General features: G+C 43.2%; 1 protein-coding gene across 6 annotated transcripts; it reads right to left on the bottom strand.

Annotated features, from left to right (window-relative positions):
* Positions 1–20,697: 20,697 nt before the first annotated feature.
* LOC106580378 (uncharacterized) lies at positions 20,698–58,737 on the bottom strand. Of its 6 annotated transcripts, none has more exons than XM_045703118.1 (14): positions 58,138–58,733; positions 56,370–56,985; positions 25,607–25,814; positions 24,114–24,182; positions 23,152–23,661; positions 22,925–23,020; positions 22,650–22,752; positions 22,453–22,557; positions 22,217–22,304; positions 21,922–22,029; positions 21,641–21,825; positions 21,430–21,533; positions 21,284–21,321; positions 20,698–21,123 (listed from the first exon to the last, which is right to left on the bottom strand). In XM_045703118.1, exons 8-14 carry the CDS (start codon positions 22,467–22,469, stop codon positions 20,965–20,967), a joined length of 699 nt encoding a protein of 232 aa, XP_045559074.1. In that variant the 5' UTR covers positions 22,470–22,557; positions 22,650–22,752; positions 22,925–23,020; positions 23,152–23,661; positions 24,114–24,182; positions 25,607–25,814; positions 56,370–56,985; positions 58,138–58,733; the 3' UTR covers positions 20,698–20,964. The 6 variants fall into 6 exon arrangements, 4 of the variants coding, with proteins under 4 accessions (XP_045559074.1, XP_045559073.1, XP_045559075.1 ...); XM_045703117.1 differs by having other exon boundaries at positions 22,665–22,752; positions 58,138–58,732; XM_045703119.1 differs by having other exon boundaries at positions 22,690–22,752; positions 58,138–58,718.
* Between the last annotated feature and the right edge of the window lie 13,352 nt (positions 58,738–72,089).

Below are 72,089 nucleotides of genomic sequence, written 5' to 3'. Positions count from 1 at the left end.
CGAAAGCCTTGGCCAGGTTGATGAAGACGGCTGCACAGTACTGTCTTTTATCGATGACGGTTATGATATCGTTTAGGACCTTGAGCGTGGCTGAGGTAAACCCATGACCAGCTCGGAAACCAGATTGCATAGTGGAGAAGGTAGGTGGGATTCGAAATGGTCGGTGATCTGTTTGTTAACGGCTTTCGAAGACTTTAGAAAGGGCATGGCATTATGGATATAGGTCTATAACAGTTTGGATCTAGAGTGTCTCCCTTTGAAGAGGGGGATGACCGTGGCAGCTTTCCATTCTTTAGGGATCTCAGACGATACTTAAGAGAGGTTGATCAGGCTAGTAATAGGGGTTGCAACAATTGTGGCGGATAATTTTAGAAAGAGGGGGTCCAGATTGTCTAGCCCAGCTGATTTGTAGGGGTCCAGATTTTGCAGCTCTTTCAGAACATCAGCAATCTGGATTTGGGTGAAGGAGAAGCAGGGGGGGCTTGGGCAAGTTGTTGAGGGGGGTGCAGAGCTGTTGGCCGGGGTAGGGGTAGCCAGTTGGAAAGAATGGCCAGCCGTAGAAAAATGCTTATTGAAATTCTCAATTATCGTGGATTTATCGGTGGTGACAGTGTTTCCTAGCCTCAGTGCAGTGGGAAACTGGGAGGAGGTGCTCTTATTCTCCATGGACTTTACAGTGTCTCAAAACTTTTGGGAAAAGTTTGAAAAAGCTAGCCTTTGCTGCCTGTGTAAATTGGGGGGGGGGGGCTATTCGATGCTAATGCAGTACGCCACAGGATGTTTTTGTGCTGGTTTTTGTGCTGGTCAAGGGCAGTCAAGTCTGGAGTGAATCAAGGGCTATATCTGTGTTAAGATGTGTTATCTGTGTTAAAATGGAGCAGACAAAAATGTCTGGTTGCCGTTCTGCACACGCACACAACAAGCACAATAATTAACTCATTCAAACACAGACTGCTGTTAGAGCTAGTTCACCAATGGGCTTGTCTCCACTTCTCTTGATATCTGCCAAGTATAAATGTCAGGAACTCTATAAACGTAGGAGGGGTGAAGTCAGGCGCAGGAGACCAAGGTACGTGAAAACACGTTTAATAGACACCAGTCCAAAATTGCCGAACACAAGGCAGGGAACAAGGAATCCAACAATAGGCAAAAACACCCAAACCGAGTCGGGACACAGCCCAGGAAACCTGTATGCAAAAATGAATGAAAGGCAGAGAAAAAACGAATCCCCAACCCGACGATAGTAGACACAAATAATCCCGTACAACCCTAAACCTAAACAGACAGACTAAATACCCCCACTAACGAACTAACTCAAAACAGGTGCTAACACAAAACAGACATCACCAAATGAAAATGAAAAGGAGATCGGTGGCAGCTAGTAGGCCGGCGACGACGACCGCCGAGCGCCGCCCGAACAGGGAGAGGCGTCACCTTCCGTAGACGTTGTGACAACAACAGCACCTTTAAACCACTACTGTCTGTCTTCCTGTCTGTTCACGCCAGAGAGTCTTGTCCAGCACCAACCCCTAGGAGACTGACACTGAGATGGCCAAGGCCCAGACAGAAATGGCAGAAGAGGGTCTGAGCCCAGTCTTCCTGCTTGTCTGTATGTACGTATGTCTATACGGGACCCTACAGGATGCTGGCCTCCACCCACAGCCACACACAGCCACCCACAGCCACAAACAGCCTATTGAAAGATACAGGTCTCTGGGACACTCTGGGAAAGCCTGGACTCACATAACAATAAAGGAGAGAAAAATGTTAAGTCATCCAATGCTGAGGATCCCTTTGGGCAATTTACCACAAACACAAAGCACCAATCCCCAACATGTTTTACAATGGAATCCATCCTCCTATATTTATGCAGTGTTTATGACTATTTACTATGCTGGGAACCTGGGTGACTATTACAACTGGGCTTTTCCCCTAAAAAATAGTGTCCGAAAACCACAGCAACAGGCAGGATGGAGAGAGTTTGTACTCATATGGAAAGAGAAGAGTATTTGGGTTGTGACAGAAACAAAAGAGAGGAGCAGGTTATAATCATTCCTGATATTCTCAGACCAGAAAACATGGCAGAGAGGAGAAGAGAGGAAAGGAAAGGAAGAAGTGTTGAGGAGAGCGGTGGAGTTGGAAAGTAGAGAGTGGGCGCTCCTCTGTGGGATGTTTAATTCATAGTGAGGCTGGCCAGTATAACGTGACTGACCAGGTATTGGGGAGAGGAGACAGAGAGAAGGTGAGGCTTCAATGAATCCCTTCAATGAGTCTCTCAGATCAACCTTGGACGCATATGGATTCCATTGCGCTCTTTCTCTCTCCAGAGAAATCTCAAATCAACGTTTATTTGGCCTATTCACAGGATATACATGTGGTGTTCACAGTTCAATGCACTGCCTACTGGCAGGCTCACCTCTCAGCAGTGCAACAACAACAATATGATTGTAGAAGTTGTTGTTGCAGGTATGAGTGAACTGTCTTTCTGAAGATTACTGCATCCCCTTAAGGTCTATGTCTCATATTCTCTCTCTCTCTCTCTTTCTCTCTCTCTCTCTCTCTCTCGCTCTCTCTCTCTCACACTCTCTCTCTCTCTCTCTCTCTCTCTCTCGCTCTCTCTCTCTCACACTCTTTCTCTTTCTCTCTCTCTTTCTCTCTCTTTCTCTCTCTCTCTCTCTGTCTCTCTCTATCACTCTATCTATCTATCTATCTCTGTCTCGCTCTCTCTCTCTTTCTCTCTGTCAATTCAATTCTATTCTATTCAATTTGGTTTATTGGCATGACGTAACAATGCACATATTGCCAAAGCTTACTTTGGATATTTACAATATTAAGATAATAAGAATCAAAATTATCAACGGGACAACAGTAACAACAATAACCAAGGGTCAAAATAACCATACATTGAACAATAACAATAAGCATACAGTAGAGGACATGTGCAGGTTGATTGGTCTGTCAGACACTGTCCCTCATCTTATGGCAGGCAGCAATGTAGTGCGCTGCCAACCCACAGCTCTCTGCGTCCTCCTGCAACAGGACGGGTAGCCTATTCTCATCAGAGAGGTCTTTGAAACCTTGAATAAGGGTTTCAAATTTGGGGAAATGACAGTCTCTAATTGTTTTATATTCTTGACATTTTGTCAGGAAATGCAGCTCTGTCTCAGGTTCTGCTGTGATGAGGTGGTTGCACAGCCTTACCTCTACAGGGAGCCAGGTTTTCCTGTGTCTACCCTTCTCAATGGCAAGGCTGTGCTCACTGAGTCTGTACTTTGTCAAGGTTTTTCTAAGGTTTTGATCAGTAACCATGGTCAAATAGTTAGCCACAGTGTACTGTCGATTTAGGGCCAGATAGCACTGCATTTTGCTTTGTGCTTGTGTTTCCCAATAAGCAATGTAGTTTAGTTTTTACTGTGTTGTAATTTGTTTTATTCTGATTGATTGGATGTTCTGGTCCTGAGGCTTCAGTGTGTTAGTAGAACAGGTTTGTGAAGTCAGCCCCAGGACCAGTTGGATGAGGGGACTCTTTTCTTTGCTCAGCTCTTGGCATTGCAGGGCTTGGTAATGATATGAGAGGGGGTCACTGTATTTTAGATGTTTCCAAAACTTAATTGCTCTTTTTAGAGTTTTTATTCTGATTCTAATGCATGCAGGCCCTAATTCTGCCCTGCATGCATTGTTTGTAGTTTTCCTCTGGACATGTAGGAGAATCTTACAGAACTCTGCATGCAGGGTTTCAATGGGGTGTTTGTACTATTTGGTGAAATCTTGTTTTGCAAGTGGACCCCACACCTCGCTGGCATAAAGTGCAATTGGTTCAATTCGTTTTAGCCAAATTTGAATTTGAATTTGTTTTTTAATGGCGTTGAATGCCCTGCATGCTTTCTCTCTCTCTCTCTCTCTCTCTCTCTCTCTCTCTCTCTCTCTCTCTCTCTCTTTCTCTCTGTCTCTCTCTATCTCTCTCTTCTCTCTCTCTCTCTGTTTTCCTTGCAGACTCTTTCCCCCATGCAGTGATAATAAATCTTAATCAAGGGAGTGGCCATGGGATAAGAGCACCTTCCTGTCTCCACTATGATGACTAAGGGCTCAGACACACAGCAGCCCTGTCCAAAATCTCTGTATGATGATGATGATATCTGTTGTTCTTGCTGCTGCTGCTGCCGTTGTTGTTTATTCAGACAAAATAATACTATTTTTATTCTGAGCTTTTGACAACAATCCTTTCTGTCTCACGCTCTCCTCCCTCTGTGCCCCTTGATGTGTCATCTTCTCTCCCCCCTCATCTCTCTCTCTCCCTCTTCTCTCCCTCTCCTCCCCTCTCTATCTCTCCCTCATTGCGGATGCAGAGGGTGTCGCTGAAGCCATAGACCTCTGCGCTGGAAACACCCAGCAGACAAGAAAAATGACGGCCGGCGCAATCTCATTTTCTGAGGGGCTGCAAGTCAGGCAGAAAATGGCTATTATTCCATCGACACTGTCGGTATTAAGTTATTTCCTTCTCTAAATACGAGAATGTTCATGAATATCTATTGAGTTTCAGGTGCGGGCGCTGGAGGTTTTGTCGCCACACACTTGGATGATTGCGGCCCTATATTCCGCCTGGTGCACCCTCACTTCTGAGATTGAAGTGAAAGACAATGGTATTGGAAATTGGCTAATAAATCCAGTGGATGGAAAAGCTTGCTTGAGAGCTACCACCAGCTCATTCTGTTTTTTAAAGGGATAAAACCCCTAACACATTTTTTCTAACTCGTGCTTTTCTAAAAAGGGAACTGATGGCGTGTCTCGCTCAAACAGCTCCGCCGGGCCCAGGCAAGGCCCTGTCGTCTGAACACTAAGAGTGGTGTTAACGTTGATAAGAGCTTAATACTGCAGCTTGGCCACACGGAGGCTACGCCACATCTTCACATTGCATCAATGATCAAGCCAAATAAGATCATAAATAGATGTCACTGAGAAAGACTGAAAGAAAGAGATAGTGGGAGACTGAACTCTGTATGTGATTGTTTTGCTCCTACCGTCCCACTACAGGAATGTTAATTACTGTTTATTATGAATCCAAGCTAGCTCACACATTGAAACAGATCAGGGCTGGGTGGAGGGTAAAGAGAAGGGCAGCGGGGTGGAGGGGAGGGAAGGCAACGGGGACAGCACAGCGTGAGATGACGATCACTGCATCCAATCTAGGATTTGAATAGGCAGTTACCTCTCAGTGCACAGCAACACAGGGGCCAGCCAGCCAGCAGGAAAAACAGGGCTGGAGCCCTGCTAACATGTGTCCAGTCTGAGGCAGACCATTGTATCAGGGAAGGGAGAATTGATTGAAGATGTTGGACCATAAATGAAGTTATGGATTTTGGGGTCAGAGACGAGGGATGAGGTGTTGAAATAAATTGAAATAAACATATCAATATATGAAATATATCCACACACTCTACACATATCTAGACTCTAACACATATATTATAAACCCTATTAAGCCTAATACATAGCTGATGGATGAATGCGTATTGGTTTTATATACGATAACTCTTTATTGAAAAACGGCACACAGGAAGAAAATGATTCCCAATCAGTATAGTACCTAACATTTACAGTGAAGGTACAAAATATTAGGAACACCTGCTCTTTGCATGACATAAACTGACAATATGAATCCAGGTGAAAGATATGATCCCTTATTGATGTCACCTGTTAAATCCACTTCAATCAGTGTACTGTAGATGAAGTGGAGGAAACAGGTAAAAAAAATATTTTTAAGCCTTGAGACAATTGAGACATGGATTGTGTATGTGTGCCATTCAGAGGGTGAATGGGAAAGACAAAAGACTGTGAGTGCCTTTGAATTTGGTATGGTAATAAGTCCCAGGCGTACCGGTTTGAGTGTGTCAAGAACTTCAACGCTGCTGGGTTTTCACTCTCAACAGATTCCCGCCTGTATCAAAATTGGTCCATCACCCAAAGGACATCCATATCTGTGGGAAGCATTGAAGTCAACATGGCCAGCATCCCTGTGGAACACTTTTGACACCTTGTAGAGTCCATGCCCCAACGAATTGAGGCTATTCTGAGGTTCAAAGGGGATGCAACTCCATATTATGAAGGTTTTCCTAATGTTTTGTACACTGACTAGTGCATCATTAGCTATTTTGGGTAAATAAATGATTAGTGATGATAATCAGGAGTTAATACTTATATATACCTCTCTGACTACAAGGGATAGTGTTTGTGTTTGCATTTGCTTAAAGAAGACATGTTGTGTCTATTATGCCTGTTTCAAATTAAGCAACTCCCTCAAGGTATACATAGTACATTTCTCTTGATTCTAAGTATGAAAAGTAACAAACTTTGTGACATGAAGTTTCACATTAAAAATGCTCTTTTGCCATGCCTTTTCAGATAGATGAATCCAGTCAGTGTGCATGATAAAATAATAAGGAGTGCACTTTAAAGTGAGCACTCAAGAAAGGTTAAAGCGCTTCCAATTGATGGGTTAAAGGAAGGAGCCATTCACATGGCTGGTTGGCCAACAGAATCCCAATGGAAGACATGGCAGCCAATTAAAACAAAGGTCAAGCCATAAAACTGGAAGTAACTATACAGGAGAATCACACCACTGAGACGAGACACCGCCGCAATGGCAGATCCTTCATTTTACTATCTCACCTCCTATATACTCCTCAGTCACAAAAATGTATTACTGTCTTTATATGATGACAATTTGATTTTACGAACCAGATTATAGATTGTAGTTCATTCAAATTGGTTTTGCCAAGCTGCAGGCACAATGGGATATTATTCTTGCATAATGCAAAGTTAATTTAAAGTAACAAATGAATCCTATAGAATAATAATAATAATAATACTGTAGAAACTATGCCAAACCAATAACAACTGCAACAAATGGTATCAAAAAAATCTAATCAAATCAAATGTTATTTGTCACATGCGCTGAATACAACCTTACCGTGAAATGCTTACTTACAAGCCCTTAACCAACAATGCAGTTCAAGAAATAAAGTTAAGAAAATATTTACTAAATAAACTAAAGTGAAAATAAATAAATAAAATCAAAAAGTAACACAAGAAAATCACATAACAATAATGAGGCTATATACTGGGGGTACCAGTACCGAGTCAATGTGCGGGGGTACAGGTTAGTCGAAGTAACTTGTACATTTGTAAAGTGACTATGAATGGATAATAAACAGTGAGTAGCAGCAGTGTAAAAACAAAGGGGGGGGGGGTCCAGGTGGATAAATTGTGGATAAATTGTTCAGCAGTCTTATGGCTTGGGGGTAGAAGCTGTTAATTAAGGAGCCTTTTGGTCCTAGACTTGGCTCTCCGGTATTGCTTGCCATGCAGTAGCAAAGAGAACAGTCTATGACTTGGGTGACTGGAGTTTTTGACAGTTTTTGGGGCCTACCTCTGACTCCACCAAGTCTATACAGTTGAAGTCAGAAGTTTACATACACTTAGGTTGGAGTCATTAATTAAAACTCGTTTTTCAACCACTCCACAAATGTCTTGTTAACAAACTATAGTTTTGGCAAGTCGGTTAGGACATCTACTTTGTGCATGACACAAGTCATTTTTCCAACAATTGCTTACAGACAGATTATTTCACTTATAATTCACTGTATCACAATTCCAGTGGGTCAGAAGTTTACATACACTAAGTTGACTGTGCCTTTAAACAGCTTGGAAAATTCCAGAAAATGATGTTATGGTTTTAGAAGCTTCTGATAGGCTAATTGACATAATTTGAGTCAATTGGAGGTGTACCTGTGGATGTAATTCAAGGCCTACCCTCAAACTCAGTGCCTCTTTGCTTGACATCATGGGAAAATCAAAAGAAATCAGCCAAGACCTCAGAAAAATAATTGTAGACCTCCACAAGTCTGGTTCATCCTTGGGAGCAATTTCCAAACTCCTGAAGGTACCACGTTCATCTGTACAAACAATAGTACGCAAGTAAAAACACCATAGGACCACGCAGCCGTCATACCGCTCAGGAAGGAGACGTGTTCTGTCTCCTAGAGATGAACGTACTTTGGTGTGAAAAGTGCAAATCAATCCCAGAATAACAGCAAAGGACCTTGTGAAGATGCTGGAGGAAACAGGTACAAAAGTATCTTTATCCACAATAAAACGAGTCTCATATTGACATAACCTGAAAGTCCGCTCAGCAAGGAAGAAGCCACTGCTCCAAAACAGCCATAAAAAAGCCAGACTGCGGTTTGCAACTGCACATGGGGACAAAGATCGTACTTTTTAGAGAAATGTCCTCTGGTCTGATGACACAAAAATAGAACTGTTTGGCCATAATGACCATCGTTATGTTTGGAGGAAAAATGGGGAGGCTTGCAAGCCGAAGAACACCATTCCAACCGTGAAGCACGGGGGTGGCAGCATCATGTTGTGGGGGTGCTTAGCTGCAGGAGGGACTGGTGCACTTCACATAATAGATGGCGTCATGAGGAATGAAAATGATGTGGATATATTGAAGCAACATCTCAAGACATCAGTCAGGAAGCTAAAGCTTGGTCGCAAATGGGTCTTCCAAATGGACAATGACCCCAAGCATAATTCCAAAGGTGTGGCAAAATGGCTTAAGGACAACAAAATCAAGGTATTGGAGTGGCCATCACAAAGCCCTGACTTCAATCCTATAGAACATTTTGAGGCAGAACTGAAAAAGCATGTGCAAGCAAGGAGGCCTACAAAACCGGATTCAGTTACACCAGCTCTGTCAACTTATTGTGGGAAGCTTGTGGAAGGCTACCCGAAACGTCTGACCCAAGTTAAACAATTTAAAGGCAATGCTACGAAATACTAATTGGGTGGATGTAAACTTCTGACCCACTGGGAATGTGATGAAAGCAATAAAAACTGAAAAAAAAGAATTCTCTCTACTATTATTCTCACATTCTTAAAATAAAGTGGTGATCCTAACTGATCTAAGACAGGGAATTTTTAGTAGGATTAAATGTCAGGAATTGTGAAATACTGAGTTTAAATGTATTTGGCTAAGGTGTATGTAAACTTCCCACTTCAACTGTATGTCCTGGATTTCAGGAAGCTTGCCCCCAGTGATGTACTGGGCCGTACGCACTACCCTCTGTAGCGTCTTATGGTCAGATGCCGATTATTTGCCATACCAGGTGGTGATGCAACCGGTCAGGATGCCCTCAATGGTGCAGCTGTAGAACAGTCTCCTGTGTGGGAAAAGGGTTTGTCGTGCACTCTTCACAACTGTCTTGGTGTGTTGGGACCATGATAGTTTGTTGGTGATGTGGACACCAAGTAATTTGAAACCCTCGACCCGTTCCACTTCAGCCCCGTTGATGTTAATAGGGGCCTGTTCGGCCTTCCTTTTCCTATAGTCCACGATCATCTCCTTTGTCTTGCTCACATTGAGGGAGAGGTCGTTGTCCTGACACCACACTGCCAGGTCTCTGACCTCCTCCCTATAGTCTGTCTCACCATTGTCAGTGATCAGGCCTACCACTGTTGTGACGTCAGAAAACATTTGTTTTACTATCCAAACAATTGATTACCATTCAAAATCCTATTTTCCCTAAACCTAAGCCTTAACCTAACCCTAAGCTTAACACCTAACCCTAAACCTAACCCTAACTCCTACTAACCCTAACACCTAACCCCTAATCCTTAACCTTAACCCTAAACATAACCTTAACTGCTACTAACCCTAACACCTAACACCTAACCCTTAACCCTAACCTTAACTGCCACTAACCCTAACACCTAGCACCTAACCCCTAACCCTAATTCTAACCCTAACCCTTATTCTAACCCTAAACCTAACCGCTAAACCAAAAATAGCCGTATTCCTTGTGGGGACCTATAAGGGCACAAGGCGAGATCCAGATGCAGACACAGGAGGCAGGTGGTTAGAGTCTTTGTAGTTTATTTATAATCCACAAGGAGTAGGCAAGAGAATGGTCGTGGACAGACAAAAGGTCAAAACCAGATTCTGAGTCCAAGAGGTAAAGAGTGGCAGACAGGATCGATGTCAGGGCAGGCAGAAGGGTCAGGCTGGCGGGTACGGAGTCCAGAAAACTGGGAAGACTAGAAAAAAACAATATATAACAGAAGCACGGGAAAACACGCTGGTTGACTTGAAAACATACAAGACGAACTGGCGCAGAGAGACAGGAAACACAGGGATAAATACACTGGGGAAAATAAGTGACACCTGGAGGGGGTGGAGACAATCACAAGAACAGGTGAAACAGATCAGGGCGTGACAGGACCGGTGAAATGTCCCCACTTGTCCGAATGTTCCTTGTTTTACTATCCTTGTGAGGACTTCTGGTCCCCACAATGATATTAAAACCAAACACACACACACCAATCCATGGATGATTTAGCATGTTGAGCTTGTTGGGGTTAAATGTCACATGGTCATTTTTGCCCCTCCTACTGTATTTCCTCTCTGACCCCTGTCACTTTTCTCTTTTCAATCCCCTCTTTTCATCTTTCAATGGATGTGTATTGCATTACGCTTTGTTTCAGTGTGAGTGAAGTGTGTTTGTGTGTTGGGAGGAGGGGGGTCCAGCTGATTGATTATAATGTAATGCCATAGAAATACGAATGGCTAATTTCAAATGGAAATGAAACAGAACTGAATATGTTATTTTTCTCTTGATGTTCACACGATGCTCCGATGGAGGAACTTCCAATGTAGACCAACAACATCTTGTTCCTCCCTGGCCCCACCTCTATGTAAACCTACAGCAAGACATGAGGTAACGTCTCAGAGCCGCCCTAACAGGAAGTGAGGTCATGGCGGCTGTGAAAGGCTCTCGTTCTCCCAGACCTCTAGCCCCTCCCTCGCTCATCCCTGGACACCGTCTCACTTTCAGCTACACGACCAGTCAACCATGGTCGCCGCTCCCTGGCTCATTTACTGAATATAGTTTTAGCGTTGTAAAGTTGGGGGTGTGGGTGTGGGTGTTGTCAAGCCCAGCTACAGTACTTTGTGAATGGAAAAATCTAGAAATATATACAGCCACAGCGAGGGGAGGAAGAGAGAGACAGAAGAGTGGAATCTGTTTGGGCTGAGGATTACATTTACCAAAGAAATGAGACAGAACCAAAGCTGTCCCTTATCAAGCTGTTCAAATGTATTCTTAATTTGCTCAGCTTTAGTTTCAGAGATGCTGCTGCCATTGAGAGACTGAACGCTAGAGGCATGCTGTGCCTATAAACTACCATTAAAAGATTTTTATTGAAAATATGAAGTTGGTTAAATCTTATCTTTCCTCATAGGTCTCTCACAGGTTTTGTCCTAACACTGGTCGTCAGTCACCTCAGAGTATAGCACCTTCACATACAGCAAAGCAATAGAGGAACATTCCTATGTATGCCTCCCATTACAGATAGACATAGTGATCATATCATTCTGAGATTCTTGGGGGACTGTGGATGGCAACACCTTGCCCTGTCATCACCTGCCCCCACCTACCCCCACCTGGGGAGCAGCTGGCTGGGCACTAGCACATGTGCAAGGGAGCGGGGAGTGAGGGATGACATGGGTAATGGGAAGTGGCATGACAATTAGGCTGGTTATGTGGCACTGGTGGTGGGCTGACAGAGCTCGAGAGGGCGGCCAAGGCCCAGGATGAAGGGCCAGGGCCATGAGGGGCTGAACCTGCCAGGCCACACCCCAATGTGAGAGCGTCAGAGAAGAGCTGGCTGCCAAGAGGAGTCATGGGATACATTACAGACAACAATGATGGTGGAACAGATCACTCAATGCTAAAGAGAATCATGGGATCATCATTTAGGAGAGAGAGAGAGAGAGACAGAGACACAGACAGACAGACAGACAGACAGACAGACAGACAGACAGACAGACAGACAGACAGACAGACAGACAGACAGACAGACAGACAGACAGACAGACAGACAGACAGACAGACAGACAGACAGACAGACAGACAGACAGACAGACAGACAGACAGACAGACAGAAAAAGAAACAGCGAGAGAGAGAGAGACAGCGTGAGAGAGAGAGACAGTGTGAGAGAGAGAGAGAGAGAGAGAGACAGAGAAAGAGACAGAGAGTGAAACCGAGAGCAAGAGAGAGAGAGGGGGGAGGTCAGAGGGAGCAAAAGAAAAAGAACGAGGTGGAAGTCTTTATTCTTCCTCTGAAGGAACAACAGATCGTAATGACACTTTGACCTGAGACATAGCACAGCTTCTCCCATTCCGCCCCTGTGTAACCGACGATCCAGGGAGCTGACAGCATAGTGACATCTCCTCACCTCTCTGCTCCCTCTCCAGAGGGCTCAGACACACTATCTCTCCCATCTCACAGCACCAGGGGCTGGGGAGAGAAGGCGGCTGACACTATCCTGTCTGGATCTCTTTTACATTCCCTTATACTGTATTTGTCCCTTCACCAATGGGCTACAATAGATATCCTTCACATATTTAGACTTGAGAGGTAATCGTCCGGGTATGCATGTCAGTGCTGTATGCATATGAGTGAGTGCATGTACAGTCCAGTAAGTCAGTGTTTCTAGCTAAGTGACTGAGTGTGGTCCTGTCACTGTACAGAGTAGGTCTGGGTGGTTGTGCTGTGTCATATGGCTGTGTGTGTATAGGACATGTTGTTCTGCAGCGGGAGGCTGGACGCTGAGCTGCATGGCCTGCCCTGGTGCAGAGAACTCACTCTGGGGGCCCCTGGTTTTGGCAGCAAAATGTGTTTACATTGTAATTAGGACTTAATTGGTCTGATTAAACTCCCCAAACCCTGATTACCCCGAGCCCTGCAGCCCGCCGAGCCAAACAACCAAACTCCTGGCTCACAACCCAGCATATAGAGGACATTCCAAGAACATTGGGTAATATTCCTTAAACATTGGGTACTATTCCTGTAAGATTGGGTAATAAACCTTAAACATTGGGTACTATCCTGTAACATTGGGTACTATTCCTGTAACATTGGGTACTATTCCTGTAAGATTGGGTAATAAACCTTAAACATTGGGTACTATTCCTGTAACATTGGGTACTATTCCTGTGACATTGGGTACTATTCCTGTAACAGTGGGTACTATTCCTGTAACATTAGGTACTATTCCTGTAAAATTAGGTACTATTCCTGTAACATTAAGTACTATTCCTGTAACATTTGGTACTATTCCTGAAACATTAGGAACTATTCCTGTCACATTGGGTACTATTCCTGTAACATTAGGTACTAGTTCACTATTCCTGTAACACTGGGTACTAGTCCAGTATTCCTGTAACATTAGCTACTATTCCTGTAACATTAGGTGCTATTCCTGTAACATTAGGTACTAGTCCAGTATTCCTGTAACATTGGGTACTATTCCTGTAACATTAGGTAGTATTCCTGTAACATTGGGCAACATTCCTGTAACATTGGGTACTATTCCTGTAACATTAGGTACTAGTCCATTATTCCTGTAACATTGGGAACTAGTCCTGTAATATTGGGTACTATTCCTGTAACATTTGGTACTATTCCTGTAACATTGGGTACATTTCCTGTAACATTGGTTACTATTCCTGTAACATTAGCTCCTATTCCTGTAAAATTAGGTAATATTCCTGTAACATTAGGTACTAGTCCAGTATTCCTGTAACATTGGGAATTAGTCCTGTAACATTGGGTACTATTCCTGTAACATTGGGCACTATTCCTGTCCCATTGGGTACAATTCCTGTAACATTAGGTACTATTCCTGTAACATTGGGTACTTTTCCTGTAACATTAGGTACTATTCCTGTAACATTAGGTACTATTCCTGTAACATTAGGTACAAGTCCAGTATTCCTGTAACATTGGGAACTAGTCCTGTAATATTGGGTACTATTCCTGTAACATTCGGTGCTATTCCTGTAACATGGGGTACATTTCCTGTAACATTGGTTACTATTCCTGTAACATTAGCTCCTATTACTGTAAAATTAGGTAATATTCCTGTAACATTAGGTACTAGTCCAGTATTCCTGTAACATTGGGAATTAGTCCTGTAACATTGGGTACTATTCCTGTAACATTGGGCACTATTCCTGTCACATTGGGCACTATTCCTGTCACATTGGATACAATTCCTGTCCCATTGGGTACAATTCCTGTAACATTGGGTACTTTTCCTGTAACATTAGGTACTATTCCTGTAACATTAGGTACTAGTCCAGTATTCCCTTAACATTGGGTACTATTCCTGTAACATTGGGTACTATTCCAGTAACAGTGGGTACTATTCCTGTAACATTGGGTACTATTCCTGTAACATTGGATACTATTCCTGTAACATTGGATACTATTCCTGTGACATTTGGTGCTATTCCTGTAACATTGGGTACTATTCCTGTAACATTGGGTACTATTCCTGTAACATTAGGAACTATTCCTGTAACATTAGGTACTATTCCTGTAACATTAGGTACTAGTCTAGTATTCCTGTAACATTGGGAATTAGTCCTGTAACATTGGGTACTATTCCTGTAACATTGGGTACTATTCCTGTAACATTGGGTACTATTCCTGTAACAGTGGGTACTATTCCTGTAACATTAGGTACTATTCCTGTAACATTAGGTACTAGTCTAGTATTCCTGTAACATTGGGAATTAGTCCTGTAACATTGGGTACTATTCCTGTAACATTTGGTACTATTCCTGTAACATTGGGTACTATTCCTGTAACAGTGGGTACTATTCCTGTAACATTGGGTACTATTCCTGTAACATTGGGTACTATTCCTGTAACAGTGGGTACTATTCTTGTAACATTGGGAATTAGTCCTGTAACATTGGGTACTATTCCTGTAACATTGGATACTATTCCAGTAACATTGGATACTATTCCTGTGACATTGGGTACTATTCCTGTGACATTGGGTACTATTCCTGTAACATTGGGTACTATTCCTGTAACATTGGGTACTATTCCTGTAACATTAGCTACTAGTTCAGTATTCCTGTAACATTGGGAACTAGTCCTGTATCATTGGGTACTATTCCAAAATTCCTGTAACATTAGGTACTATTCCTGTAACATTAGGTACTATTCCTGTAACATTGGGTACTAGTCCAGTATTCCTGTAACATGAGGTACTATTCCTGTAACAGTAAGTGCTATTCCTGTAACATTAGGTACTAGTTCAGTATTCCTGTAACATTAGGTACAATTCCTGTAACATTGGGTCCTATTCCTGTAACATTGGGTACTATTCCTGTAACATTAGGTACCATTCCTATAACATTTGGTAATATTCCTGTAACATTGGGTACTATTTCTGTAACATTAGATACTTTTCCTCTAACATTGGGTAATATTCCCATAATGTTCTCAAAGGGTTTTGACTGTGAGTGTCCTTTTTATTACCCTTACTGCTCTGGGAGCATATAGAAAAAGAGATTTTCTGCATGTGTGTTTTCTTTGCCACATGCTTTAGTCAGTGATCTGGGGGTATGCTGAGTCTTATTGAAGTGTAGTGTTATTGAAGTGTAGTCCTATGCAGTGTGCCACTCCCACACTTGTTCCCCAGTGCTTACCTGCACTGTGTCTTATACCTACAGTATAGACTGTAGCTTACTTTGGGCTATACTCAATCCGCATCATGGAAGTTCAGCTTTACAACGTGATTGAAATTTAAAGGCAATGTTTCCACTTTAGCAGAGACTGGATTCATGATAAACGCTGCATATGTCGGTTCAATCGGAAATTACCTTTAAAAATGCTTCAGCTTTACAGATTGAATAGAGCCCTAAGTCTGTGTGTGTAAAGAAGCCATGGCATTGTCCGAAATCTGTCTACTAACTAACTGTGTACTATTCGTACTATATGCTATTTTGAATGTACTAATAAAATGCAGTTTAGTAAAATGCAGTAAGCAACAAATATCAACATACTAGGCTCACCCATCCTGAGAATGCGTCATCTAATGTGCAATTGCATTGATTCCCGCCATTTGTTAATTTGGGTGCAGCACATCCTCTTATCTCATTATCAGCTGATTATCAGCTGTTGTCCAAAACACTTACGTGTGGAAAGACGATTCTCTTCGTCAAAAGCGTGTAGCAAATTCTACTAGATGCCTAAAAGCCGAAATTAGTACAATATACTGGTATTTAAAGCATACTATATTTTCAACATTTCACATACTATACAACTTCATATATTTGCATACCTAAAATGCCTACTATTTACAACGCAAGTATGGGTATTCGGAACACAGCCAACATCTTTGCATTTCAATACCTAACAATACCTCTATCTCTTTCTCCTTCCCTCTTCTTCTCTCTTTGTCTCTCTCTGCCTCCTCCAAAAACCCATGCAATAGGAAACTTGCCTGGCCCCTGGAGGGGCAACAGGCGGAACGTAAACACACCTGTCTCTGCCTGCCCTTTCCTCGTGGGGCTGCTGGGCAGAAGGACCCATCAGCAGTCCATCTGAGCCCCGTGGCCGGCACTGCCAAACCTAGCTCCCGGTAGGCCCAGTTGGGCTGACACTCCAGACAGAGCCTGGGGATACTGAGAAAGCTGGGCAGGCTGGCTGCTGTGCTGCTGGGAGCATGGAGAGTGGAGCGTGTCAAAAAAGCCAGCCTGTGTCCGGGCTCTCCAGAGGCTCTGCCTGGCTGGACTGGCCTGCCTCTCTCAGGCACAGCGACTGGATCGATCCTCAGCCCATGCAGCCATAGTAGGCCACAATGCATCAGTGATACAGTGTGGTAGGACTGTTTTAAGTGGAGTGCAGTGGAGTGGTTGGACCGTTGTTGTGTGTTTTGTCTGTAATTCGAACATACTATACACATCAATACGTTCCTCTTTTTTCCCTGGAGCTTTCTTTGTTTCTTCTTTTCCCCTGGCCTCTCATTTTCGAACTGTCTCATTGTCATTGTCTTCCCATATGGAAAAAAATACATTTAAAATATATTCTTAGATACATTTTTTAGGATACATATGAAATATAACAAATTGGCCAAAAACATTATTTAAAAAAAAAAGGATTTACATTTTTGCATTGTAATTTCAGAGAAATATCCATGATATATCTGGCGCTAATAGTGAAATGAGAGTGTTTCACAATATTACTTACCCGCCAGTGTTGTGATTGGCTGTGATATTCACTTATTGATTTCTCTTACCGGAGCAGCATCTGTTGTCAAACTGAGAAAGTTGTTCTGACTTTGTGGCTGTTTTATCTAGTGGAAATCACTCTGTCATTTTCTGGTTGGAAAAATTCTACACTGTTCGCTCAATTTCAGGTTATGTGAGAAAACAAGCACTGATTTTCAACCTTCCCAAGTTCTCTCATGTCACCCTACTTCTCTGCACACTCCACTGGCTTCCAGTTGAAGCTTGCATCCACTACAAGACCATGGTGCTTACCTACAGAACAGCAAGAGGAACTGCCCCCCACCCCCCCTTCCTTCAGGCTATGCTCAAACCCTACACCCCAACCTGAGCACTCCGTTCTGCCACCTCTGGTCTCTTGGCACTCCCACCCCTACGGGAGGGAAGCTCCTGCTCAGCCCAGTCCAAGCTCTTCTCTGTCCTGGAAACCCAATAGTGGAATCAGCTTCGCCCTGAAGCTAGGCCAGCAGAATCCCTGCCCATCTTCTGAAAACATCTGAATCCCTACATCTTCAAACAGTATCTTAAATAATCCTCCTCCTCACCAAAAAACATATATATATACACTTAACCAGCACTTTCACTTGACCCCCCCCTAGCGCTGACTCTACTGACAGCTACGTTATTGAGAAAAAATGTACTTTCTATGCCTGTGATATGTGGTTGTCCCACCTAGCTATCTTAAGATGAATGCACTAACTGTAAGTCACTCTGGATAAGAGCATGACTAAAATGTCAATTTAAATTAATGTAGTATTGTAGAGAGTCATTGTACCATCAAAATCGCTGTGAAATATATTTTCAATATCAAAACATGTTGTTTTTACAACTGTTTGAAGTTGGTGGACCAAAACAATAGTTACTTTATTTATATTTTTTATGAGCATGGCCGTATTTTTGGGAGGAATGAATACACCCCTGATCACACACAAACACAGTTCACTTTCATAGCAGCCATATAAAAACAGCAAGATAATTTAGCTTGTGGTATAATTATTTTTCTCATAATTACTGTGTAAGTCTATGGAAGGGCGTGAGAACCATGAGCCTCCTAGGTTTTGTATTGAAGTTAATGTACTCAGAGGAGGACGGAAGCTAGCTGTACAACCTGGTCTTAGAGCATTTCGTATTATTCTGTATGATAAGATATGTTATGTTTCATATGCTATGTATTCATTTGTGGATTTCCATCACCCATTTCATATGATATGTTACAAATTACTGTAACATTAGGTACTTGTTACGTAAATGTTACGTATTTGCGAAAAGTGCAAATGTCACGAATTTGAAAAACGTGCAATATGTTACGAATTTGCAAAACGTATGATATGTTATGAATTGTAGCTAGGTGGCTAGGTGGCAAACGTTAGCTAACTGGCTAACATTAGCTAGGCTAGGGGTTATGGGTTAGGGTTAGGGGTCATGGTTAAGGTTACGTTTAAAAGTTAGATTAAAGGGTTAGGGGAAGGGTTAGCTAACATGCTAAGTAGTTGAAAAGTAGCTAAAAAGTAATAAGTAGTTGAAAAGTTGCTAAAGTTGTCCTTGAGGAGATTTGAACTCAGAACCTTTGGGTTGCTAGACGTTCAAATTATACTCCCACCCATCTACCCCGAACAACCACCCTACTTTAGGTTTTGCCTTAAGTAACCATCTGTCTTATGTAACCATACCAAACATAACATATCATACTAATTTGGTTTCCCGGATTTACATTTACTATGTTACATCTAGTCTATGAGACCAGGCTGAGCTGTCCTCTGGCTACACCATGGCTCTACCTTACAGAGTGCTGTTGAGGCTACTGCAAAACAATGTATTTTATTCAATTATTTGGTGACGTGAAAATATTTCATATAGTTTTATCTAAAAAGAATAACCTTTCTAATATTTCACTATTTTTATTTGTATGAAATTCACTGAGGAGGATGGTCCTCCCCTTCCTCCTCTAGTGAGCCTCCACTGATGTACATGCATCTCTGGAATACATTTTAAGGCTTTACATCCATTTTATGAAAAACAATTCCCGTATGGGTTCTGCTTGACTCACAAGAGCAGCTTGTTATCAATAGTCTCTGCTGTGTGTGTGTGTGTGTGTGTGTGTGTGTGTGTGTGTGTGTGTGTGTGTGTGTGTGTGTGTGTGTGTGTGTGTGTGTGTGTGTGTGTGTGTGTGTGTGTGTGTGTGTGTGTGTGTGTGTGTGACCCCATTGGAAGAGATTATACTGAGGTTATTCCACCCTGCTCAGGTGGGGGAGGAACAGAAGTAGAAAATGGCTTCACTGACCAGCACTGACATTTATCCATCAGGAATAGTACCCAATACAGAGAGCCTCACGCTGAGCTGTCCTTTTGACTTTTACTACATGGAGAATGACATGATCTCTGGTTTTACAGGAAACAGTAAAAACAATCAAAAGGCTGTGTTGATGGTGGATAATTCCTGATGTGGAATTAAGAGACCTGGCCTGGCCCCAAATTCCTCACTCACATCAATTAATGAACCAAGCCCTCTCACTAATGAGGCTAGCACTGGGCTCACACATCAAATCTTGGCTCAGCACACACATACACACATACCTGCAGACCTATATACACACATGCACACACACATATACAGTATACATACTGAAATGCACAAACACCCACACACACACAAATGTTCTCTGTCCTTATTCACACTGGGGCAGTAAAACTCAGAGGGGGAGAGTGAATTAGTTGGGACAAGAGGGAGTCTCTCCATTAGACTTAAGTTCATGAACCTTCACTCTGCCAGTAGATCAAATACCTGTTTCATATCAAACCATGGTGGACAATCACACTGTAACCTTCTCTGATTTACTCGGGAGACATCATTAGCTGATCTCAGGCTACATCATCTATTTGTTTTGGATTCCAGAGGTCTCCTTACATTTCAAATGTTGATGTAGCATTTGAACTAAATGAACCTTTACTCTTGACAGTGCGTAAATGATGTAGGCTATACCATATCTACACGCATTGAGCTTATTATTTCATCATCGCTATGCGAACTAGGCTGATTTCCACAACAAGTTTGGTTTAGGTAATAAAATGAAAACATTCATTTGAACTACTTTTGGGTACCTTGTTAACATTACAACATGACATCCATGTCTTAAGCATTGCTACGTTTTGGAAATGGCAAAGATCTGCTTGACACATTAAAGTTACTTACCTTACAGATCACAAAGTCTGCTAATTTACAACCCATTCATATGCAAATAAGTTTGATACATACACTGGCTTGTCTGGCTGTCATGTTTTTATTTTAACCTGCCCTTCCCTTATCTACACTGATATAATATCATTTCACTAGTCCTTTACTATGATTTTTTTTTAAATATATCTCGCATAGCTCATTAGTACTCCCTTGTGGTTGAATATATATGTATCTATTGTAGGTCCTAGGATACAACAATGAATAATGTGAAACAAATAAATACAATCAAAGGATACCTTACAATACTGAACACCTTGTGAAACAGCTGTGAAAACCAACCTGCCAATATTTAAGATTTGAATACATAAACTTTGATCATTTCTGGTACAGTTGTGTCATTAATTTATTTTCACAGATTTTTTGTACACTCACATGACAATCATTAATTAAAATACTGATTTCTGATGTGTGGAATATGGAGGAGGTGGTTGCTGTGTGGGTGGGAGGTTCTGCCTGTCACTTGTTCTCAACAGGCAGCCAGTCTCGGAAAGGGAACTTGAAGAGGGAGACTGCAAAGTCCAGGCACTGCTGCTCTCTTTGTTCTGAGTGTTTGCAGTGCTAGTGTTTTTGGTTAATCTGTGTATCTCACATATTATGTGCCCAGTATAATACAGCAAAACACTTTATTAGCAGATAATGACAACAACAGTAGCTGTAGATTATGTAATGAGAAGTTGGAGGGTGGTTAGTAATGGAGGACATCATGTGGATCCACGTCTGGGTGTTGGGCAGAACCCCTAGCTCCTGGAGAACAGGAGCAGAGTTAAAGGGAACAGGTTGGGAGACAGAGACGTAAACAATCAAACACACAGGTTACATTTTACTGTGAGAAAATTTGATGGATAAGCGCAGTGTTATAAATGGGAGATATGTATTTTCAACACTTTCAGAAGGTATAGCCTACCTCAAGGGATACCTCTTGGGCTCGGACAGTCGATGGTCCTAAAGTCATTTGGAGAGGTAAATTGAAGAGGTACATTTTTATGAGCTCAGCATAACTACCATTTGGGATACCATGCTTTATCAAATGTCAACCAAAGCTTAACATACTTTGTCTATTGGGCTTCACTGAAGTGAGGAGCGTCAGTGCGTTTTGTGGTCGATCGTCCAACTGCTCCAACTGAAGAAGATTGTTGGCTTCCACCGAGGTAACCCTAGGAAGACAAAGTGAAAACTATCAGTGTTAGGGAAACTAAAACTAGCTTCAGGTTATTTGGTGTGCAAATGCAAATAGTTATTATCTGAGATTTTTTATATTCACTTTAACAGATAGTGACCCCAGCTAGGAGCGAAAGAGCAGCAAGGTTTCCCAGGTCTCGCCTTCCTTTTGTCCTTCCTCCAAACCAAGTCATTCGCCCGGATCTCGTAGCACTTGTTCCCCTTCTTGATTCTGCTCCGGGAGCTCTCCTTCTGTTTCTCCTGGGCCTTGTCGATGTTCAGTCTCATCTTCATTGATAAAAGGAATAAATGCAATTAAATTTCATATTTAAAATATCTCTTGGAGGGCCAGAAAATAAATTAACAGCGGACAATAATTTTTACCTGGTCAAAAACCTCCACATCCTTCTCAGTCGGTGCCTGAGGGTGGTCCTCAAAGGAATTCTGGTCTGGTTTGACGACTTCCAGCACATCAGGTGGGGTTTCAGTGATCTGAAAGTACGTTATACAAAAATAGCAATAGACAAACAACATCACTAAGTCAATCACACATTTGAAAGACTACTATATATGCAATAATTGTATATACAATTGCATTGTTTATCTCAGTCAACAGCTGTGGTTCCCGTCCGTACTATGTGGAGGCCTGGATGCTGCTGTTGGGTGCAAAGAGAATTACCTTCAGGTTGTTCTCCCACCCTTCCTGGTACCAATTAAGGGACTTGCCCATGGCAGTCTTGAGGGTCTGGTTGGTACATTCACCAAGCCTGGAGGAGGGGGTAAGAAAGCGATATCTATTGACAATGTTAGATATTGAAATATGTCTGATTATGTACCATGGGAAAACAAAAACAAATTGTAAAAAATAAATAAAACAAACCATTGGTGACAGAATATAACCCATAACATCCGTACCTTGTTCCAGCATTCATGACCTCGGTCACTCAAGATGACCTCAGGAGAACCGTGGGTGTTGAAGATGTCCACCATCGCCTTGGAGGTGGCCTCGCCAGTCTCGTCCTTGATGGGTATTATACAAAACGAAAATCTATGTTTGGTTCCAAGCACCCTTTTTATGGGTTACAGAAGGGACTTTAGAGTTAAGCACGCACTCTTCCTTTACTGACTTTAATGGGAATTGCCTCCACCCACTTGGTAAAGTAATCGGTCGCCGTCAGACACCAGCTGTTGCCATTCCTGGATTTCGTGAAGGGTCTGATGAAGTCCACATTTAAAGTTTTAGAGAGAAGAGTACTTTATTCTTACCCGTATCTGTGTCATACAGTATGCATATTTTCATACACACACACATTCTATAATATTGAACTCTGCTGTGGTCAAATAAAGCAACCATTACAAAACAACTTATTTGAATTGTGACATTTACCGATCATGTGGCATGGTGAAACAACTTTGATGGGCTTCAACTCCAGCGCCAGTCTTCACCCTCTCAAACTTCTGGCAGGCTAGACAGGGTACTGACCTTTAAGCAAAAAGTGACAACTTGAAACATTGTGTGCTCTCTGATATGACATTTATTGAGATCATAATAATTTCAGATAAAATAGAATGTGATTGAGAAACAAAAGGTTCTTGACTTGCCCAGCTGTTCACCTCTTTGACAATTCCCCGTCAGAAGAAGCGTAGGTTGGGCCTCCTGAGTGGCGCGGTGCTCTAAGGCACTGCATCACAGTGCTAGCTGTGTCACTCAAGATTTGGGGTTTGAGTCCAGGTTCTGTCGCAGCCGGTCGTGACCAGGAGACCCATGGGGCGGTGCACAATTGGCCCAGCTTCGTCCAGGTTAGGAGAGGGTTTGGCCGGTAGGGATGTCCTTGTCCCATTGTGCACTAGTGACTCCTGTGGCGGGCTGGGCGCAGTGCACACTGACATGGTCGCCAGTAGTATGGCTTCTGGCTGGCTTCTAGGTTAAGTGGGCATTGTGTCAAAAAGCAATGCGGCTTGGTTGGGTTGTGTTTCAGAGGACGCACAGTTCTCGACTTTTGCCTCTCCCGAGGCCGTACGGGAGAGGCAAGCATAGGTTGCTTTTTGCAATCATGCGCTTCACTCGGAAATTGCCTCCTTCTCCTCCTTAGTAAAAATCACCCTCCTGTGTGGCTGGCCATTCTTCCCCCATAAGGACATGTGATTGCATAACAATTTGGAAGAAAAGAGTTGTTGAAATAAGTCTAAGTACATTTACACTAATGTTTTTCTCTCTGTTTCTCCATCTCTCTCTCTGTCTGTCTTCCACTCTCTTCCCACCCCCCATAGCTAGATACCTCAATTTGACAATATCAATGGAGGCTGCTGTGGGAGGGACATCTCATGAAATGGCAGGAATTGAGTCAATTGAATGTTATCAACAACATGGAAACCACGTGTTTGATACCATTCCATTTACGCCATTCCAGACATTATTATGAGCCATACTCCCCTCATCAGCCTCCACTGAACTATATGTATAGCTAGCAACATGTAGATTACCAACTAGCTAAATGGAAAATGGTTGTTGAAAAATGGTTGTACATAGCTAAATCCATCCAGTTATCTAATAGAAGTTAACTGCTTAACATTACCCTGAATTGTGAATTTCTCTGAATGTTGCGCCTCTTGTCGAGATAAGTGGTGCCTTCATAGTACTTCGCCTGGATGGAAAGATAAAAGAAAATCTCCTCGAGGGATGCCATTGAAGTGCAAGCTACATACAAACAGAAAGCTACAATAACAGTTACAGTAGCTAGCTAGCTAGCTAACGTTAGCTAAATAAAACAATAGCTGGCAAGCTGACTAGGCAGGCTGAGGTAAATAAGTACAGTAGGTTAGCTAGCAATGTCAATCTAAAATCAGCTTAAATGATTTGTTCCTATTTAACAACATTTACTTATATAAAAACAACTATATGGTAAAGAAAGAGTGTTCTCTTTCCAATCTTTTCGGTCCTCTGAAGCAGCAGGTAGTCAGAAGGTTGGTATTGTCAAAAACACTGTCCTTGGAGAGCAATTCTGAGGCGGACTAAGCGAGCGTTTATTCGGTGAATTAGAACTAGTACTGTCCACATGCTCCTTCCTTCGCAACCGCTACAAGGTCAAATAGATCCAAGCAACCAGCATAGCAACGGATGCTTTGGTTCATTTCGTAATCTGATCAGAATTTTGTAAATTCTAGCAACAGCCCTATAAACAGAAGCTAGAACTCATCAAATTCCATTGTGACGCGGTGGGGACACTTTTTGGCAGGGGGACACTATTTGGCATGACAGGCCCACTCCTCATCCGATAGTCTCATCTCTAGCACTCCTCTCCTTCCTTTGTTCCCGGCCTGCACACCACAGCACACTGCACCACACCATCATGTCCAGGTCTGCCCTCTAGGGAACATAGCCTGGCAGGAGCCTTGTTTTCATAGCGCAGATTTCTTTAGTTTCTTCTTCTACTTGGGTTTTTGTCTGTACTGGTGCTGGCTAATTACCGGTGCATTCTCCTCCTGCCAACCACGTGCAGCTGTCGAGCACCCACCACCACCACCCCCTTTCTCCTCTCCCTCTTCCTGACTCCTCACTGCTAGCTCAGGAAGTATGGCATACAGTGGTGGAGAGAGCTGGGGTACAGATGTGTATTAATGAAGTGGTGAAGGGCAGGGGGTGACTCACAGAGAGAGAAAGAGAGGGAGGAAGAAGGAGAGAAAGTAACATCAGGGAAGGTGAAAAGAAAGCAGGATGCTATTTGCATGCAGAGAGAAAACCACTTCCACCAATGCCTTTTTCCTCTGTTTCTCTCTCTCTCTTTTTTTTTGCTCGCACTTTCTGACTTTCCTTTGCTTGCTTGCTCTTCCCTCCCTCTCCCTTCCCTCTCTCCCTCCTCTTTCTCCTTGCCTCTATCCTTCGCTCTCCAGCTTTCTGCCACTGCTGATTTGAATAATTCAGCACAAGCCGGTATTCTCCAGGGGCCCATTGTCTGTGCACGGGAGGAGAATGAGAGAGAGAAAGGGACAGAAAGAATAAAGGAGAGAGGTACAAAGGCAGGGCAGTGTGAGTGGTGGTGGGGGGGGGGGTTCCTGCCTACCTACTCACCTTGCTGTGGTGTAAATCAGTCCTAATGAGGCAGTGGAGGAATACCCAGGCCCAGCGACGGATTGCAGACCCCATCTGCACACACACACAAACACACCACTTCCATAACCTCCGGGAGTGTGTGCTCCAGCTAACGACCTTTGTGTAGTCACCTCTAAGTTCAATGCCATCCAACTGGAGCAGGCGTATCGGCATGAAGAGCAGTGGTCTGTAATGACAGAGCACACATACCCACAAACAATCTATGACACACGCAATCTATAATGTAATATAATCAACTGTAATCAGACCAACCCATGATACAATCAATAGCCCATCATTTTCCAACCAAAATGTTTTGTCCACTGAGTGCAATTTCTGCCGGAGTTGTAACCGTTAGGGCCTATGGGCTGTGGATTGCGAGCTGTGGACTTTGGTTCTATATTGTGGGGGTCTAACCTCCTATATGTCTGGAAAGGCAATGTGGTCTCAGGGCAATTCATATTATTCTGTATTTAAATCTGTGACTCCATTTAGCATGATATGTCACATTATGGATGGGGACGTATAGTATTGTACGTCTTTATCTGAGACCAGGTTGCTTGTTGCACAGCAACAACAAATCAGAATTATGGGAAGAATTTACGTTGGTGTTTAGGGGAACCAACGACAAAGGTTAAGTGAATTTAAGTAGTAGGTTTGCTAAAACACTACAGCTGTCCCTGACAAGACTACAACATGCAACCTCTGGACTGCTAGACTGTCGCGGATTACCCTCACCCATCCTCCCGGGCCAACCTCCCTACTTTTGTTTCTCTAGACCATTCGAGACCTTGGGACTATAAGGTTAATTGAGTTATTGACATAGCCCGGTTCTGTTCAATGTTCTATCTGCATTTTTGTCAAAATGTAGTTATTGACATGGCCTTGTTCTGTTGAATGTTCTCTACCTATATAGTACTTTAAATACCCCAATTAATGTTGTTAAATTTGAAATAATAAAATGTAAAAATTGCTGACACCATTCAAACCAACAAGGGTCTGGGCCTTTAAAGCCAATTACCTCAGAATTATCTTTTTGCAAATAGAACCTTATAGTCCCAAGCTCTCACATTATTAGGTATAATACATATTGGAAGTGCTCAGAAATATGTAAAGTCTGTAGCAGTGCGTGAGTAAAATCACCGGGGAAGCTATAAAAAGAGCCATATTACAACCTACAACCTGTGTTGTGATAATTGCGTTTTTTTTGCTCTATAACCAGTTAGTTCATGTGCCTTGCCACCGTGATATATAGGCCTAAGGCTGAGACAATGAGAAGACACACTGGCAGAATAAATTACTCCACACATTTGTTTCATCACAAAACCGGAGAGCAACATCAGTCCACAAAGCATTGTGCATGTAATGTTTCCATAATTTTCGGACTACTAAACAGCTATTGATTGAGATCCACGGAGAGTTACCGCAAGTCACAAAGAAAACAGGAGCTGTCTCCAATATTCCAGCACCATTTCAACTTCAACATTTTAACATCATCAAATCACCTATGCTTAGTCTAATACAGTGACAACTAAAAGATTCCACAAACAATTTAGTTTATGATTTGGCTGTCAATGGTTTCTCTGTGTGTGTGTGTGTGTGTGTGTGTGTGTGTGTGTGTGTGTGTGTGTGTGTGTGTGTGTGTGTGTGTGTGTGTGTGTGTGTGTGTGTGTGTGTGTGTTGACTCCCCCTACATGTAGAGAAAGGCAATGCCATCCTCCTCTCTTTCATGTTAACAAAACAGTCTATGACTCTGTCATGCGGTACACGCTTTTGGTTTTTGTTGTCCTAAGCTACCTAGCTAAAATGCTTGTTCACTAGCCTAACTTCCTTTCATGGGCAACTATAAGCCAGCTAGTTAACATTACACTACTACATCTAGCAACATATTGAACTTCTATCTTCTCAGGCCAGGGTACAATGTATGAATTTATGGTTGGATCAGAATCTCCATTATAATCATTGGCCAGTATGGAGAATTAAGTGAAAACGACAAGTCCAAATCCCTATCTCCATCCATGGCTAATTTCGGAAAGAGACAATTTTAGCTAGATAGATTGGCTATATTTTTATACGCTTTTTATCAAGGGAGGCCAAATGCTCGCTGGCTTCCCTTGCATTCAATGCTATGGGCGGCAACAACGTTATTCTCTTTTTTACCAGATAGCATCAGATAACGGGCACTGTTTTGCTCGCTTGAATGCTTTCTCTGGTGAGATACATTCAGCCTCTTGAGAATTGAAGGAAAATTATCAAACACAGAGAGACGAAAGATATTTTATGTTTTTTTCTTTGTAAATGTTTTGGTGAAAACTGGTTTCCCTTGGCATCCATGAATACACGCCACTGCGTTTAGTATATTTCGTATTGCTCTGCCGCCAGGCTGGGAGAGGAGACTACACTGTGAAGGCACAGGCCAGACATTGACAAACTGTTCCAGAAATACTTCATCAGCTCCAGACATCACAACACTATCTATCGCCGGAAAGACTGGGAACCAAGACTGCTGAATGCACAATAAAAAAACTCTCTCTCTCATTCTCTCTTTCTTTTTTCTCTTTCTCTCTCTCTGCTTTACATTTTTCTGTTGTTCTCCAAGTTTAAGTGTGTTTATGTTTTCACTTCTGACATGCATCCCCCCAGTCCACTCCTCCCCAACCACCAATTCCCAAGTTATAACCAGGAAGAGGGAAACTGTACAGCTTCTATATCTTTAGGATTATTTGGGGGGGACAGAAAAATGCCCCTCTTCACAAGCCCCCCTGCATTCCCTACTGGTGATTTATTCCTATTTATATCCACACCTTCATGAATATGGACCAATGAAGACGCTTTGTACTGTCTAGTGACTTCAGTCAAGTACTGCACTCTTAGGAGATGACATACTAGACCGTCAGATGTAACGTTTTATATGCATAGAAGGATTATAAAAAAAAAGACAACCACAAAATGTCTAGACATCAAAGGAATGATGCAGATGTTGTGAAAGGGCTTTCTGTGGTATGTTTTATGATTGAACAAGATAACTGTCAGGCATTTGGGTATAAAATATACATGTAGACGCTTGGGGGACGTGTCTTGGAGATTTTTTGACAATAAACCAAACATTGATAATTACGTCTATTAATAAATACAGTTGCATTTATAGCTTCTTGTTTTGGGTGAGAATCCCACACGTCTCTCCAGTAAAAAAAGCAATGATCCTGGTGGATTTGATATGATTACTTGTCTTTACAGAGTATGGTTTATTTGTGTCCCCCTGAGACAAAACATTTAATATTGCAATAATAAAATATTGTAAAACCTTTGCTGGATTGTTCATGGGAGAAAACAGGGAGGCATTTGGTGCAGTATACTGTAGGAAAATTAGCATAATAAACCAGGTTTATAAAATGAACTTAGGAAAGACTTGTAGAACCTGTGCTTTAGGGGCATCAAAGCTGCTCTTCTTCCTCAGGGCGTCTTCTTTTTCCTATCTGTCCCTCACTGTAGCGCTAGCTTTTCCAGAGATGTACCTTTCCCCTCCTCCCTCTAGTTAACAAGTCAACATCAGAAGGTGTGTTTCAGTTTGGTCACATACTATATCTCACATTAGCAAGCTGTACATGATGAATGAACCCACATGAGGATAATGGTAAAATAATCAGCTTTAGGTATTTGGCCAATGAATCTTACTGTATCCTGGGACCGAGGGGATAGCGGGAGGGAGTGAGGGAGAGAGAGAGAGATGGCAGCATTCCCTCCCCCATATGCTCCCCTAAACACAACAAAGGCAACATAACCAACAAAAACGGGTCACAACTCCTGCAGCTCTGTCGCACGTTCGGTATGTACATTGTCAATGGTAGGCTTCAAGGGGACTCCTACGCTAGGTACATCTATAGCTCATCTCCTGGCAGTAGTACTATAGTCTACTTTATCCATGACCTCATCCCAGAGTCTCTCAGAGAGTTCACAGTCAGCCCACTGACACCCCTATCAGATCACAGATAAATCACAGTCTACTTGAACAGAGCAGTATTCAATCATGAGCCATCAAAGCCAAAGGAATTGAATAATATAAAAAAATGCTATAAATGGAAGGAAAGTAGTGTGGAAACCTACCAAAAAAGAATTAGGCAATAACAAATTCAACCCATTTAGACAAATTCCTGGACAAAACGTTTAACTGTAATAGTGAAGGTGTAAACTTGGCAGTAGAAAACCTAAAAAGCATATTTGACATCTCAGCTTCCCTATCAAATAAAAAAAATGTGAATCAGACAACCTAAGAAAACCTACAGACACAGAAAACCTGAGCCTACACCAATCACTAAAACAATACAGAAATACACTACAGTGTAACGGTTGTCGTCTGGAATGGAGGACCAAAACGCAGCAGGAATGTGGATGCTCATCTTGATATTTATTTGAAATCAAAGTGAACACCAAAATAACAAAACAACGACCTCATGAACAACAAAACAGTCTTGTAAGGCTCACACAGGCAAAACAAGAAACAATCTCCCAAAAACACTAAACCAAACACATACCCATATATAGGACTCTCAATCAGAGGCAACGAGAAAACACCTGCCTCCAATTGAGAGTCGAACCACCCATTAACCTACACATAGAAATACACCAACCCCGAAAGAACATAGAAGTACAAAACATAGAACATAAACCAAAACCCGGAAATAATAAATCAAACGCCCTACTAACTAAACCACCACCCCGAACCACATAAAACAAATACCCTCTGCCACGTCCTGACCAAACTACAATAACAATTAACCCTTATACTGGTCATGATGTGACATACAGAGAAAAAAGGAACAGTACATCAGAAATCAGCTCAATGTAATTGAAGAATCCATAGAATCTAACCACTTCTGGGAAAATTGGAAAACACTAAACAAACAACAACACAAAGAGTTATCTTTCTAAAACTGAGAGGTATTGATAAACCACTTCCCCAATATGTTTGGCTCTTTAACAAAGAACAAACAGCAAAAACATATACATGATCAAATACAAATCTTAGAATCAACTATTAAATACTACCAGAATGCACTGGATTCTCCAATTACATTGAATGATCTACAGGACAAAATACAAACCCTCCTATCTAAAAAGGCCTATGGTGTTGATGGTATCCTAAATGAAATGATAAAATATACCGACCACAAATTCCAATTGGCTATACTTAAGTTCTTTAACATCATTCTCAGCTCTGGCATCTTCCCCAATATTTGGAACCAAGGACAGATCACCCCAATCCACAAAGTGGAGACAAATTTGATCCCAATAACTACCAGGGGATTATCATTAACAGCAAACTCTTACATTTGCTCAGTAAAAACAAAGTACTAAGCAAATGTCAAATTGGCTTTTTACCAAATAACAGACCACGTATTCACCCTGCACATCCTAATTGACAAACAAACAAACCAAAACAAAGGCAAAGTCTTCTCATGCTTTGTTGATTTCAAAAAAGCTTTTGACTCAATTTGACATGAGGGTCTGCCATACAAATTGACAGAAAGCGGTGTTGGGGGAAAAACAAACAACAAGTACGCAGTTAAAATTGGCAAAAAAACACACATTTCTTTCTACAGGGCCGTAGCATGACACAGGAATGCAACTTGAGCCCCACCCTCTTCAACATATATATCAACATATTGGCAAGTCATTAGAACAGTCTGCACCAGTCGGCCTCACCCTACTAGAATCTGTCAAATGTCTACTGTTTGCTGATGATCTGGTGCTTCTGTCCCCAACCAAGGAGGGCCTACAGCAGCACCTAGATCTTTTGCACAGATTCTGTCAGACCTGGACACTGTAAGTAAATCTCAGTAAGACAAAAATAATGGTGTTCCAAAAAAGTCCAGTTGCCAGGACCACGAATGCAGATTCCATCTAGATACTGTTGCCCTAGAGCACACAAAACACGATACATACTTCGGCCTAAACAGCGTCACAAGTAACTTCCACAAAGCTGTGAACGATCTGAGAGACAAGGCAAGAAGGGCCTTCTACACCATCAAAAGGAACATCAAATTTGACATACCAATTTGGATCTGACAAAAAATACTTGAATCAGTTATAGAACCCATTGCCATTTATGGTTGAGAGGTCTGGGGTCCGCTCACCAACCAAGAATTCAGAAAATGGGAGAAATACCAAATTGAGACTCTACATGCAGAATTCTGCAAAAATATCCTGAGTGTACAACGTAAAACACCGAACAATGCACGCAGAGCAGAATTAGGACGATACCTGCTAAAAGAGACGTTCAATTCTACAACCAACTAAAAGGAAGTGATTCCCAAACCTTCCATAACAAAACCATCACCTACAGAGAGATTAACCTAGAGAAGAGCCCCCTAAGCAAGCTGATTCTGGAGCTCTATTCACAAACACAAAAAGACCCTGAAGAGTCCCAGGACAGCAACACAATTAGACCTGACCAAATCATAAGAAAACAAAAAGATAATTATTTCCAATTTGTCAAGTAATTATCAAAAAAACAGAGCAAACTAGAATGCTATTTGACCTTAAACAAAGAGTACACTGTGACAGAAGGAAAACTTTGAAAACTTTTGAGCATAGCCTTGTTATTGAGAGAGGCTGCTGTATGCAGACATGGCTCTCAAGGAAAGACAGGCTATGTGCACACTACCCACAAAATGAGGTGGAAACTGAGATGCACTTCCTAACCTCCTGCCAAATGTATGACCATATTAGAGACACATATTTCACTCAGATTACACAGACCCACAAAGAATTTGAAAACAAATCCAATTCTGATAAACTCCCATATCTATTGGATGAAATACCACAGTGTGCCATCACAGCAGCAGGATGTGTGACCTGTTGCCACAAGAAAAGGGCAACCAGTGAAGCACAAACACCACTGTAAATACAACCCATATTTTGGTTTATTTATTTTCCCTTTGTATTTTAACTATTTGCACATCGTTACAACAGTGTAAATATCCATAATATGACATTTGAAATGTCTCTATTCCTTTAGAACTTTTGTGAGTGTTAATTTTTATTTGTTTATTTCACTTTTGTTTATTATCTATTTCCCATGTCAATAAAGCCCTTTCAATTGAATTGAATAGAGAGAGCGAAAGAGGGAGGGAGGGAGGGATGGGTGGGCGGCCCTTTGCCAGTAACTCTGTCCAGGAGTTAAATGTTTACACTCTATGAAGACAAAGCCATAAACTAAGATTAATTGGCTCCACATGTTGATAAACTCTTGACCCCCTCCTTTTTGTCTGGGGGGTCACCTATTGCAAACCGGCTCTGCCAAGAACATATACTGGGGCAATAAAGACTATGCATGACAAATTGGACCATTTCATTATTTTGTGAAATAATGTAAAATAATGACAAATGTTGGGCAAAGTGAGATTTGGTGAGATTTTGTTTCAAGCTTCCTGGTTCTGAGTTATTTTGTTGGCTTGTGTCCTACAGATTGATTATATATGTTATGATTTTCCTTATGGCAATTATAGAGATCAGTATTCTGCTGCTGCCAACCAGTACTGATGCAATCTGTGTGGTCAGCACTATGAGGTCTTGGACTGAACACAGTCCACAAGAAAGAAAGAAAGAAAGAAAGAAAGAAAGAAAGAAAGAAAGAAAGAAAGAAAGAAAGAAAGAAAGAAAGAAAGAAAGAAAGAAAGAAAGAAAGAAAGAAAGAAAGAAAGAAAGAAAGAAAATGTCTCAACATCTGCCTTGCAGCTGGGAGGATTTTGGAGAGAGAAAGAGACACCAGGAGAACAAGCAATTAAACATAAAGGGAAGGGGGACCTTGGGGACAGAGGAGCCAAAATGGCAGGACTGGAACAAAATGGCAGGGGTGAGGGAACACCAGCGCATTTACCTGCTGAAGTCAGACAGGTTGAATATGCCATGCCATTCACAACCTAATCTTGGTGCACCATAGCTACAGAGAGGTCAGTAGTGGTAGCCAGGCTGGGTGTTTTAGCTTGCTGCCTTGGCACTCACAGCACTGAAGTACCCCTTCCTTTCCTCTGACTTGGCTAGTTGGCTGTGTGGCTGGCTGTGTGGGGGGCCCAGCCGTCACTCCTACAGGGCCTGACAGTAATCAGGAGGAGAAGTGAGTGCTGAGGAAGGGTCAACAGTAACAAACCCTGCTCTTCGTTTAAGCCAGATTAAGCAGATTGCTTATTGCCAATGACATAATTTAGATGAATGGTGGTTGTAATCCATCAAACGGTTGTGTGTGTGTGTGTGTGTGTGTGTGTGTGTGTGTGTGTGTGTGTGTGTGTGTGTGTGTGTGTGTGTGTGTGTGTGTGTGTGTGTGTGTGTGTGTGTGTGTGTGTGTGTGGTGAGGAGGGAGGGAGGGAGGGTGGTAGGGTGGAGAGAGAGGGGGCTCAGGGAGTAAAACCCTCTCAGTGCCTGGCTGCCAGTAGAGATCCCATCACCCTACACCTGTTAACAACCCCAATCCTGCAGTGTGAACAGTAAATTGATCGCTTTATCGGAGAGAGGAAACAGGGCCAGAGAGAGGAAGGGAAAAATAGTAAAATAGAGAGAGGGTTATTCTGATTTGAGTGTTAGAGGGACAAGGCCCTCCGGACATGATGGATGAGCTAGGGCTCTGGGGAGACAGGTCACCACAACACAGATCACCACCACTACACAGATCACCACCACAACGGTCACAGCCTAAGACTGGGGCAACAGGGACATCTAGTGGTGGAGCCAGGAGCACGCAGGACCTACTACATGTGAGTAGCGAATGACAGGGGTAAGACAGGAACAAACTAATGCCTCTGTGTCAACTTCAACCTAGTCCTGAATGAATCACATTTTGAGAAGCCAATGTCTACAGTTACTGTGCTGCTTTGGAGAATAATAGCTCTTGATATGTCACAGGTTCTTAAGCATTTCATTAATGAACACCTAAAGCATTGTATCTATTCAAAACAATGCCAACAACCTTTATGTATGTGCAGTGCCACTTTACAGTCAATGACAGGAAGTACTTCAGTTCTCCACAACAACCTAAAGTATATTGTAGTAGTATATATAAAATAATAATTTGCTCCAGACATGTGATAGAGATCAGTGTAAATATGCTGCTGGAAGATATTGTAGAATATCTTTAGTTTATTTCTCTCCCCTTGCTGAAACAGGCCCCGTGACTGAATACCAAGAGCAATGTGTTAGCACTTACAATTAAGAGGAGCCAAACATGCACTGTGTGATTACTTTAATGTGAGCTTCATCTGCACACACAGAGCTGTTGGAATTAGTCATGGTTTTATGGATGCTAGTGGGACTTTTTCATCAAAAGTACCAAGTCTCAGTTGAAGCATATGATTATGTGAACCTGTACATTCTAGTGTGGAACTAGTGTGAAACTCCAGATAAAATACTGACAGCCAGATAAGGTGTTTCTGCCTTTGATTGGTAATTGCATTTGTAGAGATTAGGCCAAAAATAATCAATTTCATATTAACTTATAAATAACTATACCACCACACTTTATTTTTCCATGTGGAAAAAGCATATCTTTCTCTAGTTCTATTTTTTTTAACCCGTCTCCAAGGAAACCGTTTCCCTCCACACAGGGAGTATGAAGGTAAGGAAGCACATATCATTAGACAATCCTTTCATTGGACTCTCCTCTCCCTATCATCTCACCTGGCAACAAACAACCTTTCTTCTTGTCACATTGTTAGTCCTCAACTCCCAAGATGCGATGCAATGCGCACGCACGCACACACACACACACACACACACACACCACCTCCACACTTCCTCGGCATCATAGAATAGTTTTTCTAGAGTCCTCCCTCCTTCCCTTTCCACTCTGAACATTGTGTCTCTAACGAGTCACGTCCATCTAGCAATTATTATGAAATTAAAGCTATTTTCCATTGCCAGTGTTTGCCCCGGTAATAACCGCGGTGAGATAGGCTTCATTCATTTAGCATTTTAGTTCAGCTCAATTCCGGTCGCATTAGGCAGAGGAGCAAAATCAGAGTGTCACTCAGATATTCAGCTTAATGGTTTGGTGAAGGCCTGGGATTTCTTTCCCTTCCTTTCGCGATCTTCTTAAACCTATCTCCCTGCCAATTATGCCTTTTAATCTATATGTAGATAATGGTGTCCAGGACCTCCCTGTTGAAATGTCAGGTGTGAAGAGGTTATTAGCTAACTTTTAATTACTGTCCATCATTCAGCGCCATGCCTGATAGATTGGGCCTCTCTGCCTGTCCGCTTATCTAGTCTCGCTATGTTGGCTGGAGGCGGGGGTTAAGGCGACCATTTAAAAAGCACTGTGACTCTGAATTAATATCACAATTTTAATATCACAAAAGGACTGCGGTGTGGAGAAATGAGACAGGGGGAGGAGGGGGAAGTTAGACAATGTAAAATAAAACCATTTTACCATTTGACAGATTGTGTCAAATGGTAAAATTGAGAATATGAGGGGAGAGAGAGAGAGCGAGAGAGAGAAATAGAGAGAAAGAGGAAGAGAGAGAGAGAGAGAAAGTGAGAGAAAGAGAGATAAGGAAAGGAGGAAGGAAAGGAAAGAAAAATGAGGGGAAAGAAAATCATTGTAGGGGTTGGCTCTGGAGCAGCATCTTTAGCCACAGGTGGAGTTTTTTTCATTCGTTTTTTAATGTCATCTTTATTTAACTAGGCAAGTCAGTTAACCCTCCTGTTGTGTTCCGCTCGAATTGGACCGACAAGTTCTCTCTGAAAAATGTAGTTAATTTAATCTGATTGTCATAAGGTTCCATGACTTTGTCCACACAGGGCATCTGAACACACAAAATACAATTTGATGATTTTCATTACATTTTTGGTGTTTTATTTAACTTTTGTACACTTGTGGTGTTCCAGGTCAAAAATGACCGGTCATTACAAATGAATGGGTGAGACTACAATTAGTGTATAAAACTGAGTTCAGGCACATGTCCATTCATCAGATGGACACACTTCCTCTCCCAGACCCCACATGCATGTGTGTTTGAGCACACACACACACACACACACACACACACACACACACACACACACACACACACACACACACACACACACACACACACACACACACACACCTCACTCCCCTTCTTGGCTTCCATGTCAACCCCCACGGGAACCTTTCCCCAATAGATTCTTTCCCTCGCGGGAACCACACCTGTTGGCATTCTCACAAACAATCTAGAACATTGTTTCAATAATATATAGAACTTTTCTCGCAGCTCTGGTATATAAAGCTTTTTTTTTGCTCACAAATCATATCTGTGGCAGCACAATGGCCAAACGATATACTGTATGTGAGGCTCTTGATCATATCTTTAATCATGACACTGGTGAGGAGGAGAGAGGCCAGGAAACTGATAGGGAAGTAGTCTGTGATAAATAGCACAATATGTTTAATCTGAGTATTTGCTATAGTCAAAATAATAAAGACATTATGCTTTTTTTTACTCAAAAACGAGTTGTATGAGCTCAGGTCAATGAGGCCTACAGGCCATGAATAGCAAATAGCAAAAGATCTAACACAACATTAGGTGATAATATATGTATTATTATGGATTTATAATCAGCTATAATGGGGCGGTCATTTTGGACCGGGAACACATAATTATTTAACATGAAACAAACACAACAGGAGGATTAAGAACAAATTCTTATTTACAATGACGGCCTACCCCGGCCAAACCCGGACGACGCTGGGCCAATTATGCGTAGCCCTATGGGACTCCCAATCACGGCCGGATGCGATACAGCCTGGAGTTTAATGTTCGAGGAAGTATAGGTAGCTTAGTTCTATGATCAGTGGTTCAGACATTCACAGTTTCTCAATCAAATCTGATGCAGATAAAACACAAAGTCATGCAAAGTGCACCGTCCATCTATTCATATAGACACACACACTGACACATTCACACCTGCCCTTCACTGTCACACACAGGCAGCCTGACTGAGAGATCACCCTTTTTGAATCTTTTTAATCGCAGAGATTTCCTCTCTCTCTCTTTCTCTCTCTCCCCTCATCGCATCTCACATACAGGAACCTCCATACATAGAACCATTTTCCTGTAGTCTTGGCCTGGTGTAAAAGCCCTTATTGTATTTCCAAAAAGCCTCCAACCCCTGACCCAATTATTTCCCCCCACCCCCATTCAACCTCCCTAATACTTCTTGTCTTAAAGCCCAAAATAATATGACCACTGCCCACTGAGGCTCAGAGCTCAGTATGTATCCGTTAGCAACATAATAACCTGCAGATGACTTTGGCTGAATTTCTGACACAGGAAAGAATATGAGATTACCTAGCAATAAGAACATTTACAATAATTAAAGGAAAACAGGTCTTTTGTTGTGTTGAGAATTTTTATTCTATGGGTGAGATGTTAAAAGAGTACTCTTGCGGTTAAACGTTTAAAAAGCTGTTTGCTTCTCAATGTCATGGGATTGGAATTCGTGCATAATCACACTTGATATTATGAGAATACTGCAAATGACATGTCTGCAATTACACATAGCTCTCTCTCTCTCTCTCCCTTTATTCATAATATAACACAGAATATATTGCTCTTGGCTGCACATGCTATTTCTCTTTCCTAAGTGTGTGTGTGTGTGCGTGTGTGCATGTGTGTGTGTGCGTGTGAATACCCCTTGGCTGTAGAAATACACAGAGTGTCAAACATAAAGCATCCAAATGAATTTATTAGAGGTGATATATCTAGGCTTGTGTGTTGCTGCGTCTTGTGAGAAGATGCAGAGAGAGGAAGGAGAGGAGGGGTAATGTCTCAGCCTTAATGAATCCTAAACATGTCGGCAGTCCTGAAGTCTGTCGATTATGTGTTGTTACTTTACTGGTTAATCTGTACATGTAGTTCTCAGATTTAAATGGAATTGTGTTCTTTTTTATGTTGTTTTTTTATCCCACCATTTTCAATCAGGTGCTATCTAGAACCAAAAAGGGTTCTTCGACTGTCCCCATAGAGAACCCGTTGAAGAACTCCTTTTGGTTCCAGGTACACCCTTTTGAGTTCCATGTAGAGCCCCTTCCACAGAGGCTTCTTACATGGAACCCAAAAGAGTTGTACCTAGAACCAAAAATGGTTCTACATGGAACCAAAAAGGGTTCTCCGATGGAGGCTACAAAACCCTTTTGGAACCCTTTTCTCTAAGAGTGTAGAGAATTGAAATGTGAAGTGTTTCTGTGGTAGGGTATGTGTTTTATTTGAGAGTGTGATAGGTTATGTGTGCACATTTTCCAGTCTCCCAGAGTGACCAATCAAAACCCTGGAACATGGTCATTACTATTAACGTTGTGCCCATGGTATTAAACCCTGTGTATTAAACCATAGACGCTTCATCATAATCTTGTTGAGACTTAGTGCACTCCTGGATTTAAGAGGGGAGTTACAACCTGTAATGTAAAACATGTTTGTTAAACAGCCTTGGCACACAAACACATACATGTTGTGTTTATTGGCTGTTTTAGAGAACTGAGGAATGACGCTATTGAGGTTCAGAATGCGCCAGTACAGGTTTTGTATAATTTGCCTGTGCTTTGCACTCCTTTCGCCTCTCCCTTTGCACTCACTAAGCCACCTCCCTTATCCCCCCTCCTGTTTTTCCTTGCCTAATGCCTGAGGTAATGAGACACACACAAACAAAAATACAGATATGTGCTTAATCAAACACACAGTGAACTGTGCTTCTGCTTCTCCTCTAGGATGGGAAAGACCGCAAAACACAGTCTGAGTATTGTAGGTTTCTGATATGATATGATCACCAATGTGTTTGCTAGATAAACATATAGTGTATAAAAAGCATAAAGCTGATAGATATTCGAAATCACAAGCATTCCTTAAACATTCCTATAAGCTCCCATGCACAACTGCACACAGCCTCGCACGTGCAGCCTCACAGATACAGCGAGAGTGATCGCTATTCAGCCCTTGAACTGCCTTTGATCATATTTACTATTTTAGACTCTATAGAGCCAGGCACTGCCACAATGATTAGAGCATTGGGGAAATAAATATTTCCCAAGCTTAGTTTCTCTCTCCTCCCTTGCCATCTTTAACAGCTTACAGACAAATTACGTTTGAGGCGATCTGCTGTCATTCCAGCGGACAGCCTCTCCGTGATGGAGGCTCTGGTTACAGAGCACAGCTCCTGCACTTCACACACAGACAGAAACACACACACACACACACTACACACACACACACACACACACACACACACACACACACACACACACACACACACACACACACACACACACAAGCATTCCGAGAAGAGAAGAGGAGAGAAGAGGAGAGAAGCAGAAAAGGAGGGAGCTGAGAAAGAAAAATAATTGGTCAAATCGGAAACATTCTTGCTAGATGAGATCATTTGGACAATGTTAATAATTATTTCTAGCCAACATGCTTTTCCTTTTTTAGTCTTTCTCCTCTATGTCTCCCTCCGTACACCACTCATATGCATAACTGATGTAGGACTCCAATCCATACAGCATATTTATTTTATTTTATTTATCGAATCTGTATTTTACCAGTCAGGTCAATTAAGAATTCTTATTTACAATGACGGCCTGGCAAAATGACAGGTATCAGAGTGAATACCTAAAAAGTCAAGTTTACTGTGCAAAAAAAAAATACAAGAAACTCTGATGAATATGCATTTGCGTGCTTACATATTAAACTTCAAACAGTACTGCAAATGAAAATGATATTTTGTAAGCTGAGTTGCCACTATGATATGGTAATGAATAAAGGTGTAGCGTGTAAATCCATTCCTGGGCTGTTCTGTGAAGGGGTCCTGTGTGTTTTGACTCTGTGTGCTGAGCTCTGTGGTGAATTAGCGGTGACCTATGGAAACCCAGCGTCATCTGGATCACATTGGGCTAAAACGGAGAGCAGAACCCCTTTGTCTGAGACAGGGGAGGTGGGAACAGAGTTCTACCAGGAGGGAGCCGGGTGGGGACACTGGTGCTTCTACTCAAGCCTGTCTGTATATGTGTCAATGTGAAATACAATACCTTGCCTCTTTCTAATCAAATCAAATCAAAATCACAGTTTATTGGTCACATACACATATTTAGCAGATGTTATTGTGGGTGTAGTGAAATTCACACACACACGCACGCATGCACACACACACACACACACTTTCCAGTCAATGTTTAAAATGGTGTGCAAGTACCAAATCTCTATTTACCCCAAGCAAAGAAATTAAGTGCAAATAAGTAGTGCAGAAGTCTCTGTGGTTAATTTGATATTGGTTACCACTGTACACATGGTGGCTGGATAGCTTTACCATTAGAGAGAGAGTTTCTCAGTCCCACAGCCTTTAACAGAAAGGTAAAAGACTGTGGTCTCCATGGCAACAATGATGGCAGGAAAAAGTGTTCCAGGAGCTCTGTTTTTGTGAGCACTCCTGAACTGTTTTTCATAAATCAATAAATCATCTCACAATGTCTATTATCACCATTGTCAGAAAAGTCAGAGTATGAACAAATTATGATAATCTACATCAATGAAAAAAAAAATGTTTTGCAAATGGTCGCAATTAGCTACAGCTCTTTGATGAGTTACAATAATGAGGGCTATGTGGGTGTGTGTGTCAGAGAGAGAGAGAGAGAGAGAGGGGGGGAGAGAGAGAGAGGGAGGGAGAGAGAGAGAGAGAGAGGGGGGAGAGAGAGAGGGAGAGGGGAGAGAGAGAGAGAGAGAGAGAGAGAGAGAGAGAGAGAGAGAGAGAGAGAGAGAGAGAGAGAGAGAGAGAGAAAGAGAGGGAGGGAGGGTGGGAGAGAGAGAGAGAAAGAGAGAGAGAAAGAAAGAGAGAGAGAAAGAAAGAGAGAGGGAGGGAGATGTGGAAAGAAACGAGTGAGTGACTTGTTGTGACTAACTCCTGCGTGAGACACAGATGGTTCCCTAGTACCTACAGATGTTGGATCTTAATTTGATCACCCTGATGCAGAATAACTTTTAAACTTGTAGTGTATGAGGTTTAAAAATAATTTCCACTTTAATTTCCCTTGTAAAAAATGTATCAACCCATTAATTAGAGCACACTGCTTCAAATTAAGATCCTACATCTGTACATTGATCTGTATGACTACTATTTTAACCATATCTGTATGAGGGTGAAAAGCGTATGTGATTTTCAGCTTATTGGCTCAAACTGAGCCAAAGAGCTTTGGAGCACTTACTGTAAGAGCATGATCCAGGAAAATGTAAAATCCTTATTATAATCAAGAGCCCAGAGAGTACTGGTCAATGTACAGATGTTGGATCTTAATTTGAGCCAGATCGCAACAGCAGGAAAATAATCATGTTGCATATAATTATTGGACATTTTTGAAGGTATTGATAAATTTTTTGTAAGGGAAAATCAAGTCTTAAATTTCAAAGTGGAAATGACAAACATCAGGAGTATTTTTAAACTTAAAATACATTACAAGTTTTAAATGTTCTGCATTGCAGGAAAGTTGTCCTACAACAGGGTGATCAAATTAAGGTCCTACATCTGTACAATTGCACCACTGCCAGAGGGATTCACAAAGACCACAATATACCCTGCACTTTTCCCTTAAAAGGAGTGTGTGTGCGTGTGTGTGTGCGAGATCTCCTGCTATTATGATTTGTATAGCCATTTAAGGCCATGTGATTTCAGATCATATTAGTCCTTCACATCCCAGGTGGCTGACTTAACCCAGGATAAACATCTTTTTAAAGTGGAATAAATGACTCATGTAATGGGATTAAAAATTGAGTAAAATATAGCTTTCTTAAGTCATAATTGTGTATAAATTCACACAAATCCCCAAAGTACATGCAGTGCTTGGTCAAAATGGTATTGCCCAATCATAATATATTATATAATCACTTTAGGCGCCATCTATAGAAATTGTGTTCAAGATAAAATGACAGTACTATCATCCTTATTAGGAGTGTTGCAGACCTTGCCCTGGAATGTGTGTAGGGATGGGAGGGCACATCAGTCCAGGAGAACAGCATGGTCTTATTCTGACCTAATACCTAACCTGGCTAACACACCTGATGAAATGGGATACACCAAGCCCAATCACACCTTCCCCATTGGGCACAGACATCAATTCCACGTTGGTTCGATGTCATTTCATTGAAATGACGTGGAAACAATGTTGATTCAACCAGTGTGTGCCCAGTGGGTTATGACCAAGCAGTTGAGCTATCACGACCAGAAGAGAGTGTGATCTAAGCAGGCCAGGCTTATTTGGATCTGCCTTACCTGGGGCGTTACTGCCCCCTGCTGTTAAACACTAAGAATAAAATATAAGACATGGCGGGTGGGGGGACCTTGGACCATGATAGAGCACTCTGTCCCATTATGCTGCCTCTGTGCACACAGGCAGCGCCATTGAGAGCATCTCCCTTTTGACATAGTCAAAGTTCTTATTCTACTACTTCTGAGTTGGTAAAGAAACTAAAGGGTGCATACTGCCACCTGGAGTGTGTTTAAACAGGTATGAAGCCAAGGTTGATGATTTACTGCCACCAGCAGTTCTGGAATGTTCTCATGGGTATAATTCATTGGCTGATCCCTTCTGATGACCTGAATTCAATTACGAGATCCTTCCTTAACCCATAGGAAGTCCCACCCTGTTGACAACTTCAAAAATGAAAGTCCTCAATGGGGCGCCTATGCTAGAACCAGCTTTTGGACCCAAGAGTCCTCTGATTCTTTATGCCTTGGACACTATTATTCTAAAGAAGTGTACTTATATACAGTACCAGTCAAAAGTTTGGACACACCAACTCATTAAAGGGTTTTTATTTAATTTAACTATTTTCCACATTGTATAATGGTGAAAACATCAAAGCTATGAAATACATGTGGAATCATGTATTAACCAAGAAAGTGTTTAACAAATCAAAATATATTTGATATTCTTCAAAGTAGTTACCCTTTGCCTTGATGACAGCTTTGCACAATCTTGGCATTCTCTCAACCAGCTTCATGAGATAGTCACATGGAATGCATTTCTATTAACAGGTGTGCCTTGTTTAAAGTTAATTTGTGCGATGTCTTTCCTTAATGCGTTTGAGCCAATCAGTTGTTGTGACAAGGTAGGGGTGTTATACAGTAGATAGCCCTATTTGGTAGAACAGCTCAAATAAGCAAAGAGAAATGACAGTCCATCATTACTTTAAGTCAGTCAATGCGGGAAAATTAAGAACTTTTAAAGTCTCTTCAAGTGCAGTCGTTCCATCAAGCGCTATGATGAAACTGGCTGTCATGAGGACCGCTACAGGAAAGGAAGACCCAGAGTTACCTCTGCTGCAGAGGATAAATTCATTGGAGTTGCCAGCCTCAGAAATTGCAGCCCAAATAAATGTGTCACGAACCGGCTCAAAGTTCGTAACAAAAGGGAGACAAGGAATAACAAAATATATATTTATTAACTAAGGTAACCTATATCCAAATAAACATAGTGTGTCTGCATGGAGAGAGTCTCTTCCATGAATGTGGCAGAGATCTATTTATCTCTGGACACACCCGGGCCCAGGTGTTTCCCATGTAGCTGACAGCCCTCCCAACTCCGCCCACCGGCATCCTAATAAGGAAACAAGAACAAAGAGAGAATACGGCAGACAGAGTGGGAGGGTCGTCACACCCCCACACCATAAAACCGGGGACCAACAAGGACACCGGAACAACGTACCAGCCTCTGCCTCCCAAATTGACACAGCCTCTGCCTCCCAAATTGAGGAGGGGTTACATGTTCACCTTCCACTTGGCCCAGCCAACCTCCTCCCCAGACCTCAGCAACCTTTGCGCACAGGAAGCAATGTTTAAGAGGAAAGAAAATGAGACCAGGAGGGAACAAACAGGAGAGATACAACCTGACACTACCAAACAATGGTCAGTCACGTAAACATTCAGGAACAGGGCACACAAGAGACCGTCAACTACAAGCTCCAACGAAAAGAACATCTCAGGGTCCTTCCTAATTTTTACGTCGCCCAATGACAGTCACTTCTCAACGGTTCATAGTCACTAGTAAATACTGAAAAATAATCTCGCTCAACCCCTCTGCTGAGCACACCAGACCACAAGAGAAATGAAAATCACTGGGCACCACAGAAAAGAGATGAGATATGGAGCTTCCCCAAAACCTACAATAGCTCAACCCTCGTCTTCGTGTGGATTCATGGTGGGTAATTTTGCACTGTAGCCCACTGCCAAGGAAGTAAACCCCCCAGCACGCTGGCAGATTCCACCAAGCCACGGATGTGCCCCAAGACAACTGCTCAGTCCACAGACACCACACAAAAACATTAACCCATGCCCAACATATTCCAAAATGAAACACGTCGCTAAGCCTATCAGGGGAAAAAGGCTATAGCTCCAGGTAGTAAGTTTCACTACCCTACCCAAATCTCCCACCGAGGTACACAGCTGACTGTACTCACCTCAGACCGATGTCCCAACAGCGAGTAGAACAAGCGTTTCCAGGCTGGGCAGGGGCCTGGAAACTAACCAAATGTACTCTCCAACGCAGTACACAAACCAAACAAACGCAACCAATACTGGGCCTATCAAACGCAAACAAACTAACAAAATATGCAAACAGAGCACCTACAGAATTTAACATTAACTCCACGTTCTCCCCCAACACCATACGTTCAAATATCCCGGATGAGCTCCCACTTGTCACGAACCAGCTCAAAGTTCGTAACAAAAGGGAGACAACGTGGAGACAAGGAATAACAAAATATATATTTATTAACTAAGGTAACCTATATACAAATAAACATAGTGTGTCTGCATGGAGAGAGTCTCTTCCATGAATGTGGCAGAGATCTATTTATCCTGGCACACACCCGGGCCCAGGTGTTTCCCATGTAGCTGACGACCCTCCCAACTCCGCCCACCGGCATCCTAATAAGGAAACAAGAGCAAAGAGAGAGAATACGGCAGACAGAGTGGGAGGGTCGTCACAAATTCTTCACAGAGTTCAAGTAAATGACACATCCCAACATCTGTTCAGAGGAGACTGTGTGAATCAGGCCTTCATGGTCAAATTGCTGCAAAGAAACCAGAACTAAAATACACCAATGTGAAGAAGAGACTTGCTGGGACCAAGAAACACGAGCAATGGACATCAGACCGGAGGAAATCTGTCCTTTGGTCTGATGAGTCCAAATTTGAGATTTTTGGTTCCAACCGCCATGTCTTTGTGAGACGCAGAGTAGGTGAACGGATCTCTGCATGTGTGGTTCCCACCATGAAGCATGGAGGACAAGGCGTGATGGTGTGGGAGTGCTTTGCTACTGACACTGTCCGTGGTTTATTTACAATTCAAGGCAAACTTAACCAGCATGGCTACCACAGCCTTCTGCAGCGATACACCATCCCATCTGATTTGTGTTTAGTGGGACTATCATTTGTTTTTCAACAGGACAATGACCCTAAACACACCTCCAGGCTGTGTAAGGGCTATTTGACCAAGAAGGATAGTGATGGAGTGCTGCATCAGATGACCTGGCCTCCACAATCACCCAACCTCAACTGAGATGATTTGGGATGAGTCGAACCGCATAGTGAAGGAAAAGCAGCCAACAAGTGCTCAGCATATGTGGGAACTCCTTCAATATTGCCAGGAAAAGCATTCCTCATGAAGCTGGTTGAGAGAATGCCAAGAGTGTGCTAAGCTGTAATCAAGGCAAAGGGTGGCTACTTTGAAGAATCTAAAATCTAAAATAGATTTTTTTATTTATTTAACACTTTTTTGGGTTACTACATGATTCCATATGTGTTATTTCATAGTTTGATGTCTTCACTATTATTCTACAATGTAGAAACTAGTAAAAAATAAATAAAAACCCTTGAATGAGTAGGTGTGTCCAAACTTTTGACTGGTACTGTACATATACCCTGATTTATTTATATTATAAGTCATTCAACCAGATGATTTCTCACAAAAATGCCACTATCTGATAATATAAAGTTGCTATTACCCAAGTCATTAGACACAATTTAATATTTAATTTCCTGGATAGATTACTGTCAACTTGTGGACATTTTGACCATTACAAAAAGTTACAAATATTATACTTATGATGTAAAAAAAAAAATGTGACAATCTGGCATCTTGAAAGTATGCTTTCTTGAATGGACATTGTTGTTGAAGTGCTCCTCACAGTTTGAAGTGGGTTGTTAATCACAGGCGCTTTTCAGCGTTGTGAATATTAAGGGCTCTGCATGTGTCAAACACGCTGTGGTAGTAATCACACTACGCTATGATTACTGCAATCAAGGACCAAATTCATAGCCCCAGTCACCTGTCTATCACTCCACAGAGGCATGCTGGGGTGGGCTAGGCAGCCCGGAGGAGGAGTGGCTGGCTAGCTGTGACTGTGTGAAAGCTGCCTCCTGAAGACAATATGAGAGAGCCTCCATGGGGGATTTTCACACACTGGAATACAGAGAGAGAACACAGTAAAGTGGCAACCAGCTGTTCTCACAGGGTGATAATATACTTCAAGAAAAAGCATTATTGGACTTAAAATCGGTCCAAGAATCACCAGGCTCAGGGGAATGTTTTTGGAACATTAAAAAAAAGAATACTGTAGAGGGAAGACGCAAGACAAAGAAGTACTTTTTTTTAAATAAGTAACAGTTTATTCAACAGAGAAAAGGGCATGGTAAATATGTTTTATCAATACAGCACATGAAATAAAAGATAGTAAGGCTATTATCACTTTTTCAACATCCCAGCTATATTTTGTGAATAAATCTGTAGTGCCACCACACAAAGGACAAGGATCAAGACCACTTAGACACTGTGTTGACTAGTGACTCTTTTGATTGAAGCTACTCTGAAAGACACTAGGTCCTCCAAAGCAAAACTGCTTCATAGTTTGATCACACAAATTGATTGTCTAGCTGTAAGAAGCTTGTCTTTATCCAAGAATAGAACCCACCTTTGACAGTTGAGTCTGTATAATAAATGTGGTCTTATTTTTGGCTAAATCAGTTCTAAATGTGCATTTGTATTTACTATTAATCCCCATTAGCTGCTGCCAAACAGCAGCTACTCTTCCTGGAGTCCAGCAAAATGAATGTAGTTATACAATTTTAAAAACATTACAATACATTCACAACAGATTTCTCAACATACTGTGTGCCCTCAGGCTCCTACTCCCCTACCACATATCTACAATACAAAGTCCCTGTTTATGTGTGTGTATATAGTGCGTATGTTATTGTGTGTGTGTATGCAAGTGTATGTGCCTATGTTTGTGTTGCTTCACAGTCCCTGCTGTTCCATAAGGTGAACTTTATCTGTTTTTTACATCAAATTTTACTACTTCCATCAGTTACTTGATGTTGAATAGAGTTCCATGTAGTCATGGCTCTATGTAGTATTGTGCACCTCCCATAGTCTGTTCTGGACTTGGGGTCTCTGAAGAGACCTCTTGTGGCATGTCTTGTACATGGGTGTCCGAACTGTGTCCGAGCTGTGCTCCATTAGTTCAAACAGACAGCTCGGTGCATTCAACATGTCAATACCCCTCACAAATACAAGTAGTGGTGTAGTCAATCTCCACTTTGAGCCAGGAGAGATTGACATGCATATTATTAATGTTAGCTCTCTGTGTACATCCAAGGGCCAGCCATGCTGCCCTGTTCTGAGCCAATTGTCATTTTCCTAAGTCCCTCTCTGTGGCACCTGACCACACGACTGAACAGTAGTCCAAGTGCGACAAACTAAGGCATGTAGGACCTGCCTTGTTGATAGTGTTGTTATTAAGAAGGCAGAGCAACGGTTTGTTATGGACAGACGTTTCCCCATCTTAGCTTCTGTTCTATCAATATGTTTTGACCATGACAGTTTACAATCCAGGGTTACTCCAAGCAGTTAGGTCACCTCAACTTGCTCAATTTCCACATTATTTATTACAAGATTTAGTTGAGGTTTAGGGTTTAGTGAATGATTTGTCCCAAATACAATGCTTTAAGTTTAAGAAAAATATAGGACGATCTTATTCCTTGCCACCCATCCTGAAACTAACTGCAGCTCTTTGTTAAGTGTTGCAGTCATTTCAGTCGCTGTAGTAGCTGACGTGTATAGTCTTGAGTCATCCGCAATTGAGTAAAGCCAGTGGCATGTCGTTACTAAAGATTGAAAAAAGTAACGGGCCACCCTGGGGAATTCCTGATTCTACCTGGATTATGCTTGAGAGGCTTCCATTAAAACACCCTCTGTGTTCTGTTAGATAGGTAACTATTTATCCACGATATAGCAGGGGTTGTAAAGCCATAACACATACGTTTTTCCAGCAGCAGACTATGATCGATAATGTCAAAAGCCGCACTGAAGTCTAACAAAACAGAATCTACAATCATTTTATCATCAATTTCTCTCAGCCAATCATCAGTCATTTGTGTAAATAGTGGGTGAAGACAATATTGCTATAGCATTACGTTACTCTGTAGAAAAAACTGACAGAAAAACATACACACTTAAGGCGTCCGCATGCTTCCCAGCCGAAACAGCTCGGAAGAGTTTGTGCATATATTATGAAGACTTTATGTGACGTTTTTGTTCGTTTTGGACTTCGTTGGGGGTTTTTCGGCTGTTCTGACACATCCAAAAAATTCTAGAGGCAAGCCGAAGTTCTGAGACAAAGTTAACCCCCATTCATCAGTGATTGGTCAACCGTAGGGTTTCTTCAATAAAGTCTTTATTGTTATTTAATCATAGACGACTCGTTTTCATGCACATGTATTCATTGAGAAATACTGCACCAAAAATCTTCGATGTAAAATTGCATGACTAAGATCTCCTCTGCAAAAAAGTCTAAATTAATGACAGATTTCTTGAATTATCTTCGATTAATTCCGACTATTTTAAGGAAGTGTGTACTGGCTATGGCACCTCAAATTGACAAACAGTACTATTGCTGCTTTTTAAAGTTTTCAAGCAAAGGTCTTTTAAGTGAGTATGCGAGCACACTCATTCGGTTCTAGGCGCCAGCCGAACTGAAGCATGCTGAATCCTTAACACTCATTCAGACAAAAACAATGACGGCATCATACACACAGTTTGAGAATCAATGTACACACACACACACACACACACACACACACACACACACACACACACACACACACACACGGGGGGATGGCTTGCTGAACCAAAACCTCAAAACCTGATAACTCTCAGCACAACATTAGTCATTTCAGTTAGTTTGTTAGATAATTAGTTAATTAGTAGGTTAGTTAGTTTGTTAGTTTGTTTGTGGGAAGCTGTTTCATGCCCCAATAGTTAGTGCTTTCTCACTCCAGTGCAGGTTAGTAAAGTGTCACACGATCAAGGACACAGGGATGTTTATCCTCATGACAACTCAGGAAGTAAAGAAAAGCTACAGCATGGCCTACTAGACGCTGTTTGATCTCACCAAGGGGCAGGGTGAAGTGATGCGTGATAAGTTGGTCGCAGCATGCTTAGACAGCATTGAAAGAAGCGACACATGTTAGTCTGAGAGAAGATACAGCATGTTAGTAAGAGCAGCAGGTTAGTGTTTTTCGTCATGAATGTTGTTCTGGAGTCCGCTCTGCAGAGTGGTCACTAGGTAGCACAACCACAAAGTCATGAAATCTGATGTTAAACCTTTCCTTACCCACACTGTTAGTGCTAATGACCAAAAAGCAAAAACGTTTATTTTTACAATATAGACAATTTTGACTTTGCAGCTGGCTTATCTAAGGGGAAATCGCTCAGTTCTGCCTCCAGGACAAGACTCATGACAATAAACGTCAACCTGCGTAAGAGCAAAGAATCAATGGCCAAATTCTTAGGCCTCATCTGGGGTTGTTAGTACCAGTCACCACTCAGTTAGTAGTAAAGCAGGTAAGGGTTGCTATTTGCTTTGGTTTATCTAATAAGAGAGTACACATCAGTGTCTATGCAGGCTACAAACCAAGCACTGAGCTTTTAGAGGTTGGCCACACAATGGACAAGGGTACAAACATTTGTCAGCCATTATTTGTTAAACTATTAAGATGGACAACTTCAAAAATAATCATCTTTAGCATAGTTACTGAAACATTTGTAACAAAGATTTTGTTTGTATGCGTCCCCCCTGAGCAGAAGTGTGTGGTCAACCCAGTGAGCTACAGGTAGGTAGGTGCGCTTTGTCTTTAAATCTATTGGTTAATCCAGCTTCCCATCCCAGATCCTGGAATCATTCTCACCGTTGCGCTTTAGGGGCCAAAAGTAACATTTCTCAACAAGCAACATAATGAGCTTAAGGTTATAACAGATAGATAAATACACAGTTATTGTATATGATTTTGGGTGATGTGTGTCTGGTGGAAGAAAGGTTTCAGGAAAATGGGAAAAGATTCTGTCTCAGACTCTGTGCACAAAGCAAAGAGTAGTTAATGTTAATGTGTTTGAAATTACAAGCCCAGCCAACATCATCCACAGTACAGGTTAGTATTAATAACCACAGGTCTGCTAGCCAGGTCACCCTTGATACAAGTCAGTATTCAACGTCCTTCCATGTCTGAGGACATCGGGAGATGATGTGGAAACTGGCCTCTAGGGGCAACAGTGAGCGCTGTTAGATTCAAGTAGGTTTCAGTTTTGGCAGATGGCAAATGGCATCTGCCTCGTGTCACAAAGGTTGCATGTTCAAATCCCTCAATATGAAGTTGTTTTAGAGATTTTTGTTTTAAGCCTATTCCTAACCTTAACCTTTAAACACTTTGAAATTTGAAGTTTGGAAGAAATTTGAAATGTGATGTTTAAGAAACATGGATGAACGTCTAATTCTGACGTGAGACTGTGAGAGCTAGTTGCAGCATACAATACATGCACACGTACACACACACACACACACTAGAGAGGGGGATGGCTTGCTGAACCAAAACCTCAAAACCTGATAACTCTCAGCACAACATTAGTCATTTCAGTTAGTTTGTTAGATAATTAGTTAATTAGTAGGTTAGTTAGTTTGTTAGTTTCTGGGAAGCTGTTTCATGCCCCAATAGTTAGTGCTTTCTCACTCTAGTGCAGGTTATTGAAGTGTCACACGATCAAGGACACAGGGATGTCTATCCTCATGACGACTCAGGAAGTAAAGAAAAGATACTGCAGGGTGAAGTGATGGATGATAAGTTGGTCGCAGCATGGTTAGACAGCATTGAAAGAAGCGCCACACGTTAGTCTTAGAGAAGATACAGTATGTTAGTAAGAGCAAGAAATCAATGGCCAAATTGTTAGGCCTCGTCCAGGGTTGTTGTTAGTACCAGTCACCACTCAGTTAGTAGTAAAGCAGGTAAGGGTTGCTATTTGCTTTGGTTTATCTAATAAGAGAGTACACATGTGTCTATGCAGGCTACAAACCAAGCACTGAGCTGCAACACCTTTTAGGGGTTGGCCACACAATAGAAAGGGGGACAAACATTTGTCAGCCATTATGTTAAACTGGAACACTTTTTACAAAAATAATACAATTCTTTAACATAGTTACTGAAACATTTGTAACATGTTTTTAGGCGTCCCCCTGAGCAGAAGTGTGTGGTCAACCCAGTGAGCTACAGGTAGGTAGGTGCGCTTTGTCTTTAAATCTATTGGTTAATCCAGCTTCCCATCCCAGATCCTGGAATCATTCTCACCGTTGTTTTAGGGGCCAAAAGTAAAACGTCTCAACAAGCAACATACTGAGCTTAAGGGTATAACAGATACATAAATACATAGTTATTGTATATGATTTTGGGTGATCTGTGTCTGGTGGAAGAAGGGTTTCAGGAAAATGGGAGAGGTACAAGTTAGTATAGTACAGGTTAGTATAAGTAACAAAATATCTGTTACCAGACATTAGTACTGTTAGGTATTAGAGGGTATTTGTTAGTGTATTTATTAAGGAATGCCAAGAGAGCTGATGGTTTGGTTTCAGGGGGTAAGGAAATTAATTACTCTAAGACCCCCACTCTTAAACTCAAAATGTACACCTACACCACAGGACTTTGTTGGCATCTTCAATTGGGAGGACGGGCTCATGGCTGGAGCGGAATGAATAGACTGGTATCAAATACATCAAATATATGGTTTCCATGTGTTTGATACCATTCCATTTGCTCCGTTCTGGACTTTCATATGAGCTGTCCTCCCCTCAACGGGGCTTGGGTTTTAGTTTGGTTGATTAGCTTGATTAGTGACTGTTAGATTGTTAGTCCAGGTTAGCAAACCAGGATTACTCTGGTGTTGGTTAGTTCTATATGACTCTAGCTGAGGTTATTGGGAGTTCCAGTACATGCAGCAATCACAAGACAAACCATGCCTCGGGAGACCATCCAAACACTGACACAAACACTGACACAACCCTATTAAAGTCGTAACATCCTCATAACATTCCTGTAACGTTAGAGTAGACTAATGATAACAAGCATTAGCTGCTGGAATGGTATGGGTATGTCAGCTGGGTTAAGACATCCGCATACTTCCCAGCCAAAACAGTTCAATAGAATTTGTGCATATATTATGACATCATTTTGTGACGTTTTTGTTCGTTCTGGACTTTGGTAAGGGTTTTTTCGGCTGTTCGAGCACACATTTTTTCTAGTGGCAAGCCGAAGTCGGTAGCCGAAATCTACGCTCCTTCGTTGGTGATTGGTCAACATTAGGGATTCTTCAATAAAGTCTTTGTTGTAATTCAACGAGAGACGACATGTTTTCATGCAAATGTTTTCATTGAGAAATACTGCACCAAACATATCAGTTAGACATAAAATTGCGCGACTAAGATCTCCTCCGCAAAAACGTCAAATTTTATAACAGATTTCTTGAGTTATCTTAGATTCATTCTGAATATTTTGAGGAAGTTTATACTGGCTACGGCATGTCAAAATGGACAATCGGTACTATTGCCGCTTTTTTATTGTTTTCCAAGTGAAGGTCTTTTAAGGGAGGATGCAAGCACACTTGTTCGGTTTGCCTAGCCGACTTCGGAAGCCGTCAGCCAAACTGAAGCATGCTGACGCCTTTAGGAGCGCATCAATTAAATTAGCAGGAAGGCCATCTCAGCAGACTCAACCTTGTTATTCATGTTAGACATCAGAGGTAGATTGAAGTAAGGTGTTAAAAGTGTTGCCAAGGTTACCGAGAAGAGAAAGGTGCTGACAGCATGAGGAGAAGCAGGCATCAGAGAGAGGTGTTAGTCTCTCTCTGCTTTGATCAGCTGAACAGTGTGGAAGGGGATGATAATGTGTTATTTTACAGAGAAGGGGAGAGAGCTCCCTCAGGTAAACAATATTTAAGGAAAAGAAAGCGCCAAAGCATCAGACAACACTAAAACCCCACCCTTTATGGGTATTTCTTATGGCATGAAATGTGGTCTTGAATGACGTCCTGAATGACGTCCGCATAAAATAGACTACAATTAAAGGGTCCAGCAACGTGCCAATGGTACTTCAAATAATAATATTAACAATAATAATCACTGCAAGGTCTCCTTCTAACACAAATCGATAGCAAAAGAAGTGAGCTCCGTCAGTAGCCTTGTAGTAATGCTCATTCGTCAGTGGGTGAAAGCCATAGGTCCCAGTTCCCGTCCCAGTTCCAATTCGGTAAGGATGAACCGCGTTGACAACTGCAGGGGGGGATGACATGACAACACAGTCACTGAGTTCTGTTCTACATTACACAAGATGTGTAGACAACTGAGCAGCAGAGAAAGACTGATGGACTGAGTAGCAGACAGTTTGACAGGCGTAGAGAAGAAGTGATTGTGGCAGTTTGGCTGAGGACACCTAAACTAAAACAGGTGGAGGGAGCAGAGAAGCAGCCATTAGTTTAGGCTGACATGGTACTAGGGTGAAGAGGACAACGGACATTAATTCTGCAACCGAAATGTCACACATTTTGTCCCAAAATTAAAGTCAAGAGGGCTCTTTGAGTGTGTGTGTGTGTGTGTGTGTGTGTGTGTGTGTGTGTGTGTGTGTGTGTGTGTGTGTGTGTGTGTGTGTATAATCTGTGAAATGCATGAAATCAGGATTATTGGCCAGGGACAGGATTCTAAGCTTTAAAGCTTCTGCAAAGAGAGATCCAGAATATGTTTGGGTTGCCTTGGTGAGAACAATCTCCCCTCACACCACGGTCCCCCACCATCAACTCCACTCTCAGCACATATGTAGGCTACCCTTCCACAGCCTCTATTTCTCTTGCTCTTGGCTGACCTGACCCAACCAAACACATTTTATAGGCTGATCTGGCATACGTCAGATATTAAAGATAATCAGCCATGAAAGCAGATTAGACAAATCTGATTTAGTTATGGCTCTGCTTTCAGGTTGTTTTGCTCTCTACCTCTTCTCTCTGACAGTAAAGGGCGACTGCACTGTTATAATGCGGTGGATTTATAAATGAACACACTAAACTAATCCCTTACTTTCCATGTCACCCTCCCTATTATATACCCTCTCTTTTAGATCACTCACAGCCGAAAATATTTAAATGTTATATTCATCCGATGTCTGCCACAATTTTGGATGACGTGATGATGTCACCGCTGCTCGTGCTGCTCCCTGTGCGCACTGAGTGCTAGTGCACATGTGATGTTGGTCCATTTAAACCAGATGCAACCCAGATATAGACAGTCCATGAATCGGCGTATGCGAACGTGAGTAGATTACCTTGAAAACAAGTCAGACATCTTGGATGCATTCTCCATTCCTTTATACCTCAGTGGATAGATCGGGTTAGATACACACAGACCGCGTAGTCCGCATGAGAGAGGAATGTACACAACACAACGACGAGAGGGATAGAGACCATTCGTGAAAGTATGCCTTATCTACTTTGAAGAACTAGAAAAATGATTTTGTCAGACAGCTAGGCAGGCTAGCCTAGCTAAATAAGATGACTAAAGCCAATAGTACAGTATGGGGAGCACAGAGATAACATTAGATGGTTGTCTGGCTGGTTGGCTGCTACTGCCTAAGCAGAGATGAGATATGACTAAGGCAGTGGGGTCCCCAGAAATGCTGGCGAAAAAAATGGGGTCCCGCTGAAAAATTTTCAATACCACTGCTTTAAGGAATTAAAAATAATAAAGTCATCAAATAAAAACTAAGTAATATACACCACTGAAATATTGTATTATTTCATAGTAATTTACTATTTTTCTATTGATGTCTACCCAATGTGGACCTGACAGAGACAATGGAATATGTTCAATGTGTTGGCAATTAAAGGTTCACTATTTTGGGGTTTGGAATTTCCATTAAAAACTCTAAAACCATTTTAATGCCATTATTTCATAATGCATTTAATTAATGTAAAACATTTTTTTTAAATCAAATAAGAACGTGATTATATTTTAATAATCGAACCAACTTCAAAAAGCACTAATCGCTCAGCATTAACCCTCTCTCTTGGCATGAGAACATATTGTACAGTACATCCTCAATAGCAGCACTGGTCTTTGTGTCAGTAGAAGGCCCTTGAACCAGTGTGCAACGAGAGTTCTCGTTTGCTCAAATGCCAATATTGTAACAAAACCTCACAGACATATCGGGGGAAGAGAGTCCACCTCAGCGTAGGTTTCTGGATTGTCTATTTAACAAGGGCATTTGAAAGGGTTTTGGCTCTCTCTGAATATAGATTGGCAACAAATATACATTCTTATTCAATGACTTCAATGAAAATCTAAATTAGTTTGAGAAATAGTTGTACCTGTTTAGAAAACAGCTTTGTAGACAGCTCTGTCAGTCTGGTCATGTTGTTGACTCGTCTAAATGGCCTCTGAGGGCTGGCACCATCTCAGTATCCTCCTCAGCATATCTGGAGAGAAACACAGAGCAGCGAGCAGCAGAAAGTGGAACGCAACCCCCTGGAACACCTGCCCCCAAAACCCTACCAAGCAGAGGCTGGACCGTTGGACTTGACTACTGCCAAAAAATACCATTGGATGCAGGAGGGAAGGGTAAATAAAGTTCCCAGAATCATAGGTGATTAGGAACAGTTACTAACTGACTTGATTAACCTTTTTTTAATCTTATTTGAAATGTTTTACCTTAAACTGACCTAATTGAAATGAATATCTTGCTAAGGTAGCTCCCCTAATACAAACAATAGTCAATACAAATTTCATGGAGGAATGGAGCCTACAAGACATCATTACCACCAGTGGTTAATCCTCTGTCTTTAGAAGAACCCCTTCAATATGTGTGGATATACTGGACGCATACCTGTCTCCCTACTCCTGTATTCATCAGTCCATCAGGGACCCCAGGGAATCCCAGTTGTCATGGGGACGTGCGTCCTGCCAGCTGGGCTGTGGGTTTGGCCACTGTAGACAGAGGGCATCCATTAGCCAGCAGCACTGTTCTATTTAAACAGCAGCAGTGGAGGTGGACAGGGTGAGATAAGAACTGTTTGTAATAAAACTAGATGGATGCACACTGCCCCTGCAGAGGGGCCGCAGGCATGAATTTCTCCTCAAAGAAAAATGCATGATGTATAGGCATATCCTATAATGAATCTTTTATTTATCTCCATCGTGGAACAGAATAGCTAGCCTAAACGAACAAGGCATATGATACAGTGGTAGCTGACTCACTGTGCTGTTGCTGCATTTGAATGTCTAAATTATTTACTATGTAGGGCTAGACTAGTTGGTCCTGCAGAGATTTGCGTGTCCTTGCCTTTAAACTGAAATGGGGGCGTTGAAATGGTATTCAGCTCTCATAAATCCGCATATACACTGAGTGTAAAAAAATATTAAGAATACCTTCCTAATATCGAGTTGCAACCCCCCAACCACACAAAGGCACTTCAATATTTTGTCTTGCCCATTCACCCTTTGAATGACACACATACACAATCCATGTCTCTATTGTCTGAAGGCTTCAAAATCCTTCTTTAACCTGTCTCCTCCCCTTCATCTACACTGACTGAAGTGGATTTAACATCAATAAGGGATCATAGCTTTCACCTGGATTCACCTGGTCAGTCTATGTCATGGAAAGACTGCAGGTGTTCTTAATGTTTTGTATACTCAGTGTATGCCAGTCACTGAAAGTAATGTCAGTAAAAACAAATTTGACTAGTAAATTAGTCTAGCCAGCTATCTAAATTTGTAGTAATCATATCCAAATTACCGACCATTTCATGTTCATAATGTTTTGTACGTTGTGTTATAAAACATAATTTCCAAATGCACCTCGCCATGAAGACTCGTCACACAGATTGATCATTAAATGATGATTAAAACCATTGAACACCATACATTATGACTGTTTTAATCATTTCTTACCCTATATTCTCCTCAGCATAATGATCACGTATATTATTCTCCCCAGGACAGAAACCAGGCAATGGGACAATAATTGTAGGCTGTCTGAAGCTACGGTTTTGGGAGCGTTTCACAGATTAAAATGAAGAATTAAACATCTTATTAAACGAATATCAGAAGATAGAAAATCGGTCAGTGGTCTCTTACCTTTTGCATTGATGCAAGTTTGACCATTGGTCCAAAATGCACCTGTCTCGCACCATCTGTGTCAGCAAGGGTGGCGCGATAAAGAGCTCCAACTGTGTCCGACTCTAATCCTCTTCGGATAGAATGAGCGATGTACAAAATTGTCAGTGATATATAGTATAGATATTCTGAATGAAAAGCGAATCTTTATCATCAATGGTTTTGTGATGCGCAGCGCACAAAAACCTATTCCAATTTACCCGTGGAGTGCGTCAGTTTGCCTTGAGCAGAGAGGTCGGGTGAGTGCCGAGCAGCTGCCTCTGATGGGCGGTTAATTATGGAGAGTAAATAACAAGACTGAAGCCTGGACAAAGGAGTGTTTGGATGGCACGAGGAATTAACCCACAGATGTCTGTATTTTGTATGCGAGCGCTTGTAGGCTACGGACTCCAGCTGCCACAGATCTACGAGTACGTTCTATTGTAATGCAAACTGATGACAGAATGAATGCCCGTCAGTCTCCTCTACCATCTGCGTTCCCTCGGTAACCAGAAACTTGCCTGTAGGCGCCATCCAAGCGTTTTCACATTGGCTACAGATTAGGGCTAAAACAATATAATCTCTGCAGTGAGTCTGAATACAATAGAATGAAACAGTTAATACGGGGATGTCTAGGCCTATGCCATTTTAGCCCATATAGTGTCCAGTTTGGTAAGAAATTATCATATGATCAGACTGGCCTGCACAGTGCCATGGGGAAATTGAAAGAAAGAACCCTCCTATATGTGTGAACCCCTATAATCTATTCTAAATAATGGCCTCATCTCACACAAAAAGCAATTATATGCTAGAATGTTAATTTATTTTTTGTAAACTTAGCAAAAAAAGAAACGTCCTCTCACTGTCAACTGCATTTATTTTCAGCAAACTTAACATGTGTAAATATTTGTATGAACATAACAAGATTCAACAACTGAGACATAAACTGAACAAGTTCCACAGACATGTGACTAACAGAAAGTAACAGTCAGTATCTGGTGTGGCCACCAGCTGCATTAATTGCAGTGCATCTCCTCCTCATGGACTGCACCAGATTTGCCAGTTCTTGCTGTGAGATGTTACCCCACTCTTCCACCAAGGCACCTGCAAGTTTCCGGACATTTCTGGGGGGAATGGCCCTAGCAATCACCCTCCTGTCCAACAGGTCCCAGACGTGCTCAATGGGATTGAGATCCGGGCTCTTCGCTGGCCATGGCAGAACACTGACATTCCTGTCTTGCAGGAAATCACGCACAGAACGAGCAGTATGGCTGGTGGCATTGTCATGCTGGAGGGCCATGTCAGGATGAGCCTGCAGGAAGCGTACCACATGGATGTCTTCCCTGTAATGCACAGAGTTGAGATTGCAATGACAACAAGCTCAGTCCGATGATGATGTGACACACCACCCCAGACCATAACGGACCCTCCACCTCCAAATTGATCCCACTCCGGAGTACAGGCCTCTGTGTAACGCTCATTCTTTCGACGATAAACGCGAATCCGACCATCACCCCTGGTGAGACAAAACCACGACTTGTCAGTGAAGAGCACTTTTTGCCCGTCCTGTCCGGTCCAGCGACGGTGGGTTTGTGCCCATAGGCGATGTTGTTGCCGGTGATGTCTGGTGAGGACCTGCCTTACAAACAGGCCTACAAGCCCTCAGTCCAGCCTCTCTCAGCCTATTGCGGACAGTCTGAGCACTGATGGAGGGATTGTGCATTTCTGGTGTAACTCGGGCAGTTGTTGTTGCCATCCTGTACCTGTCCCGCAGGTGTGATGTTCGGATGTACCGATCCTGTGCAGGTGTTACACGTGGTCTGCCACTGCGAGGACGATCAGCAGTCCGTCCTGTTCCCTGTAGCGCTGTCTTAGGCGTCTCACAGTACGGAAATTGCAATTTATTGCCCGGCCACATCTGCAGTCCTCATGTCTCCTTGCAGCATGCCTAATGCACGTTCACACAGATGAGCAGGGACCCTGGGCATCTTTCTTTTGGTGTTGTTCAGAGTCAGTAGAAAGGCCTCTTTAGTGTCCTAAGTTTTCATAACTGTGACCTTAATTGCCTACCGTCTGTAAACTGTTAGTGTCTTAACGACTGTTCCACAGGTGCATGTTCATTAATTGTTTATGGTTCATTGAACAAGCATGGGAAACAGTGTTTAAACCATTTACAATGAAGATCTATGAAGATATTTGGATTTTTACAAATTATCTTTGAAAGACAGGGTCCTGAAAAAGGGGTGTTTCTTTTTTTGCTGAGTTTATATTCATTAGTATCCAGCATGGTGCTGTCATCCAACAGTCTGCATTTGGAGCCAATTCTCCACTCTTGTTTGAAGGTTGTTCATTCACTGTTCTCTTTTCTCTTGTTTTCTTTCATCTCTCACATAAATTAATTCTATCCACGATTAAAGCGATCACACACACACAATTTTGTAATTTGGCAGAACTATCCTTTAAACGAAACGCGTTGTAAGATTTGGTCACTTCGGGATTCTGTAGCTCAGGGAAACAAACATGACGTCAAGTTGCTACTTCCTGAAAAGATTGAGAGCTTGTTCACTGAATTTAGATTATTTGTCTTTCTTTTTCAATGTGTGAAGCATGTTTTGGCATATGATATTAACTATTTTAATAAAACAGAGCTACTGTCAAGTTGCTGTTATGTCAAGCCAAAATAAGTTCATGAGTAAGAATTTGCTTAACAAGTCACTCCGTGTGCAATTATAGTGTTTAACATGATTTTTGAATGACTACCTCATCTCTGTACCCCACACATATCTATCTGTAAGGTCCCTCAGTCGAGCAGTGAATTTCAAACACCGATTCAACCACAAAGACCAGGGAGGTTTTCCAAGGGAGCTAAGCACAGACAAAATCCTAGAGGAAAACCTGGTTCAGTCTGCTTTCCACCAGACAATGGGAGATTAATTCGTCTTTCAGCAGGACAATAATCTAAAACACAAGGCCAAATCTACACTGGAGTTGCTTACCAAGACGACAGTAAATGTTCCTGCCGAGTTACAGTTGACTGAAATATACTTGAAAATCTATGGCAAGACCTGAAAATGGTTGTCTAGCAATGATCAACAACCAATTTGACAGAGACTGAAGAATTTAAAAAACAATAAAATGGGTATTTCTCATTTTCAATACATTTGCAAAAATGTCTAAAAACATTTTTTCACTTTTTCATTATGGGGTATTGTGTGTAGATGGGTGGGAAAAAATATATATTTAATCAATTTTGAATTCAGGCTGTAACACAACAAAATAAATCAAGGGGTCAAGGGGTATGAACACTTTCTGAAGGCACTGTATGTTATTTTCAGAGGTTGACTGGCTCATCATTTGAAGCTGCATTTCTATACAATATAGAAAATCTAAAATGATAGTTGGAGAAGAGCAAAAAATATCCCCAGCCATTATCACATTGGTTGATGTAGCTTCATTCACCACAGTTGATCTACAAACACATAGCCTATTAGTTATACAATTACCTGCTACACATTCTCACATTATCTTAGCACCGGGATTAAAAACTATAATTGAATACGAAGAGAGGGATCTGTTAGCAGAAAAAAATTTTATTAACAAAAGGTAAACAAATAAGTTTGCTTTACAGGACATATTCTTTTGTTGCAGTTTTACAGCTAATTTCCTGCAATTCTACACACTTTGCCATGGGGTGGGGAGACATTTTTGCAGTATTAAAGCTACACATTTTTGCCATGACCTATGCCATGTTAATATATCTGAGTGATAGTGACTAACAAAATCAATGGGGGCCCCCTGGAGGTCAGGGTCCTTGGGCACCTGCCCGGTCGTTAATTTAGCTATGATTACTATACGTTTACTGACATGGGCTAATTGAATGACTGACATACATTGAGTGTACAAAACATTAAGAGCACATGCTCTTTCCATGACAGACTGACCAGGTGAATAGAAGTGACAGCCTATGATCCCTTATTGATGTCACTTGTTTAATCCACTTCTAATCAGTGTAGCTGAAGAGGAGGAGACAGGTTAAAACCCCCTAGAAGCTATGGATGCACCGGTGCATCAATCTAAGTAGCATAATAAAAAAATCCCCAACAAAACCCGTCAGTTTAAGCTTTTGGGCTGCGTGTTAATGAACCGCATCCACCTATGGCGGCCTTCCGTGTCTGCGGTGGAATGTGGCCGAGCTACAACAGTGTTTGTCAGACCACGAGACATCCCGAAAATCAGTCTTCTCACGAAAACGTCTGTAGCATCCGAAAGGAGAGATTCTCACGAACAAGATGGTGTTCTCCGTTTTGCTCTATGACACCCAAAAGTGTCATGGGACTGGTCTGAAGGCAACCGGTACTGCTTTAAAAAAATGAATGAAGTATGGAGGTAGTTTTGTGCCTAGCACGCACCCTACATGTGGAAGTAAATCATCAATCTTGTCTTTATACCTGTTCAGACAACACATTCCAGGTGGCAGTATGCACCCTTGCCTACTGTGAAATGGAGAAGGCCCTCAATGGCGTTGCCAATACCATCACAGAACCATTATGGCACAGAAGCAAAGAGCCCTCTATCTACCTCTATGTACTAGGCCTTACCTCCTTACTTCCTCATTTGGTCTGATTGGTCAATTGTGTCCCAAATGTTATCATATTAGCTACCTTGGCCTTTTCTAGTCTATTAACTCTTCTCCCTCTACATAGCAAAGCTGCTGTTATGCCAGCCGCCACTCACCACCTGAGCCATGAGCACGGCACAATGCGGAGGAATGTCTAGCTGGGAAAATCAGTAGCAGCAAGCAAGCTCATTCTCCAACAGAAAGGTGCAGTATTGAGACATGGATGAATTGACACAGTGACCAACTCCTGTTGCAAATATTAGTTTAGCTAATTCACTAATAAAAAGTATTGTGCCGACATGCCCAGACATGCATGCAAGCTAGCTAAACAAATAGCTAAGATTACAATAAGTAACCCTTTCATCTGTGGTGTTAGCTAGCTATATTAGCAACTATGCTACCTAGCTGGCTAGATAAATATGGTGATAAAATATCAGATAGGAGCTAATAGCTAACGTTAGCTGGTTATCATTTTGAACATGCACCATTTTCGGCAACGAGCCATCTGGCTTGCATTGTAAAGTTAGCTATTCACTGGTGTGCTGATCTAAAATAGCTAGCTAGCAACTTGTAAACAATTACTCATTCCTATAAGTACTATTTTTAATAGTAATATTAAATAATACACATTGGCTGCTAAGCCAATTTATATTATATGATTGTTGCCTCCCTTTGAAGTTCATTGTGATGGTACCGGCATTTGTTTTTGATGACAATTATTAGGTGGAGGTTGCTAGCTACAATGGTATTGTAGCGACCCGCACAGACAGCTGTGGGTTATGTGTTAGGCTATTAGTGGGTTGTGTCGTACTTACCAGTGTTCGCGGGGTCATGCCAATCAACCTGCTATCTGCCAATCACGGGAATGCCTGGAATGTTCTGATACTGGGTAGCCTAGTGGTTGGCGGAGTGGCGTGGAGGGGGGTTGGGCAGGGGGATGGAGCATTGGAAGTTAAGACCGGGTTTAGCCATTGTTCTCTCTCTTACGTCTGGGCTTCACAAGAGAAGGTCACGGTTGGTTTGTAGGGTACCTTTCATTTATTTGGCGTGGGCTACGGCCAAACAGTAGCCTGTGTTAAGTTGGGTTAATAAACCGTCCATTCGTTAACTCCATCCTCTGTCTGGACAATTGTTCCTTTATGATCTAGTCAGGTCATTACATTGGTGTCAGAAGTAAAAACGGGAATAAAAGTTAGCCAGCTAGCTGACTTCGGTGGCTAGCTAACGTAGGTGAGAACGGGGTTGAAAATGCTTCGAGGGAATCCAAAAGTGAAGGTGGAGGTAGGGGACGATTATGGCCAAGGAGGTGCGTGTGCATGGACGTCGGAGGATCTGGCTGAGGAGATTGTCAGGGCGTCGGATCCCAAAGGCCGCTTGAGGGAGGACGTTAGAGTGATGGCGGCTGAAGCGGGCATGAGTGCTTCGTCTACTGTGCTTCGTGCAGATTCTGGTGGGCGGACCAAAGGGGTGACGTCGACGCGGCGGGACGAGGAATCTGCGGCTCAGGATATAAACAAACATGGCGGCGCCCAGCCCCCGGCTGCGTCCGTATCCGTTAAGACCCCAAAGTATTCCGGTAAAGCGGATTGGGAAGCATTTCATGCTCAGTTTGAACTGTTAGCTCATTTTAGGGGGTGGTCGAATGAAGATAGGGCACTGCAGTTGGCTTTATGCCTCACGGATGATGCTCTGGCCTGTTTGATATTGATTAGCCCCGAGGACAGACGTGATTATGGGACTTTAGTGGGAGCACTGAGGAGGCGCTATGGACAGTGTGTACAGCCCGGGCTGCTGCGCTCCGAACTGAGTAATAGACGCAGGCAGCCTGGAGAGCCTCTACGGGTGCTAGCTAATGACATTGAGAGCCTCTCTCGGTGGGCATATGCTCACATGCCCCCCTACGTGCAGAGCAAGCTAGCACGGGACCATTTCATACAGGCGCTTTTTCCTACGGAGCTGCGCATACAGACCCAGCTGGCTCATCCTGAGTCATTGCAGATAGCCTTGGAGATGGCTTTGGAGAGGGAGCTGGTGTGGGCTGGGGCTTCAGCTGGGTCTTTGGTGGGGATGCAGGGAGGAAGACCCTTTGTACGAGCTGGGGGGGCAGAGCAGCCCAGAGCCGGAAAAGTCTGCATGCGTGGCTGATATGACAGAACTCATTCGTGCTGTGTCGCTACAGGTGGAACGAAACACACGCCGTGGTCTGCTGGGGTTGTGGCCAGCCAGGCCATCTGCGCCGGGATTGCCCCAAGTCCCCCGGAGCTCAGGGAAACGGCTCGGGGTCCGCATAGACCGGGTAGTGCGGACCCCTGGCTTTCTATCCCAACCACCATCTTCTTCAGGAGGAGCCCACCGGCCCAGACGGGGAAGCAAGGCTCCACTTCCCCCAGAAGCAGACGAGGGCAAGCGGACGGAGCCTGTTGTTGTGGTGGGCCGGACCTGTGTTGGGGACTTTTGTCATGTCACTGTGGAGGGGGTGCCCTGCTCTGCCCTGGTGGACACTGGGTCCACAGTAACCCTGGTGAGGCCAGATATTGTACCAGGTTGGACTCAGTGTGAGCCCACAACTGTGCAGCTCCGCACAGTCACAGGTGAGCTGGCACCCATGAAAGGGAAGGGAATAATGACTCTGACAGTAGGGGGCAGGTCGGTGTGTCATCCTGTGTGGGTGGCGGCTGTGCAGGACCCTTGCATCCTGGGGTTGGACTTTCTTAGGAGCACAGGCTGCCAGTTAGACCTAAATGGGGGCACACTGAGCTTCCAGGGAGGGCCGGCAGTCACCATGGCTCCCCCTAATATCACATACACTCAACCCAACAAACCCTTTACTCCAACAGTTAAAGCAGCAGAGACTCATGGCCCCCCCCCCCACATCTGTGTGTGACTTTTCCCCAGCCCCCCTGTCACCTACGGCTGTGTGTTACATTCCCCCAGCTACCTCCACGACACAGACCTCCGTGAGCCCGGGCCGCACCCCCCAGCCCAGCTGGGAGAGGAGAGGACACTGTCTGCAGTGAGGGAGATATGGGGAGGAACTGTGTTGGTCTTGACCCCGAGCAGCAGGAACGGTTGTGGCAGTTGCTGTTTGAATTCAGAGACAGCTTTGCGCTGAGTGAGGAAGAGGTGGGTCAGACTCATCTGGTGCAGCACGAGATCGACACAGGTGATGCTCGACCCATCAAGATGCGTCCCCGCCGTATCCCGCTGGCACGCCAGGAGGCGGCAGACAAGGCTGTGTTGGAGATGCAGCGGGCAGACTTCATCGAGCCCTCAGACAGCCCCTGGGCGGCGCCAGTTGTCATGGTTCCTAAGAAGGGGGGCAAGCTGAGGTTCTGTGCGGACTACAGGCGGCTGAATGAGGTAACCAGGAAGGACTCATACCACGTATCGATGAGTTACTGGATCTGGTTAGGGGGTCCTCCTGGTTCTCCTCACTAGACCTCCGCAGTGGCTACTGGCAGGTGCCCCTCTCCCCAGAGGCCAGAGCCAAAACTGCGTTCTCCACTAACAGAGGACACTGGCAGTTCAAGGTCTTGTGCTTCGGCCTGTGCAACGCTCCAGCTACTTTTGAGCGTTTGATGGACAGGGTGCTGGATGGCATCCCCCGACAGCAGTGTTTGGTATACCTCGATGACATCCTGGCCCATGGCAGCTCCTTCCAGTCAGCCCTGGTGGCGCTACGGCGTGTGCTGGAGTGGGTGGCTGCCGCAGGTCTGAAGCTCCACCCCGAGAAGTGCCACTTCATGAGGAGAGAGGTGTCCTTCCTGGGCCACCGAGTGGGGAAGGAGGGGATCAGCACCATGGAGGACAAGATGGGGGCTGTCAGAGACTGGCCCACCCCCACCGACCAGCGTCAGCTGAAGAGCTTCCTGGGCCTGGCCTCATACTACAGGAGGTTTGTACGGGGCTTCTCAAGTGTCGCTGCTCCCCTGAACCGCCTGCTGCCGAAGGACAAGGCTTTCACTTGGACAGTGGAGTGTGAGGAGGCCTTCAACACCCTCAAACGTGCACTGATCGGGGCCCCTGTGCTCGCCCCCCCTGACCTCACCTTGCCCTTTATCCTGGACACAGACGCGAGCAATGTGGGCATGGGTGGGGTGCTGGCCCAGGTGGGGCCAGAGGGGGAGAGAGTGGTGGCGTACTTCAGCAAAACTTTTGACAAACATGAGCGCCGCTACTGTGTCACCCGGCGGGAGCTCCTGGCTTTTGTGGCTTCCATCAAACACTTCAAGTACTACCTGGGTGGCCTGCCCTTTACTGTAAGGACTGACCACTCTGCTCTCCAGTGGCTCTTGTCTTTCAGAGAGCCAGCGGGGCAGGTGGCACGCTGGTTGGAGGAGCTTCAGCCGTATGACTTCACAATGGTGCACAGGGCAGGGGGACGCCACTCCAACGCCGACGCCATGTCCCGTCGGCCCTGTACTGCAGATGGCTGCCGCCACTGTGAACGGAGAGAGGGACGGGAGAGAGAGCTGAGTGCAGAGGAGGAGTTCTGTGCCGCAGTGTGTCGGGCGAGCGGGCCTGTCTGCTGTGAGCTGCAGATTGTCGACGTGGCTGAATGGGGGCAGCAGCAGGGACGGGACACAGACCTACAGCCAGTGCTACAGTGGGTAGAGGCGCAGGTGAGGCCACCATGGGAAGAGGTGACAGCACTCTCACTTGCGACCAAAGGGTTGTGGTCAAAGTTTGAGAGACTGCGGCTGGCTGATGGCGTGCTACAGCGGGCATGGAAGGAGTCAGCTACGGGAGAGGAGAGGTGGCAGGTGGTGGTCCCAAAAGCATTGCGGGTGCTCCAGAGTACTCATGGGGGGGTGGGGACTGGACACTTTGGGGTCACAAAAACACTCCGCTGCCTCCGTCAGGGCTTTTACTGGGGGCAGCACAAGAGGGATTTGGAGGACTTTTGCCGCCGCTGTGACAACTGCACAGCGAGAAAGGGCCCCCCAGGCCGCTCTCATGCTCAGCTCCAACAGTTCCCAGTGGGGGCTCCCATGGAGTGGGTGGGAGTGGATGTAGTTGGGCCGTTCCCCACCACAGACAGTGGAAACCGCTGGGTGCTCACGGCCATGGACTATTTCACAAAATGGCCTGAGGCCTATGCTCTGCCTGACCAGGAGGCAGAGACCATTGTCGACGCCCTGACAGCGGGGATGTTCAGCAGGTTTGGAGCTGCAGAGTCCATCCACAGTGACCAAGGCAGAAACTTTGAGTCCTGTGTGTTCGCCACCATGTGTGAGAGGCTGGGTATGCACAAGACCCGCACTACTCCTCTCCATCCTCAAAGTGATGGCCTTGTGGAGCGCTTCAACAAAACGCTCGGACAGCAGCTGGCCATCGTCTCTGCCAAACACCAGCGTGACTGGGACAAGCACCTGCCTATGGTCCTCATGGCATGCCGCTCCGCTGTCCAAGACTCCACCTCCTGCACGCCTGCCCTCCTCGTGCTGGGGAGAGAGATCCGCACCCCTACGGAGATGGCGTTTGGTCGGCCCATGGATAGCCCTCATGTTCCCCCGGGGCCGGAGTATGCCCGGAGACTCCAGGACCGCCTGGAGACAGCCCACAACTTCGCCAGAGAGCAGCTGGTGAATGCAGGTGTGAGGCAGAAAAGGAACTATGACGTGCACACCCGGGGAAGGCACTTTGTGGCTGGGGAGCTGGTCTGGGTCTACAGCCCCCTAAGGAAAAAAGGCAGATGCCCCAAGTTGGACAGTCACTGGGTGGGACCCTGCAGCGTCATGGAGAGGGTAGGGGAGGTTGTGTACTGGGTGCAGCTTCCTTCCAGGGGGAGAAAGGTGGCACTGCACCGGGACAGGTTAGCCCCATACAGAGGGGCCGCATCTCCCCAAACCCCAGGGACCCCCACAATTCCCCTCTCTGGCAATAACATTCTCCAGGCACCCACCCCCAGGTGCTGTCGACAAGGCTCCAGATGGCCCACTCCTCCTGTCTCCCTCCCTGTGTCACCGCGTGGTTCCCCGGAGCCACAGACTGTATTCCCCGTTCCCGCTTCCTTGTCCCCCATATCCCTTCCTTCATCCCCTGGGTCCCAGAGGGGCAGCCCCCTGCCACGGATGGAGCCCCCTGTTTCACATCTGGACACTCTGCGACCATCACGGCCACGCAGGCAAAGGAGACCTCCGGGTCGCTTCAGAGACTTTGTTTGTTCCCTCGGGGACGAGGGACTTTGTGGTGCGGGGGCTGTGTAGCGACCCGCACAGACAGCTGTGGGTTATGTGTTAGGCTATTAGTGGGTTGTGTCGTACTTACCAGTGTTCGCGGGGTCATGCCAATCAACCTGCTATCTGCCAATCACGGGAATGCCTGGAATGTTCTGATACCGGGTAGCCTGGTGGTTGGCGGAGTGGCGTGGAGGGGGGTTGGGCAGGGGGATGGAGCATTGGAAGTTAAGACCGGGTTTAGCCATTGTTCTCTCTCTTACGTCTGGGCTTCACAAGAGAAGGTCACGGTTGGTTTGTAGGGTACCTTTCATTTATTTGGCGTGGGCTACGGCCAAACAGTAGCCTGTGTTAAGTTGGGTTAATAAACTGTCCATTCGTTAACTCCATCCTCTGTCTGGACAATTTTTCCTTTATGATCTGGTCAGGTCATTACAGTATCTTCAACCTTGCCTAGCTTTTAGCTGGGCCTACACCACTGCACACACCAGTCGTTACTATGACAACTAGTGTAGCCATGTCAGCAAATGACTGCTGTCTGAACACACAAATCAGATTTGGTAGCCCTTATGCACATTCCATGATCGAACGTTCTAAACACACTTCCTACCGGCGTGGCAATTTCCTGTGGCTCATACTATAGAACGGAAGTCAGTCTAGTTGTTATCGACGATATAACGTTACTACCACTATGTCGCAGTTTTTTACTAGGTGTCTTCAGGACTTGCCTCAAGTTAATATTTATGATGTACATCGAATTGTTAAATCAGCCTCTGAGACTCCAGCTAGCAAGAATGAAAAGGGGTTCAAGATGTATATAGGAAGCTACATAGACAACTATGAAGGTGAGTACCAAGTCAGTGACAGATATTAGCTATCTACAATCATATTAGCTAGCTAATTTAACATAACTGTAGCTAGCTAGTTTCTTCGTAAAATTATGTAACGTTGACAGAATCTACCTGAGAATGTGTGTATTTTCATTAGCTTGGTTAAGTTATGCTTGCTAGCTAAAAATAATTGTTATTCATGTCTTCTACACACTATCTAACAAAGGTACCTTGACAGGGGAGATCACCGTGAGGGCTGCCTGTCACAGGTCCATGAGGAAGAGTGAAAAACCGCACAGCATGAGACTAGGGAAAGGTTATAGCTAGCTACTAGCGACCTTGTTAAACATCTCCTGTGGGACGCTGTCATTATGGTCAAAATGTGTTGGAGACAGTGTCAACGTTTAATCTTCTCGATAGATATTAATGATGGGTCCCAATCCCAATTTAGAATTGCCCACTTAACAGATTATTTGGTAAAGATCTGTTGATGCAGTGTTTGGTAATTGTGTTACTGAGACACAATCTATTCCTGTATAGTTAAATGAGCCCCAAGTTAAGAAGACTAGACACTACTATGTTTATTGTTATTTATGGACCGCATCATTCTTGTTTCTCACTTATCTTATCTTCACAGATGGTGTTAAAGCACTCCGTACCAGTGATAGTGGTCCATAGCCACTGCTCCTGTGTTGCAGGAAGTGCTATGTGCAATCATCTGGTGGCCCTTTAACCAGACAGCGCACTACTCTCAACTAAACATTCCTGCTGCACCATCAGTTCACAGCTGCACAGACATAGAACAGCGTTGGCACAAGCCAAGAACACTTGTGAGTCCTTCAATATTCATAAAAAAATGCACCTGAAAAGTATTCAGCCTATGTAACAGTAAATCCTTGTTAATTAGGGTGGGAAGCCAGGTCCGGTTGATGGGATAGAGTTCTGTAAACCTACTAACTCATGTGCTGAAGGAATAAGGTAAATTGGAAGTCCCTAGAATGGAAACATTTAAAAAAAACATTTTCTTGTGATTTTCTTTTTTTTTGTATCCAGATGATATGCCTAAACAGTGACATCTTTATGATGTAATGACAAATGTTTGGGACAAAGACTGGGGGGAAAATATATAATCTGTATATTTTAATCCATTTTATTTGAACTTCGGGCTTGTGCTGTTTCTGGAAAAGTTACATGAGTCTTTGTCATAGTAATCTCTCCAACCTGATGTTAAGGTTTAAAAATGTTTTGCAGAAGTTCTCTCTACAAAGCACTCAATGGATACATGCCTGACATGGACCTTCTCCGCATCTCAGAAACGTATTCCAACTTTTCTCCACTTACTGCCCCTCTTGTGACAACAATGGAAATGTCAGCTGACGTGCCCCTGGTTGAGTCTGCCTTTGGGCCAGTGCAAGCTGGCAGCGTGCTGTCCTATCAACTTCCACCGCCAAAGACCCGTGAAATTGTGAAGATTGCCGATGCCCCTTCTCCACCAATAATTCCATTAGATGGCTACAGGCTTCAGTCTTCCCAGTGTGCTTACGTCCTTAGCCATCAGGAGCAGTTCCACGTCAAGGCATTAGAGACAACCTACGAGATGTCACACAAAGTCGAGGTTGCTACAAGGGAGCAGAGCAGCAGCCCGGAATGGCATCAGCTCATGAAAATGAGAATAACATCCTCTTGTTTCCGAGAGGTTTGCCATGTCCGGGGATAGACCTCAGCTGACCTCCTAGCTGAGCGGATGTTCAAGGGATCTGATATGCAGACCATGGAGATGAAGAGGGGGCTAGCTATGGAGTCAGTGGCTGTACAGGAGTACTGCACACTGAAGAATGTTAAGTTCTTTCCATATGGCTTCGTAGTGCACCCAGGTGCTCCGTGGTTAGGATCCTCTCCAGATGGCATCATATTTCATCCCAGTATGAGGCTACACTTTGGACTCTTAGAGGTCAAGTGCCCAAATGTACCAAGTTATGTTGTACCTGAAGATACAGAATGGAGAGCTGAAGTTGAAGAGATCTCATGCTTACTACTGGCAGGTGCAAGGTCAAATCCTTCTCACAGGTTGTAGCTCGTGTGACTTTGTCATCTGTGCACAGGAGGACATCCTAGTTGAAAGGATATATAAAGATCTACAGGTTTAAAAAAATATGAGAGAAGGTTGACCACTTGTATTTTTACCACTACTTGCAGAAGTGTCTCTCGCACCTGAATGGATCCCCTGCATGGGTGCCAAATTTAGTGGTTTCACGGAAAATAAGTATTGATGTTCTTGTGAAGAAAACTACAGTAGAATAGATTTGT

The sequence above is a fragment of the Salmo salar genome, chromosome ssa20, assembly GCF_905237065.1.
Source record: "Salmo salar chromosome ssa20, Ssal_v3.1, whole genome shotgun sequence".
Lineage (NCBI taxonomy): Eukaryota > Metazoa > Chordata > Actinopteri > Salmoniformes > Salmonidae > Salmo > Salmo salar.
Note: the sequence above shows the minus strand (reverse complement) of the source record. Positions and strands in the feature narration are given on the sequence as shown.

Excerpts from the sequence above, each read along its gene's own strand:
- LOC106580378 (XM_014161374.2), bottom strand. Across the intron at positions 22,030-22,216 it reads GGTGGGAGAACAACCTGAAG|ATCACTGAAACCCCACCTGA; the intron begins GTAATTCTCTTT and ends ACGTACTTTCAG. Across the intron at positions 21,124-21,283 it reads CCCAAGAGGTATCCCTTGAG|GAGCTAGGGGTTCTGCCCAA; the intron begins GTAGGCTATACC and ends CCTGTTCTCCAG.